General features: G+C 42.8%; 1 long non-coding RNA gene across 1 annotated transcript; it reads left to right on the forward strand.

Annotated features, from left to right (window-relative positions):
• Positions 1-37,462: 37,462 nt before the first annotated feature.
• Positions 37,463-57,982, forward strand: LOC308610606. Its single transcript, XR_014014589.1, has 2 exons — positions 37,463-37,616; positions 57,815-57,982. It is a non-coding gene; the product is annotated as an uncharacterized lncRNA (long non-coding RNA).
• Positions 57,983-72,089: the final 14,107 nt, after the last annotated feature.

Raw genomic sequence — 72,089 nt, forward strand, 5'->3', positions numbered from 1 at the left:
TCTTCCGGAAGCTTTCCATTGTCCTCCCTGTGATACCCCTCCTGGCCCGGCCCCCACTGCTTTTTTCCTTCCTCACCTCTGTCCGGAGAGAAATTCCAGTGGAAGGTATGGGTGACACATCCTCTTCTTTACAGGTGGCAGCCTGGCAACTCCTGCAGAAAGGCCAGCAGTGCCCCACTCACACCGGGCCGCCAACAAAGCTGTGGGCCCTCATTCCCTCCCACCAGCTCAGCCCCGAGACTGCTGACGGGGCAGAGAGTATGGAGTCAGGCACAGCTTCAGGGGCTATTGCTGCCTGGAGCGCTGTTTATATTGACCTCAACCAGGCACACCTGGGGAGGGCCGGCCGGCAGGGTAAGGCTGCCCAGGTCAGCTAATCCACAACCCTCAGGGAATCACATTGTTGAAAATGGACCTCGCTAAGGCAGAATAGAAGCCAAGGAAAATAATGACACAATGTCATTTGCAGCACCGTAGATGAGTCTAGAGGTAATCATGTGACTTGTAGTAAGTCAGAAAGTGAAAGACACATATCATATCATATCACTTATAGGTGTTACCTAAAAATGGATACCAGGGCAGATATTTCCACGGAGAAGGGCAATCACAAATTCATTAAACAAATTTATGGTTCACCAATGGAAAAGTGTGAGGATTGGTTTCATTACGATATCGGGGTTAACAGACATATACAAACACAGGTGACATATATAATCACCAAAGACCTACGGAATACCAAGAGAAGACTACTCAACATTCTGTCATAATGTACCTGGGAAAAGGATCCCAGGAAGAAGAGACATCTGTATATGTGTAAAAGAACCACATCTTCGACACCTACAATAAGCCAAACATTGTAATCAAACTTGCTGTAATAAAAAATAAAAATTTAAATTAAAAATACGAACAAGAAGTAGGGAGACAAACTTGAGGGGCTTTCTCCTGGCACATTCCATTCTAAATTCCAATCTAGAACACGACTTCCATTGAGGCTCTGCTGCCCTAGTAACCAGATTTGGTAAGGGAGAACTGCTGCCACCTTGTGGCCGTTTCACACAACAGCAGCTTTAATCCCAGCGCTAAGGGTCAGTGGATATTCAAAATCATTGCAGGCCTGTAAATGACACCTGCCCTGGAAGCAAATCCTGGGGTCACATATCGACCAAAAAATTCAAAGGACGTCCATATTTCAAAACGACCGTTTCAAAAGGCATATTTTATGCACATTAGTGTTCTGCTTCTTTGTCTTTCTTTCTTTTTTGGTTAAAAAGACGGGAATGGAAAAAGGCATCCCTCAGACTGGGCGAAAATCGTTGCAAACGAATCAATGGACAAAGGTTTAATCTCCAATATATATAAACAGCTCATGCAGCTTAATATTAAAAAAACAAACAACCCAATACAAAAATGGGCAGAAGTTCTAAAGAGACGTTTCTTCAAAGAAGACACAGAGATGGCCAAGACGCACATGAAAAGCTGCTCAAGGGCACTAATTATTAGAGAAATGCAAATCAAAACTACAATGAGGTATCACCTCACACCTGTTAGGATCGGCATCATCAGAAAATCTACAAACAACAAATTCTGGGGAGGGTGTGGACAAAAGGAGCCCTCTTCCACTATTGGTGGGAATGTAAATTGATACCGTCACTATGGAGAACAGTATGGAGTTTCCTTTAAAAAACTAGAAATAGAATTACCATCTGATCCAGCAATCCCACTTCTGGGCATATACCCAGAGAAAACCATAAATCAAAAAGGCACATTCACCACAATGTTCATTGCAGCACTATTTACAATAGCCAGGTAATGGAAGCAACCTAATTGCCCACAGACAGATGAATGGATAAAGATGGGGTACATATATAAAATGGAATATTACTCGGCCATAAAAAGGAATAAAACTGGGTCATTTGTAGAGACATCGATGGATCTAGAGACTGTCATATAGAATGAAGTAAGTCAGAAAGAGGAAAACAAATATTGTATATTAATGCATATATGTGGAACCTAAAAGATGGTACAGATGAACTGGTTTGCAGGGAAGAAATAGAGACACAGAGGTAGAGAACAAACGTATGGACACCAAGTGTGGGAAGGCATAGGGTGGTGGTGGTGGGATGAGTTGGGAGATTGGGATTGACCTGTGTACATGTATATGCATAAAATACATAACTGATAATGACCTGCTGTATAAAAAAGTAAATAAAATTAAATTTCAAAATTTTAAAAAATAAAATTTAAAAATAAAACAGAAAAAAGTTCTTCCCTTCACACACATGTATTTATAGGAATGAATTATTTCCATGCTTATATCTATAAATACATAAAAGAGGAATAAAATCTAACTTGAACCATAAATGAAAAAAAACCTGAACCCACCAGTTATACAGAGGAAAACCCTATCAGGGCACTTGCTCCAGCGGTAAACAATTCTGAAATTGGTCAGAGGTGTGGAATCATCTCCCATCCAGCTAGCACCCACCCCCCACGCAAGGAGCGTCCTCATTGCAAAGCTGGGAGACCGTGCCGAGGCATCTCTGAATAAAGGTGAGCTGAGCCCCAGGCCAGCTGCTGCTGAACTGTTCCCACCCTTCGCAGGTAAAACACCTGAATATGTACAAGGGCTTGAAAGCCTAGAGGAAGGGCCGTGGAGCCACACTAGCGACAGCACGCAGGCCAACTTGGTGCCTGCAGGCCAGCCAGTGTGGTCCTGGCCCCGGGTACTCTTCCGGAAGCTTTCCATTGTCCTGCCTGTGATACCCCTCCTGGCCCGGCCCCCACTGCTTTTTTCCTTCCTCACCTCTGTCCGGAGAGAAATTCCAGTGGAAGGTATGGGTGACACATCCTCTTCTTTACAGGTGGCAGCCTGGCAACTCCTGCAGAAAGGCCAGCAGTGCCCCACTCACACCGGGCCGCCAACAAAGCTGTGGGCCCTCATTCCCTCCCACCAGCTCAGCCCCGAGACTGCTGACGGGGCAGAGAGTATGGAGTCAGGCACAGCTTCAGGGGCTATTGCTGCCTGGAGCGCTGTTTATATTGACCTCAACCAGGCACACCTGGGGAGGGCCGGCCGGCAGGGTAAGGCTGCCCAGGTCAGCTAATCCACAACCCTCAGGGAATCACATTGTTGAAAATGGACCTCGCTAAGGCAGAATAGAAGCCAAGGAAAATAATGACACAATGTCATTTGCAGCACCGTAGATGAGTCTAGAGGTAATCATGTGACTTGTAGTAAGTCAGAAAGTGAAAGACACATATCATAACATATCACTTATAGGTGTTACCTAAAAATGGATACCAGGGCAGATATTTCCACGGAGAAGGGCAATCACAAATTCATTAAACAAACTTATGGTTCACCAATGGAAAGGTGTGAGGATTGGTTTCATTAGGATATCGGGGTTAACAGACATATACAAACACAGGTGACATATATAATCACCAAAGACCTACGGAATACCAAGAGAAGACTACTCAACATTCTGTCATAATGTACCTGGGAAAAGGATCCCAGGAAGAAGAGACATCTGTATATGTGTAAAAGAACCACATCTTCGACACCTACAATAAGCCAAACATTGTAATCAAACTTGCTGTAATAAAAAATAAAAATTTAAATTAAAAATACGAACAAGAAGTAGGGAGACAAACTTGAGGGGCTTTCTCCTGGCACATTCCTTTCTAAATTCCAATCTAGAACACGACTTCCATTGAGGCTCTGCTGCCCTAGTAACCAGATTTGGTAAGGGAGAACTGCTGCCACCTTGTGGCCGTTTCACACAACAGCAGCTTTAATCCCAGCGCTAATGGTCAGTGGATATTCAAAATCATTGCAGGCCTGTAAATGACACCTGCCCTGAAAACAAATCCTGGGGTCACATATCGACCAAAAAATTCAAAGGACGTCCATATTTCAAAACGACCGCTTCAAAAGGCATATTTTATGCACATTAGTTTTCTGCTTCTTTTTCTTTCTTTCTTTTTTGGTTAAAAAAACGGGAATGGAAAAAGGCATCCCTCAGAAGGGGCGAAAATCGTTGCAAACGAATCAATGGACAAAGGTTTAATCTCCAATATATATAAACAGCTCATGCAGCTTAATATTAAAAAAAAACAACCCAATACAAAAATGGGCAGAAGATCTAAAGAGACGTTTCTTTAAAGAAGACACAGAGATGGCCATGACGCACATGAAAAGCTGCTCAACAGCACTAATTATTAGAGAAATGCAAATCAAAACTACAATGAGGTATCACCTCACACCTGTTAGAATCGGCATCATCAGAAAATCTACAAACAACAAATTCTGGGGAGGGTGTGGACAAAAGGAGCCCTCTTCCACTATTGGTGGGAATGTAAATTGATACAGTCACTCTGGAGAACACTATGGAGTTTCCTTAAAAAAACTAGAAATAGAATTACCATCTGATCCAGCAATCCCACTTCTGGGCATATACCCAGAGAAAACCATAAATCAAAAAGGCACATTCACCACAATGTTCATTGCAGCACTATTTACAATAGCCAGGTAATGGAAGCAACCTAAATGCCCACAGACAGATGAATGGATAAAATTGGGGTACATATATAAAATGGAATATTACTCGGCCATAAAAAGGAATGAAACTGGGTCATTTGTAGAGACATCGATGGATCTAGAGACTGTCATATAGAATGAAGTAAGTCAGAAAGAGGAAAACAAATATTGTATATTAATGCATATATGTGGAACCTAAAAGATGGTACAGATGAACTGGTTTGCAGGGAAGAAATAGAGACACACAGGTAGAGAACAAACGTATGGACACCAAGTGTGGGAAGGCATAGGGTGGTGGTGGTGGGATGATTTGGGAGATTGGGATTGACCTGTATACATGTATATGCATAAAATACATAACTGATAATAACCTGCTGTATAAAAAAGTAAATAAAATTAAATTTCAAAATTTTAAAAAATAAAATTTTAAAATAAAACAGAAAAAAGTTCTTCCCTTCACAAACATGTATTTATAGGAATGAATTATTTCCATGCTTATATCTATAAATACATAAAAGAGGAATAAAAGCTAACTTGAACCATAAAAGAAGAGAAACCTGAACCCACCAGTTATACAGAGGAAAACGCTATCAGGGCACTTGCTCCAGCGGTAAACAATTCTGAAATTGGTCAGAGGTGGGGAATCATCTCCCATACAGCCAGCAACCCACCCCCCACACAAGGAGCATCCTCATTGCAAAGCTGGGGGACCGTGCCGAGGCATCTCTGAATAAAGGTGAGATGAGCCCCAGGCCAGCTGCTGCTGAACTGTTCCCACCCTTCCCAGGTAAAACACCTGAATATGTACAAGGGCTTGAAAGACTAGAGGAAGGGCCGTGGAGCCACACCAGCGACAGCATGCAGGTCAACTTGGTGCCTGCAGGCCAGCCAGGGTGGTCCTGGCCCCGGGCCCTCTTCCGGAAGCTTTCCATTGTCCTGCCTGGGATACCCCACCTGTCCCGGCCCCCACTGCTTTTTTCCTTCCTCACCTCTGTCCGGAGAGAAATTCCAGCGGAAGGTATGGGTGACACATCCTCTTCTTTACAGGTGGCAGCCTGGCAACTCCTGCGGAAAGGCCAGCAGTGCCCCACTCACACCGGGCCGTCAACAAAGCTGTGGCCCCTCATTCCCTCCCACCATCTCAGCCCCGAGACTGCTGACGGGGCAGAGAGTATGGAGTCAGGCACAGCTTCAGGGGCTATTGCTGCCTGGAGCGCTGTTTATATTGACCTCAAACAGGCACACCTGGGGAGGGCCGGCCGGCAGGGTAAGGCTGCCCAGGTCAGCTAATCCACAACCCTCAGGGAATCACATTGTTGAAAATGGACCTCGCTAAGGCAGAATAGAAGCCAAGGAAAATAAGGACACAATGCCATTTGCAGCACCGTAGATGAGTCTAGAGGTAATCATGTGACTTGTAGTAAGTCAGAAAGTGAAAGACACATATCATATCATATCACTTATAGGTGTTTCCTAAAAATGGATACCAGGGCAGATATGTCCACGGAGAAGGGCAATCACAGATTCATTAAACAAACTTATGGTTCACCAAGGGAAAGGTGTGAGGATTGGTTTCATTACGATATCGGGGTTAACAGACATATACAAACACAGGTGACATATATAATCACCAAAGACCCACGGAATACCAAGAGAAGACTACTCAACATTCTGTCATAACGTACCTGGGAAAAGGATCCCAGGAAGAAGAGACATCTGTATATGTGTAAAAGAACCACATCTTCGACACCTACAATAAGCCAAACATTGTAATCAAACTTGCTGTAATAAAAAATAAAAATTTAAATTAAAAATACGAACAAGAAGTAGGGAGACAAACTTGAGGGGCTTTCTCCTGGCACATTCCATTCTAAATTCCAATCTAGAACACGACTTCCATTGAGGCTCTGCTGCCCTAGTAACCAGATTTGGTAAGGGAGAACTGCTGCCACCTTGTGGCCGTTTCACACAACAGCAGCTTTAATCCCAGCGCTAATGGTCAGTGGATATTCAAAATCATTGCAGGCCTGTAAAAGACACCTGCCCTGGAAGCAAATCCTGGGGTCACATATCGACCAAAAAATTCAAAGGACGTCCATATTTCAAAACGACCGTTTCAAAAGGCATATTTTATGCACATTAGTGTTCTGCTTATTTGTCTTTCTTTCTTTTTTGGTTAAAAAGACGGGAATGGAAAAAGGCATCCCTCAGACTGGGCGAAAATCGTTGCAAACGAATCAATGGACAAAGGTTTAATCTCCAATATATATAAACAGCTCATGCAGCTTAATATTAAAAAAACAAACAACCCAATACAAAAATGGGCAGAAGTTCTAAAGAGACGTTTCTTCAAAGAAGACACAGAGATGGCCAAGACGCACATGAAAAGCTGCTCAAGGGCACTAATTATTAGAGAAATGCAAATCAAAACTACAATGAGGTATCACCTCACACCTGTTAGGATCGGCATCATCAGAAAATCTACAAACAACAAATTCTGGGGAGGGTGTGGACAAAAGGAGCCCTCTTCCACTATTGGTGGGAATGTAAATTGATACCGTCACTATGGAGAACAGTATGGAGTTTCCTTTAAAAAACTAGAAATAGAATTACCATCTGATCCAGCAATCCCACTTCTGGGCATATACCCAGAGAAAACCATAAATCAAAAAGGCACATTCACCACAATGTTCATTGCAGCACTATTTACAATAGCCAGGTAATGGAAGCAACCTAAATGCCCACAGACAGATGAATGGATAAAGATGGGGTACATATATAAAATGGAATATTACTCGGCCATAAAAAGGAATGAAACTGGGTCATTTGTAGAGACATCGATGGATCTAGAGACTGTCATATAGAATGAAGTAAGTCAGAAAGAGGAAAACAAATATTGTATATTAATGCATATATGTGGAACCTAAAAGATGGTACAGATGAACTGGTTTGCAGGGAAGAAATAGAGACACACAGGTAGAGAACAAACGTATGGACACCAAGTGTGGGAAGGCATAGGGTGGTGGTGGTGGGATGATTTGGGAGATTGGGATTGACCTGTATACATGTATATGCATAAAATACATAACTGATAATAACCTGCTGTATAAAAAAGTAAATAAAATTAAATTTCAAAATTTTAAAAAATAAAATTTTAAAATAAAACAGAAAAAAGTTCTTCCCTTCACAAACATGTATTTATAGGAATGAATTATTTCCATGCTTATATCTATAAATACATAAAAGAGGAATAAAAGCTAACTTGAACCATAAAAGAAGAGAAACCTGAACCCACCAGTTATACAGAGGAAAACGCTATCAGGGCACTTGCTCCAGCGGTAAACAATTCTGAAATTGGTCAGAGGTGGGGAATCATCTCCCATACAGCCAGCAACCCACCCCCCACACAAGGAGCATCCTCATTGCAAAGCTGGGGGACCGTGCCGAGGCATCTCTGAATAAAGGTGAGATGAGCCCCAGGCCAGCTGCTGCTGAACTGTTCCCACCCTTCCCAGGTAAAACACCTGAATATGTACAAGGGCTTGAAAGACTAGAGGAAGGGCCGTGGAGCCACACCAGCGACAGCATGCAGGTCAACTTGGTGCCTGCAGGCCAGCCAGGGTGGTCCTGGCCCCGGGCCCTCTTCCGGAAGCTTTCCATTGTCCTGCCTGGGATACCCCACCTGTCGCGGCCCCCACTGCTTTTTTCCTTCCTCACCTCTGTCCGGAGAGAAATTCCAGCGGAAGGTATGGGTGACACATCCTCTTCTTTACAGGTGGCAGCCTGGCAACTCCTGCGGAAAGGCCAGCAGTGCCCCACTCACACCGGGCCGTCAACAAAGCTGTGGCCCCTCATTCCCTCCCACCATCTCAGCCCCGAGACTGCTGACGGGGCAGAGAGTATGGAGTCAGGCACAGCTTCAGGGGCTATTGCTGCCTGGAGCGCTGTTTATATTGACCTCAAACAGGCACACCTGGGGAGGGCCGGCCGGCAGGGTAAGGCTGCCCAGGTCAGCTAATCCACAACCCTCAGGGAATCACATTGTTGAAAATGGACCTCGCTAAGGCAGAATAGAAGCCAAGGAAAATAAGGACACAATGCCATTTGCAGCACCGTAGATGAGTCTAGAGGTAATCATGTGACTTGTAGTAAGTCAGAAAGTGAAAGACACATATCATATCATATCACTTATAGGTGTTACCTAAAAATGGATACCAGGGCAGATATGTCCACGGAGAAGGGCAATCACAGATTCATTAAACAAACTTATGGTTCACCAAGGGAAAGGTGTGAGGATTGGTTTCATTACGATATCGGGGTTAACAGACATATACAAACACAGGTGACATATATAATCACCAAAGACCCACGGAATACCAAGAGAAGACTACTCAACATTCTGTCATAACGTACCTGGGAAAAGGATCCCAGGAAGAAGAGACATCTGTATATGTGTAAAAGAACCACATCTTCGACACCTACAATAAGCCAAACATTGTAATCAAACTTGCTGTAATAAAAAATAAAAATTTAAATTAAAAATACGAACAAGAAGTAGGGAGACAAACTTGAGGGGCTTTCTCCTGGCACATTCCATTCTAAATTCCAATCTAGAACACGACTTCCATTGAGGCTCTGCTGCCCTAGTAACCAGATTTGGTAAGGGAGAACTGCTGCCACCTTGTGGCCGTTTCACACAACAGCAGCTTTAATCCCAGCGCTAATGGTCAGTGGATATTCAAAATCATTGCAGGCCTGTAAAAGACACCTGCCCTGGAAGCAAATCCTGGGGTCACATATCGACCAAAAAATTCAAAGGACGTCCATATTTCAAAACGACCGTTTCAAAAGGCATATTTTATGCACATTAGTGTTCTGCTTCTTTGTCTTTCTTTCTTTTTTGGTTAAAAAGACGGGAATGGAAAAAGGCATCCCTCAGACTGGGCGAAAATCGTTGCAAACGAATCAATGGACAAAGGTTTAATCTCCAATATATATAAACAGCTCATGCAGCTTAATATTAAAAAAACAAACAACCCAATACAAAAATGGGCAGAAGTTCTAAAGAGACGTTTCTTCAAAGAAGACACAGAGATGGCCAAGACGCACATGAAAAGCTGCTCAAGGGCACTAATTATTAGAGAAATGCAAATCAAAACTACAATGAGGTATCCCCTCACACCTGTTAGGATCGGCATCATCAGAAAATCTACAAACAACAAATTCTGGGGAGGGTGTGGACAAAAGGAGCCCTCTTCCACTATTGGTGGGAATGTAAATTGATACCGTCACTATGGAGAACAGTATGGAGTTTCCTTTAAAAAACTAGAAATAGAATTACCATCTGATCCAGCAATCCCACTTCTGGGCATATACCCAGAGAAAACCATAAATCAAAAAGGCACATTCACCACAATGTTCATTGCAGCACTATTTACAATAGCCAGGTAATGGAAGCAACCTAAATGCCCACAGACAGATGAATGGATAAAGATGGGGTACATATATAAAATGGAATATTACTCGGCCATAAAAAGGAATGAAACTGGGTCATTTGTAGAGACATCGATGGATCTAGAGACTGTCATATAGAATGAAGTAAGTCAGAAAGAGGAAAACAAATATTGTATATTAATGCATATATGTGGAACCTAAAAAATGGTACAGATGAACTGGTTTGCAGGGAAGAAATAGAGACACACAGGTAGAGAACAAACGTATGGACACCAAGTGTGGGAAGGCATAGGGTGGTGGTGGTGGGATGAGTTGGGAGATTGGGATTGACCTGTATACATGTATATGCATAAAATACATAACTGATAATAACCTGCTGTATAAAAAAGTAAATAAAATTAAATTTCAAAATTTTAAAAAATAAAATTTAAAAATAAAACAGAAAAAAGTTCTTCCCTTCACACAGATGTATTTATAGGAATGAATTATTTCCATGCTTATATCTATAAATACATAAAAGAGGAATAAAATCTAACTTGAACCATAAATGAAAAAAAACCTGAACCCACCAGTTATACAGATGAAAACGCTATCAGGGCACTTGCTCCAGCGGTAAACAATTCTGAAATTGGTCAGAGGTGTGGAATCATCTCCCATCCAGCTAGCACCCACCCCCCACGCAAGGAGCGTCCTCATTGCAAAGCTGGGAGAACGTGCCAAGGCATCTCTGAATAAAGGTGAGCTGAGCCCCAGGCCAGCTGCTGCTGAACTGTTCCCACCCTTCCCAGGTAAAACACCTGAATATGTACAAGGGCTTGAAAGCCTAGAGGAAGGGCCATGGAGCACACTAGCGAAAGCACGCAGGCCAAGTTGGTGACTGCAGGCCAGCCAGGGTGGTCCTGGACCCGTGCGCTCTTCCAGAAGCTTTCCATTGTCCTGCCTGAGATACCCCTCCTGTCCCGGCCCACACTGCGTTTTTCCTTCCTCACCTCTGTCAGGAGAGAAATTCCAGTGGAAAGTATGGGTGACACATCCTCTTCTTTACAGGTGGCAGCCTGGCAACTCCTGCAGAAAGGCCAGCAGTGCCCCACTCACACCGGGCCACCAACAAAGCTGTGGCCCCTCATTCCCTCCCACCAGCTCAGCCCCGAGACTGCTGACGGGGCAGAGAATATGGAGTCAGGCACAGCTTCAGGGGCTATTGCTGCCTGGAGCGCTGTTTATATTGACCTCAACCAGGCACACCTGGGGAGGGCCGGCCAGCAGGGTAAGGCTGCCCAGGTCAGCAAATCCACAACCCTCAGGGAATCACATTGTTGAATATGGACCTCGCTAAGGCAGAATAGAAGCCAAGGAAAATAAGGACACAATGCCATTTGCAGCACCGTAGATGAGTCTAGAGGTAATCACGTGACTTGTAGTAAGTCAGAAAGTGAAAGACACATATCATATCATATCACTTATAGGTGTTACCTAAAAATGGATACCAGGGCAGATATTTCCACGGAGAAGGGCAATCACAGATTCATTAAACACACTTATGGTTCACCAATGGAAAGGTGTGTGGATTGGTTTCATTACGATATCGGGGTTAACAGACATATACAAACACAGGTGACATATATAATCACCAAAGACCTACGGAATACCAAGAGAAGACTACTCAACATTCTGTCATAAGGTACCTGGGAAAAGGATCCCAGGGAGAACAGACATCTGTATATGTGTAAAAGAACCACATCTTCGACACCTACAATAAGCCAAACATTGTAATCAAACTTGCTGTAATAAAAAATAAAAATTTAAATTAAAAATACGAACAAGAAGTAGGGAGACAAACTTGAGGGGCTTTCTCCTGGCACATTCCATTCTAAATTCCAATCTAGAACACGACTTCCATTGAGGCTCTGCTGCCCTAGTAACCAGATTTGGTAAGGGAGAACTGCTGCCACCTTGTGGCCGTTTCACACAACAGCAGCTTTAATCCCAGCGCTAATGGTCAGTTGATATTCAAAATCATTGCAGGCCTGTAAATGACACCTGCCCTGAAAACAAATCCTGGGGTCACATATCGACCCAAAAATTCAAAGGACGTCCATATTTCAAAACGACCGTTTCAAAAGGCATATTTTATGTACATTAGTGTTCTGCTTCTTTGTCTTTCTTTTTTGGTTAAAAAGACGGGAATGGAAAAAGGCATCCCTCAGACTGGGCGAAAATCGTTGCAAACGAATCAATGGACAAAAGTTTAATCTCCAATATATATAAACAGCTCATGCAGCTTAATATTAAAAAAACAAACAACCCAATACAAAAATGGGCAGAAGATCTAAAGAGACGTTTCTTCAAAGAAGACACAGAGATGGCCAAGATGCACATGAAAAGCTGCTCAAGGGCACTAATTATTAGAGAAATGCAAATCAAAACTACAATGAGGTATCACCTCACACCTGTTAGGATCGGCATCATCAGAAAATCTACAAACAACAAATTCTGGGGAGGGTGTGGACAAACGGAGCCCTCTTCCACTATTGGTGGGAATGTAAATTGATACAGTCACTTTGGAGAACACTATGGAGTTTCCTTTAAAAAACTAGAAATAGAATTACCATCTGATCCAGCAATCCCACTTCTGGGCATATACTCAGAGAAAACCAGAAATCAAAAAGGCACATTCACCACAATGTTCATAGCAGCACTATTTACAATAGCCAGGTAATGGAAGCAACCTAAATGCCCACAGACAGATGAATGGATAAAGATGGGGTACATATATAAAATGGAATATTACTCGGCCACAAAAAGGAATGAAACTGGGTCATTTGTAGAGACATCGATGGATCTAGAGACTGTCATATAGAATGAAGTAAGTCAGAAAGAGGAAATCAAATATTGTATGTTAATGCATATATGTGGAACCTAAAAAATGGTACAGATGAACTGGTTTGCAGGGAAGAAATAGAGACGCAGAGGTCGAGAACAAACGTATGGACACCAAGTGTGGGAAGCCATGGGGTGGTGGTGGTGGGATGAGTTGGGAGATTCGGGTTGACCTGTATACATGTATATGCATAAAATACATAACTAATAATAACCTGCTGTATAAAAAAAGTAAATAAAATTAAATTTCAAAATTTTAAAAAATAAAATTTAAAAATAAAACAGAAAAAATTTATTCCCTTCACACAGATGTATTTATAGGAATGAATTATTTCCATGCTTATATCTATAAATACATAAAAGAGGAATAAAATCTAACTTGAACCATAAACGAAAAAAACCCTGAACCCACCAGTTATACAGAGGAAAACCCTATCAGGGCACTTTCTCCAGCGGTAAACAATTCTGAAGTTGGTCAGAGGTGGGGAATCATCTCCCATCCAGCCAGGAACCCACTCCCCACGCAAGAAGCGTCCTCATTGCAAAGCTGGGAGACCGTGCCGAGGCATCTCTGAATAAAGGTGAGCTGAGCCCCAGGCCAGCTGCTGCTGAACTGTTCCCACCCTTCCCAGGTAAAACACCTGAATATGTACAAGGGCTTGAAAGTGTAGAGGAAGGGCCATGGAGCACACTAGCGAAAGCACGCAGGCCAAGTTCGTGACTGCAGGCCAGCCAGGGTGGTCCTGGCCCCGTGCGCTCTTCCGGAAGCTTTCCATTGTCCTGCCTGAGATACCCCCCCTGTCCCGGGCCCCACTGCGTTTTTCCTTCCTCACCTCTGTCAGGAGAGGAATTCCAGTGGAAGGTATGGGTGACACATCCTCTTCTTTACAGGTGGCAGGCTGGCAACTCCTGCAGAAAGGCCACCAGTGCCCCACTCACACCGGGCCACCAACAAAGCTGTGGCCCCTCATTCCCTCCCACCAGCTCAGCCCCGAGACTGCTGACGGGGCAGAGAATATGGAGTCAGGCAAAGCTTCAGGGGCTATTGCTGACTGGAGCGCTGTTTATATTGACCTCAACCAGGCACACCTGGGGGGGGCCGGCCGCCAGGGTCAGGCTGCCCAGGTCAGCTAATCCGCAACCCTCAGGGAATCACATTGTTGAAAATGGACCTCGCTAAGGCAGAATAGAAGCCAAGGAAAATAAGGACACAATGCCATTTGCAGCACCGTAGATGAGTCTAGAGGTAATCACGTGACTTGTAGTAAGTCAGAAAGTGAAAGACACATATCATATCATATCACTTATAGGTGTTACCTAAAAATGGATACCAGGGCAGATATTTCCACGGAGAAGGGCAATCACGGATTCATTAAACACACTTATGGTTCACCAATGGAAAGGTGTGTGGATTGGTTTCATTACGATAACGGTGTTAACAGACATATACAAACACAGGTGACATATATAATCACCAAAGACCTACGGAATACCAAGAGAAGACTACTCAACATTCTGTCATAAGGTACCTGGGAAAAGGATCCCAGGGAGAACAGACATCTGTATATGTGTAAAAGAACCACATCTTCGACACCTACAATAAGCCAAACATTGTAATCAAACTTGCTGTAATAAAAAATAAAAATTTAAATTAAAAATACGAACAAGAAGTAGGGAGACATACTTGAGGGGCTTTCTCCTGGCACATTCCATTCTAAATTCCAATCTAGAACACGACTTCCATTGAGGCTCTGCTGCCCTAGTAAGCAGATTTGGTAAGGGAGAACTGCTCCTACCTTGTGGCCGTTTCACACAACAGCAGCTTTAATCCCAGCGCTAATGGTCAGTTGATATTCAAAATCATTGCAGGCCTGTAAATGACACCTGCCCTGAAAACAAATCCTGGGGTCACATATCGACCAAAAAATTCAAAGGACGTCCATATTTCAAAACGACCGTTTCAAAAGGCATATTTTACGTACATTAGTGTTCTGCTTCTTTGTCTTTCTTTCTTTTTTGGTTAAAAAGACGGGAATGGAAAAAGGCATCCCTCAGACTGGGCGAAAATCGTTGCAAACGAATCAATGGACCAAAGTTTAATCTCAAATATATATAAACAGCTCATGCAGCTTAATATTAAAAAAACAAACAACCCAATACAAAAATGGGCAGAAGATCTAAAGAGACGTTTCTTCAAAGAAGACACAGAGATGGCCAAGATGCACATGAAAAGCTGCTCAACAGCACTAATTATTAGAGAAATGCAAATCACAACTACAATGAGGTATCACCTCACACCTGTTAGGATCGGCATCATCAGAAAATCTACAAACAACAAATTCTGCGGAGGGTGTGGACAAACGGAGCCCTCTTCCACTATTGGTGGGAATGTAAATTGATACAGTCACTATGGAGAACACTATGGAGTTTCCTTTAAAAAACTAGAAATAGAATTACCATCTGATACAGCAATCCCACTTCTGGGCATATACCCAGAGAAAACTATAAATCAAAAAGGCACATTCACCACAATGTTCATAGCAGCACTATTTACAATAGCCAGGTAATGGAAGCAACCTAAATGCCCACAGACAGATGAATGGATAAAGATGGGGTACATATATAAAATGTAATATTACTCGGCCAAAAAAAGGAATGAAACTGGGTCATTTGTAGAGACATCGTTGGATCTAGAGACTGTCATACAGAATGAAGTAAGTCAGAAAGAGGAAATCAAATATTGTATATTAATGCATATATATGGAACCTAAAAAATGGTACAGATGAACTGGTTTGCAGGGAAGAAATAGAGACGCAGAGGTCGAGAACAAACGTATGGACACCAAGTGTGGGAAGCCATGGGGTGGTGGTGGTGGGATGAGTTGGGAGATTCGGGTTGACCTGTATACATGTATATGCATAAAATACATAACTAATAATAACCTGCTGTATAAAAAAAGTAAATAAAATTAAATTTCAAAATTTTAAAAAATAAAATTTAAAAATAAAACAGAAAAAATTTATTCCCTTCACACAGATGTATTTATAGGAATGAATTATTTCCATGCTTATATCTATAAATACATAAAAGAGGAATAAAATCTAACTTGAACCATAAACGAAAAAAAACCTGAACCCACCAGTTATACAGAGGAAAACCCTATCAGGGCACTTTCTCCAGCGGTAAACAATTCTGAAGTTGGTCAGAGGTGGGGAATCATCTCCCATCCAGCCAGGAACCCACCCCCCACGCAAGAAGCGTCCTCATTGCAAAGCTGGGAGACCGTGCCAAGGCATCTCTGAATAAAGGTGAGCTGAGCCCCAGGCCAGCTGCTGCTGAACTGTTCCCACCCTTCCCAGGTAAAACACCTGAATATGTACAAGGGCTTGAAAGCCTAGAGGAAGGGCCATGGAGCACACTAGCGAAAGCACGCAGGCCAAGTTGGTGACTGCAGGCCAGCCAGGGTGGTCCTGGCCCCGTGCGCTCTTCCGGAAGCTTTCCATTGTCCTGCCTGAGATACCCCTCCTGTCCCGGGCCCCACTGCGTTTTTCCTTCCTCACCTCTGTCAGGAGAGAAATTCCAGTGGAAGGTATGGGTGACACATCCTCTTCTTTACAGGAGGCAGCCTGGCAACTCCTGCAGAAAGGCCAGCACTGCCCCACTCACACCGGGCCACCAACAAAGCTGTGGCCCCTCATTCCCTCCCACCAGCTCAGCCCCGAGACTGCTGACGGGGCAGAGAATATGGAGTCAGGCACAGCTTCAGGGGCTATTGCTGACTGGAGCGCTGTTTATATTGACCTCAACCAGGCACACCTGGGGAGGGCCGGCCGGCAGGGTAAGGCTGCCCAGGTCAGCTAATCCGCAACCCTCAGGGAATCACATTGTTGAAAATGGACCTCGCTAAGGCAGAATAGAAGCCAAGGAAAATAAGGACACAATGCCATTTGCAGCACCGTAGATGAGTCTAGAGGTAATCACGTGACTTGTAGTAAGTCAGAAAGTGAAAGACACATATCATATCATATCACTTATAGGTGTTACCTAAAAATGGATACCAGGGCAGGTATTTCCACGGAGAAGGGCAATCACAGATTCATTAAACACACTTATGGTTCACCAATGGAAAGGTGTGTGGATTGGTTTCATTACGATATCGGGGTTAACAGACATATACAAACACAGGTGACATATATAATCACCAAAGACCTACGGAATACCAAGAGAAGACTACTCAACATTCTGTCATAACGTACCTGGGAAAAGGATCCCAGGGAGAACAGACATCTGTATATGTGTAAAAGAACCACATCTTCGACACCTACAATAAGCCAAACATTGTAATCAAACTTGCTGTAATAAAAAATAAAAATTTAAATTAAAAATACGAACAAGAAGTAGGGAGACAAACTTGAGGGGCTTTCTCCTGGCACATTCCATTCTAAATTCCAATCTAGAACACGACTTCCATTGAGGCTCTGCTGCCCTAGTAACCAGATTTGGTAAGGGAGAACTGCTGCCACCTTGTGGCCGTTTCACACAACAGCAGCTTTAATCCCAGCGCTAATGGTCAGTTGATATTCAAAATCATTGCAGGCCTGTAAATGACACCTGCCCTGGAAGCAAATCCTGGGGTCACATATCGACCAAAAAATTCAAAGGACGTCCATATTTCAAAACGACCGTTTCAAAAGGCATATTTTATGTACATTAGTGTTCTGCTTCTTTGTCTTTCTTTCTTTTTTGGTTAAAAAGACGGGAATGGAAAAAGGCATCCCTCAGACTGGGCGAAAATCGTTGCAAACGAATCAATGGACAAAAGTTTAATCTCCAATATATATAAACAGCTCATGCAGCTTAATATTAAAAAAACAAACAACCCAATACAAAAATGGGCAGAAGATCTAAAGAGACGTTTCTTCAAAGAAGACACAGAGATGGCCAAGATGCACATGAAAAGCTGCTCAACAGCACTAATTCTTAGAGAAATGCAAATCAAAACTACAATGAGGTATCACCTCACACCTGTTAGGATCGGCATCATCAGAAAATCTACAAACAACAAATTCTGGGGAGGGTGTGGACAAACGGAGCCCTCTTCCACTATTGGTGGGAATGTAAATTGATACAGTCACTATGGAGAACACTATGGAGTTTCCTTTAAAAAACTAGAAATAGAATTACCATCTGATCCAGCAATCCCACTTCTGGGCATATACCCAGAGAAAACCAGAAATCAAAAAGGCACATTCACCACAATGTTCATAGCAGCACTATTTACAATAGCCAGGTAATGGAAGCAACCTAAATGCCCACAGACAGATGAATGGATAAAGATGGGGTACATATATAAAATGGAATATTACTCGGCCAAAAAAAGGAATGAAACTGGGTCATTTGTAGAGACATCGTTGGATCTAGAGACTGTCATACAGAATGAAGTAAGTCAGAAAGAGGAAATCAAATATTGTATATTAATGCATATATGTGGAACCTAAAAAATGGTACAGATGAACTGGTTTGCAGGGAAGAAATAGAGACGCAGAGGTCGAGAACAAACGTATGGACACCAAGTGTGGGAAGCCATGGGGTGGTGGTGGTGGGATGAGTTGGGAGATTCGGGTTGACCTGTATACATGTATATGCATAAAATACATAACTAATAATAACCTGCTGTATAAAAAAAGTAAATAAAATTAAATTTCAAAATTTTAAAAAATAAAATTTAAAAATAAAACAGAAAAAATTTATTCCCTTCACACAGATGTATTTATAGGAATGAATTATTTCCATGCTTATATCTATAAATACATAAAAGAGGAATAAAATCTAACTCGAACCATAAACGAAAAAAAACCTGAACCCACCAGTTATACAGAGGAAAACCCTATCAGGGCACTTTCTCCAGCGGTAAACAATTCTGAAGTTGGTCAGAGGTGGGGAATCATCTCCCATCCAGCCAGGAACCCACCCCCCACGCAAGAAGCGTCCTCATTGCAAAGCTGGGAGACCGTGCCGAGGCATCTCTGAATAAAGGTGAGCTGAGCCCCAGGCCAGCTGCTGCTGAACTGTTCCCACCCTTCCCAGGTAAAACACCTGAATATGTACAAGGGCTTGAAAGCCTAGAGGAAGGGCCATGGAGCACACTAGCGAAAGCACGCAGGCCAAGTTGGTGACTGCAGGCCAGCCAGGGTGGTCCTGGCCCCGTGCGCTCTTCCGGAAGCTTTCCATTGTCCTGCCTGAGATACCCCTCCTGTCCCGGCCCCCACTGCGTTTTTCCTTCCTCACCTCTGTCAGGAGAGAAATTCCAGTGGAAGGTATGGGTGACACATCCTCTTCTTTACAGGTGGCAGCCTGGCAACTCCTGCAGAAAGGCCAGCAGTGCCCCACTCACACCGGGCCACCAACAAAGCTGTGGCCCCTCATTCCCTCCCACCAGCTCAGCCCCAAGACTGCTGACGGGGCAGAGAATATGGAGTCAGGCACAGCTTCAGGGGCTATTGCTGACTGGAGCGCTGTTTATATTGACCTCAACCAGGCACACCTGGGGAGGGCCGGCCAGCAGGGTAAGGCTGCCCAGGTCAGCTAATCCGCAACCCTCAGGGAATCACATTGTTGAAAATGGACCTCGCTAAGGCAGAATAGAAGCCAAGGAAAATAAGGACACAATGCCATTTGCAGCACCGTAGATGAGTCTAGAGGTAATCACGTGACTTGTAGTAAGTCAGAAAGTGAAAGACACATATCATATCATATCACATATAGGTGTTACCTAAAAATGGATACCAGGGCAGATATTTCCACGGAGAAGGGCAATCACAGATTCATTAAACACACTTATGGTTCACCAATGGAAAGGTGTGTGGATTGGTTTCATTACGATATCGGTGTTAACAGACATATACAAACACAGGTGACATATATAATCACCAAAGACCTACGGAATACCAAGAGAAGACTACTCAACATTCTGTCATAACGTACATGGGAAAAGGATCCCAGGGAGAACAGACATCTGTATATGTGTAAAAGAACCACATCTTCCACACCTCCAACAAGCCAAACATTGTAATCAAACTTGCTGTCATAAAAAATAAAAATTAAATTAAAAACACAAACAAGAAGTAGGGAGACAAACTTGAGGGGCTTTCTCCTGGCACATTCCATTCTAAATTCCAATCTAGAACACGACTTCCATTGAGGCTCTGTTGCCCTAGTAACCAGAATTGGTAAGGGAGAACTGCTGCCACCTTGTGGCCGTTTCACACAACAGCAGCTTTAATCCCAGCGCTAATGGTCAGATGATATTCAAAATCATTGCAGACCTGTAAATGACACCTGCTCTGAAAACAAATCCTGGGGTCACATATCGACCAAAAAATTCAAAGGACGTCCATATTTCAAAACGACCGCTTCAAAAGGCATATTTTATGCACATTAGTTTTCTGCTTCTTTTTCTTTCTTTCTTTTTTGGTTAAAAAAACGGGAATGGAAAAAGGCATCCCCCAGAAGGGGCGAAAATCGTTGCAAACGAATCAATGGACAGAGGTTTAATCTCCAATATATATAAACAGCTCATGCAGCTTAATATTAAAAAAACAAACAACCCAATAGAAAAATGGGCAGAAGATCTAAAGAGACGTTTCTTTAAAGAAGACACAGAGATGGCCAGGACGCACATGAAAAGCTGCTCAAAAGCACTAATTATTAGAGAAATGCAAATCAAAACTACAATGAGGTATCACCTCACACCTGTTAGAATCGGCATCATCAGAAAACCTACAAACAACAAATTCTGGGGAGGGTGTGGACAAAAGGAGCCCTCTTCCACTATTGGTGGGAATGTAAATTGATACAGTCACTATGGAGAACACTATGGAGTTTCCTTTAAAAAACTAGAAATAGAATTACCATCTGATCCAGCAATCCCACTTCTGGGCATATACCCAGAGAAAACCAGAAATCAAAAAGGCACATTCACCACAATGTTCATTGCAGCACTATTTACAATAGCCAGGTAATGGAAGCAACCTAAATGCCCACAGACAGATGAATGGATAAAATTGGGGTACATATATAAAATGGAATATTACTCGGCCATAAAAAGGAATGAAACTGGGTCATTTGTAGAGACATCGATGGATCTAGAGACTGTCATACAGAATGAAGTAAGTCAGAAAGAGGAAAACAAATATTGTATATTAATGCATATATGTGGAACCTAAAAGATGGTACAGATGAACTGGTTTGCAGGGAAGAAAGAGAGACACACAGGTAGAGAACAAACGTATGGACACCAAGTGTGGGAAGCCATGGGGTGGTGGTGGTGGGATGAGTTGGGAGATTGAGATTGACCTGTATACATGTATATGCATAAAATACATAACTAATAATAACCTGCTGTATAAAAAAGTAAATAAAATTAAGTTTCAAAATTATAAAAAATAAAATTTAAAAATAAAAGAGAAAAAAGTTCTTCCCTTCACACAGATGTATTTATAGGAATGAATTATTTCCATGCTTATATCTATAAATACATAAAAGAGGAATACAAGCTAACTTGAACCATAAAAGAAGAAAAACCTGAACCCACCAGTTATACAGAGGAAAACCCTATCAGGGCACTTGCTCCAGCGGTAAACAATTTTGAAATTGGTCAGAGGTGGGGAATCATCTCCCATACAGCCAGCAACCCACCCCCCACACAAGGAGCGTCCTCATTGCAAAGCTGGGGGACCGTGCCGAGGCATCTCTGAATAAAGGTGAGCTGAGCCCCAGGCCAGCTGCTGCTTAACTGTACCCACCCTTCCCAGGTAAAACACCTGAATATGTACAAGGGCTTGAAAGACTAGAGGAAGGGCCGTGGAGCCACACCAGCGACAGCACGCAGGCCAACTTGGTGCCTGCAGGCCAGCCAGGGTGGTCCTGGCCCCGGGCCCTCTTCCGGAAGCTTTCCATTGTCCTGCCTGAGATACCCCACCTGTCCCGGCCCCCACTGCTTTTTTCCTTCCTCACCTCTGTCCGGAGAGAAATTCCAGCGGAAGGTATGGGTGACACATCCTCTTCTTTACAGGAGGCAGCTTGGCAACTCCTGCAAAAAGGTCAGCAGAACCCCACTCACACCGGGCCACCAACAAAGCTGTGGCCCCTCACTCCCACCCACCAGCACAGCCCCGAGACTGCTGACGGGGCAGAGAATATGGAGTCAGGCACAGGTTCAGGGGCTATTGCTGCCTGGAGCGCTGTTTATATTGACCTCAACCAGGCACACCTGGGGAGGGCCGGCCGGCAGGGTAATGCTGCCCAGGTCAGCTAATCCACAACCCTCAGGGAATCACATTCTTGAAAATGGACCTCGCTAAGGCAGAATAGAAGCCAAGGAAAATAAGGACACAATGCCATTTGCAGCACCGTAGATGAGTCTAGAGGTAATCACGTGACATGTAGTAAGTCAGAAAGTGAAAGACACATATCATATCATATCACTTATAGGTGTTACCTAAAAATGGATACCAGGGCAGATATTTCCACGGAGAAGGGCAATCACAGATTCATTAAACAAACTTATGGTTCACCAATGGAAAGGTGTGAGGATTGGTTTCATTACGATATCGGGGTTAACAGACTTATACAAACACAGGTGACATATATAATCACCAAACACCTACGGAATACCAAAAGACTACTCAACATTCTGTCATAACCTACATGGGAAAAGGATCCCAGGAAAAACAGACATCTGTATATGTGTAAAAGAACCACATCTTCCACACCTCCAACAAGCCAAACATTGTAATCAAACTTGCTGTAATAAAAAATAAAAATTAAATTAAAAACACGAACAAGAAGTAGGGAGACAAACTTGAGGGGCTTTCTCCTGGCACATTCCATTGTAAATTCCAATCTAGAACACGACTTCCATTGAGGCTCTGTTGCCCTAGTAACCAGAATTGGTAAGGGAGAACTGCTGCCACCTTGTGGCCGTTTCACACAACAGCAGCTTTAATCCCAGCGCTAATGGTCAGTTGATATTCAAAATCATTGCAGACCTGTAAATGACACCTGCCCTGAAAACAAATCCTGGGGTCACATATCGACCAAAAAATTCAAAGGACGTCCATATTTCAAAACGACCGCTTCAAAAGGCATATTTTATGCACATTAGTTTTCTGCTTCTTTTTCTTTCTTTCTTTTTTGGTTAAAAAAACGGGAATGGAAAAAGGCATCCCTCAGAAGGGGCGAAAATCGTTGCAAACGAATCAATGGACAGAGGTTTAATCTCTAATATATATAAACAGCTCATGCAGCTTAATATTAAAAAAACAAACAACCGAATACAAAAATGGGCAGAAGATCTAAAGAGACGTTTCTTTAAAGAAGACACAGTGATGGCCAAGACGCACATGAAAAGCTGCTCAACAGCACTAATTATTAGAGAAATGCAAATCAAAACTACAATGAGGTATCACCTCACACCTGTTAGAATCGGCATCATCAGAAAATCTACAAACAACAAATTCTGGGGAGGGTGTGGACAAAAGGAGCCTTCTTCCACTATTGGTGGGAATGTAAATTGATACAGTCACTATGGAGAACACTATGGAGTTTCCTTAAAAAAACTAGAAATAGAATTACCATCTGATCCAGCAATCCCACTTCTGGGCATATACCCAGAGAAAACCATAAATCAAAAAGGCACATTCACCACAATGTTCATTGCAGCACTATTTACAATAGCCAGGTAATGGAAGCAACCTAAATGCCCACAGACAGATGAATGGATAAAATTGGGGTACATATATAAAATGGAATATTACTCGGCCATAAAAAGGAATGAAACTGGGTCATTTGTAGAGACATCGATGGATCTAGAGACTGTCATACAGAATGAAGTAAGTCAGAAAGAGGAAAACAAATATTGTATATTAATGCATATATGTGGAACCTAAAAAATGGTACAGATGAACTGGTTTGCAGGGAAGAAATAGAGACACAAGGTAGAGAACAAACGTATGGACACCAAGTGTGGGAAGCCATGGGGTGGTGGTGGTGGGATGAGTTGGGAGATTGAGATTGACCTGTATACATGTATATGCATAAAATACATAACTAATAATAACCTGCTGTATAAAAAAGTAAATAAAATTAAATTTCAAAATTATAAAAAATAAAATTTAAAAATAAAAGAGAAAAAAGTTCTTCCCTTCACACAGATGTATTTATAGGAATGAATTATTTCCATGCTTATATCTATAAATACATAAAAGAGGAATAAAAGCTAACTTGAACCATAAAAGAAGAAAAACCTGAACCCACCAGTTATACAGAGGAAAACGCTATCAGGGCACTTGCTCCAGCGGTAATCAATTCTGAAATTGGTCAGAGGTGGGGAATCATCTCCCATACAGCCAGCAACCCACACCCCACACAAAGAGCGTCCTCATTGCAAAGCTGGGGGACCGTGCCGAGGCGTCTCTGAATAAAGGTGAGCTGAGCCCCAGGCCAGCTGCTGCTGAACTGTTCCCACCCTTCCCAGGTAAAACACCTGAATATGTACAAGGGCTTGAAAGACTAGAGGAAGGGCCGTGGAGCCACACCAGCGACAGCACGCAGGCCAACTTGGTGCCTGCAGGCCAGCCAGGGTGGTCCTGGCCCCGGGCCCTCTTCCGGAAGCTTTCCATTGTCCTGCCTGAGATACCCCACCTGTCCCGGCCCCCACTGCTTTTTTCCTTCCTCACCTCTGTCCGGAGAGAAATTCCAGCGGAAGGTATGGGTGACACATCCTCTTCTTTACAGGTGGCAGCATGGCAACTCCTGCAGAAAGGCCAGCAGTGCCCCACTCACACTGCGCCGCCAACAAAGCTGTGGCCCCTGATTCCCTCCCACCAGCTCAGCCCCGAGACTGCTGACAGGGCAGAGAATATGGAGTCAGGCACAGCTTCAGGGGCTATTGCTGACTGGAGCGCTGTTTATATTGACCTCAACCAGGCACACCTGGGGAGGGCCGGCCGGCAGGGTAAGGCTGCCCAGGTCAGCTAATCCACAACCCTCAGGGAATCACATTGTTGAAAATGGACCTCGCTAAGGCAGAATAGAAGCAAAGGAAAATAACTACACAATGCCATTTGCAGCACCGTAGATGAGTCTAGAGGTAATCACGTGACATGTAGTAAGTCAGAAAGTGAAAGACACATCATATCATATCACTTATAGGTGTTACCTAAAAATGGATACCAGGGCAGATATTTCCACGGAGAAGGGCAATCACAGATTCATTAAACAAACATGGTTCACCAATGGAAAGGTGTGAGGATTGGTTTCATTACGATATCGGGGTTAACAGACTTATACAAACACAGGTGACATATATAATCACCAAACACCTACGGAATACCAAAAGACTACTCAACATTCTGTCATAACGTACATGGGAAAAGGATCCCAGGAAAAACAGACATCTGTATATGTGTAAAAGAACCACATCTTCCACACCTCCAACAACCCAAACATTGTAATCAAACTTGCTGTAATAAAAAATAAAAATTAAATTAAAAACACGAATAAGAAGTAGGGAGACAAACTTGAGGGGCTTTCTCCTGGCACATTCCATTCTAAATTCCAATCTAGAACACGACTTCCATTGAGGCTCTGCTGCACTAGTAACCAGATTTTGTAAGGGAGAACTGCTGCCACATTGTGGCCGTTTCACACAACAGCAGCTTTAATCCCAGCGCTAATGGTCAGTTGATAACCAAAATCATTGCAGGCCTGTAAATGACACCTGCCCTGGAAGCAAATCCTGGGGTCACATATCGAAGAAAAAATACAAAGGACGTCCATATTTCAAAACGACCGTTTCAAAAGGCATATTTTATGCACATTAGTGTTCTGCTTCTTTTTCGTTCTTTCTTTTTTGGTTAAAAAACGGAAATGGAAAAAGGCATCCCTCAGAAGGGGCGAAAATTGTTGCAAACGTATCAATGGACAAAGGTTTAATCTCCAATATATATAAACAGCTCATGCAGCTTAATATTAAAAAAACAAACAACCCAATACAAAAATGGGCAGAAGATCTAAAGAGACGTTTCTTTAAAGAAGACACAGAGATGGCCAAGACGCACATGAAAAGCTGCTCAACAGCACTAATTATTAGAGAAATGCAAATCAAAACTACAATGAGGTATAACCTCACACCTGTTAGGATCGGCATCATCAGAAAATCTACAAACATCAAATTCTGGGGAGGGTGTGGACAAAAGGAGCCCACTTCCACTATTGGTGGGAATGTAAATTGATACAGTCACTATGGAGAACACTATGGAGTTTCCCTAAAAAAACTAGAAATAGAATTACCATCTGATCCAGCAATCCCACTTCTGGGCATATACCCAGAGAAAACCATAAATCAAACAGGCACATTCACCACAATGTTCATTGCAGCACTATTTACAATAGCCAGGTAATGGAAGCAACCTAAATGCCCACAGACAGATGAATGGATAAAATTGGGGTACATATATAAAATGGAATATTACTCGGCCATAAAAAGGAATGAAACTGGGTCATTTGTAGAGACATCGATGGATCTAGAGACTGTCATACAGAATGAAGTAAGTCAGAAAGAGGAAAACAAATATTGTATATTAATGCATATATGTGGAACCTAAAAAATGGTACAGATGAACTGGTTTGCAGGGAAGAAAGAGATACACACAGGTAGAGAAAAAACGTATGGACACCAAGTGTGGGAAGCCATGGGGTGGTGGTGGTGGGATGAGTTGGGAGATTGAGATTGACCTGTATACATGTATATGCATAAAATACATAACTAATAATAACCTGCTGTATAAAAAAGTAAATAAAATTAAATTTCAAAATTATAAAAAATAAAATTTAAAAATAAAAGAGAAAAAAGTTCTTCCCTTCACACACATGTATTTATAGGAATGAATTATTTCCATGCTTATATCTATAAATACATAAAAGAGGAATAAATGCTAACTTGAACCATAAAAGAAGAAAAACCTGAACCCACTAGTTATACAGAGGAAAACGCTATCAGGGCACTTGCTCCAGCGGTAAACAATTCTGAAATTGGTCAGAGGTGGGGAATCATCTCCCATACAGCCAGCAACCCACCCCCCACACAAGGAGCGTCCTCATTGCAAAGCTGGGGGACCATGCCGAGGCATCTCTGAATAAAGGTGAGCTGAGCCCCAGGCCAGCTGCTGCTGAACTGTTCCCACCCTTCCCAGGTAAAACACCTGAATATGTACAAGGGCTTGAAAGACTAGAGGAAGGGCCGTGGAGCCACACCAGCGACAGCACGAAGGCCAACTTGGTGCCTGCAGGCCAGCCAGGGTGGTCCTGGCCCCGGGCCCTCTTCCGGAAGCTTTCCATTGTGCTGCCTGAGATACCCCACCTGTCCCGGCCCCCACTGCTTTTTTCCTTCCTCACCTCTGTCCGGAGAGAAATTCCAGCGGAAGGTATGGGTGACACATCCTCTTCTTTACAGGAGGCAGCCTGGCAACTCCTGCAAAAAGGTCAGTAGAACCCCACTCACACCGGGCCACCAACAAAGCTGTGGCCCCTCACTCCCACCCACCAGCACAGCCCCGAGACTGCTGACGGGGCAGAGAATATGGAGTCAGGCACAGCTTCAGGGGCTATTGCTGCCTGGAGCGCTGTTTATATTGACCTGAACCAGGCACACCTGGGGAGGGCCGGCCGGCAGGATAAGGCTGCCCACGTCAGCTAATCCACAACCCGCAGGGAATCACATTGATGAAAATGGACCTCGCTAAGTCAGAATAGAAGGCAAGGAAAAAATGGACACAATGCCATTTGCAGCACCGTAGATGAGTCTAGAGGTAATCACGTGACATGTAGTAAGTCAGAAAGTGAAAGACACATATCATATCATATCACTTATAGGTGTTACCTAAAAATGGATACCAGGGCAGATATTTCCACGGAGAAGGGCAATCACAGATTCATTAAACAAACTTATGGTTCACCAATGGAAAGGTGTGAGGATTGGTTTCATTACGATATCGGGGTTAACAGACTTATACAAACACAGGTGACATATATAATCACCAAACACCTACGGAATACCAAAAGACTACTCAACATTCTGTCATAACCTACATGGGAAAAGGATCCCAGGAAAAACAGACATCTGTATATGTGTAAAAGAACCACATCTTCCACACCTCCAACAAGCCAAACATTGTAATCAAACTTGCTGTCATAAAAAATAAAAATTAAATTAAAAACACAAAAAAGAAGTAGGGAGACAAACTTGAGGGGCTTTCTCCTGGCACATTCCATTCTAAATTCCAATCTAGAACACGACTTCCATTGAGGCTCTGCTGCCCTAGTAACCAGATTTGGTAAGGGAGAACTGCTGCCACCTTGTGGCCGTTTCACACAACAGCAGCTTTAATCCCAGCGCTAATGGTCAGAGGATATTCAAAATCATTGCAGGCCTGTAAATGACACCTGCCCTGGAAGCAAATCCTGGGGTCACATATCGACCAAAAAATTCAAAGGACGTCCATATTTCAAAACGACCGTTTCAAAAGGCATATTTTATGCACATTAGTGTTCTGCTTCTTTGTCTTTCTTTTTTGGTTAAAAAGACGGGAATGGAAAAAGGCATCCCTCAGACTGGGCGAAAATCGTTGCAAACGAATCAATGGACAGAGGTTTAATCTCCAATATATATAAACAGCTCATGCAGCTTAATATTAAAAAAAAAACAACCCAATACAAAAATGGGCAGAAGTTCTGAAGAGACGTTTCTTCAAAGAAGACACAGAGATGGCCAAGACGCACATGAAAAGCTGCTCAAGGGCAGTAATTATTAGAGAAATGCAAATCAAAACTACAATGAGGTATCACCTCACACCTGTTAGGATCGGCATCATCAGAAAATCTACAAACAACAAATTCTGGGGAGGGTGTGGACAAAAGGAGCCCTCTTCCACTATTGGTGGGAATGTAAATTGATACCGTCACTATGGAGAACAGTATGGAGTTTCCTTTAAAAAACTAGAAATAGAATTACCATCTGATCCAGCAATCCCACTTCTGGGCATATACCCAGAGAAAACCATAAATCAAAAAGGCACATTCACCACAATGTTCATTGCAGCACTATTTACAATAGCCAGGTAATGGAAGCAACCTAAATGCCCACAGACAGATGAATGGATAAAGATGGTTTACATATATAAAATGGAATATTACTCGGCCATAAAAAGGAATGACACTGGGTCATTTGTAGAGACATCGATGGATCTAGAGACTGTCATATAGAATGAAGTAAGTCAGAAAGAGGAAAACAAATATTGTATATTAATGCATATATGTGGAACCTAAAAGATGGTACAGATGAACTGGTTTGCAGGGAAGAAATAGAGACACAGAGGTAGAGAACAAACGTATGGACACCAAGTGTGGGAAGGCATAGGGTGGTGGTGGTGGGATGAGTTGGGAGATTGGGATTGACCTGTATACATGTATATGCATAAAATACATAACTGATAATAACCTGCTGTATAAAAAAGTAAATAAAATTAAATTTCAAAATTTTAAAAAATAATATTTAAAAATAAAACAGAAAAAAGTTCTTCCCTTCACACACATGTATTTATAAGAATGAATTATTTCCATGCTTATATCTACAAATACATAAAAGAGGAAAAAAATCTAACTTGAACCATAAACGAAAAAAAACCTGAACCCACCAGTTATAGAGAGGAAAACCCTATCAGGGCACTTGCTCCAGCGGTAAACAATTCTGAAATTGGTCAGAGGTGGGGAATCATCTCCCATCCAGCTAGCACCCACCCCCCACGCAAGGAGCGTCCTCATTGCAAAGCTGGGAGACCGTGCCGAGGCATCTCTGAATAAAGGTGTGCTGAGCCCCAGGCCAGCTGCTGCTGAACTGTTCCCACCCTTCGCAGGTAAAACACCTGAATATGCACAAGGGCTTGAAAGCCTAGAGGAAGGGCCGTGGAGCCACACTAGCGACAGCACGCAGGCCAACTTGGTGCCTGCAGGCCAGCCAGGGTGGTCCTGGCCCCGGGTACTCTTCCGGAAGCTTTCCTTTGTCCTGCCTGTGATACCCCTCCTGTCCCGGCACCCACTGCTTTTTTCCTTCCTCACCTCTGTCCGGAGAGAAATTCCAGCGGAAGGTATGGGTGACACATCCTCTTCTTTACAGGTGGCAGCCTGGCAACACCTGCAGAAAGGCCAGCAGTGCCCCACTCACACTGCGCCGCCAACAAAGCTGTGGCCCCTCATTCCCTCCCACCAGCTCAGCCCCGAGACTGCTGACGAGGCAGAGAATATGGAGTCAGGCACAGCTTCAGGGGCTATTGCTGCATGGAGCGCTGTTTATATTGACCTCAACCAGGCACACCAGGGGAGGGCCGGCCGGCAGGGTAAGGCTGCCCAGGTCAGCTAATCCGCATCCCTCAGGGAATCACATTGTTGAAAATGGACCTCGCTAAGGCAGAATAGAAGCCAAGGAAAATAAGGACACAATGCCATTTGCAGCACCGTAGATGAGTCTAGAGGTAATCACGTGACATGTAGTAAGTCAGAAAGTGAAAGACACATCATATCATATCACTTATAGGTGTTACCTAAAAATCGATACCAGGGCAGATATTTCCACGGAGAAGGGCAATCACAGATTCATTAAACAAACCTGGTTCACCAATGGAAAGGTGTGAGGATTGGTTTCATTACGATATCGGGGTTAACAGACTTATACAAACACAGGTGACATACATAATAACCAAACACCTACGGAATACCAAAAGACTACTCAACATTCTGTCATAACGTACATGGGAAAAGGATCCCAGGAAAAACAGACATCTGTATATGTGTAAAAGAACCACATCTTCCACACCTCCAACAAGCCAAACATTGTAATCAAAGTTGCTGTAATAAAAAATAAAAATTATATTAAAAACACGAACCAGAAGTAGGGAGACAAACTTGAGGGGCTTTCTCCTGGCACATTCCATTCTAAATTCCAATCTAGAACACGACTTCCATTGAGTCTCTGCTGCCCTAGTAACCAGATTTGGTAAGGGAGAACTGCTGCCACATTGTGGCCGTTTCACACAACAGCAGCTTTAATCCCAGCGCTAATGGTCAGAGGATATTCAAAATCATTGCAGGCCTGTAAATGACACCTGCCCTGGTAGCAAATCCTGGGGTCACATATCGACCAAAAAATTCAAAGGACGTCCATATTTCAAAACGACCGTTTCAAAAGGCATATTTTATGCACATTAGTGTTCTGCTTCTTTGTCTTTCTTTCTTTTTTGGTTAAAAAGACGGGAATGGAAAAAGGCATCCCTCAGACTGGGCGAAAATCGTTGCAAACGAATCAATGGACAGAGGTTTAATCTCCAATATATATAAACAGCACATGCAGCTTAATATTAAAAAAACAAACAACCCAATACAAAAATGGGCAGAAGTTCTGAAGAGACGTTTCTTCAAAGAAGACACAGAGATGGCCAAGACGCACATGAAAAGCTGCTCAAGGGCACTAATTATTAGAGAAATGCAAATCAAAACTACAATGAGGTATCACCTCACACCTGTTAGGATCGGCATCATCAGAAAATCTACAAACAACAAATTCTGGGGAGGGTGTGGACAAAAGGAGCCCTCTTCCACTATTGGTGGGAATGTAAATTGATACCGTCACTATGGAGAACAGTATGGAGTTTCCTTTAAAAAACTAGAAATATAATTACCATCTGATCCAGCAATCCAACTTCTGGGCATATACCCAGAGAAAACCATAAATCAAAAAGGCACATTCACCACAATGTTCATTGAAGCACTATTTACAATAGCCAGGTAATGGAAGCAACCTAAATGCCCACAGACAGATGAATGGATAAAGATGGGGTACATAAATAAAATGGAATATTACTCGGCCATAAAAAGGAATGAAACTGGGTCATTTGTAGAGACATCGATGGATCTAGAGACTGTCATGTAGAATGAAGTAAGTCAGAAAGAGGAAAACAAATATTGTATATTAATGCATATATGTGGAACCTAAAACATGGTACAGATGAACTGGTTTGCAGGGAAGAAATAGAGACACAGAGGTAGAGAACAAACGTATGGACACCAAGTGTGGGAAGCCATGGGGTGGTGGTGGTGGGATGAGTTGGGAGATTGGGATTGACCTGCATACATGTATATGCATAAAATACATAACTAATAATAACCTGCTGTATAAAAAAATTAATAAAATTAAATTTCAAAATTTTCAAAAATAAAATTTAAAAATAATACAGAAAAAAGTTCTTCCCTTCACACAGATGTATTTATAGGAATGAATTATTTCCATGCTTATGTCTACAAATACATAAAAGAGGAATAAAATCTAACTTGAACCATAAAAGAAAAAAAAAACCGAACCCACAAGTTATACAGAGGAAAACCCTATCAGGGCTCTTGCTCCAGTGGTAAACAATTCTGAAATTGGTCAGAGGTGGGGAATCATATCCCATACAACCAGCAACACACAACCCACGCAAGGAACGTCCTCATTGCAAAGCTGGGGGACCGTGCCGAGGCATCTCTGAATAAAGGTGAGCTGAGCCCCAGGCCAGCTGCTGCTGAACTGTTCCCACCCTTCCCAGGTAAAACACCTGAATATGTACAAGGGCTTGAAAGCCTAGAGGAAGGGCCGTGGAGCCACACTAGCGACAGCACGCAGGCCAACTTGGTGCCTGCAGGCCAGCCAGGGTGGTCCTGGCCCCGGGTACTCTTCCGGAAGCTTTCCATTGTCCTGCCTGTGGTACAACTCCTGTCCCGGCCCCCACTGCTTTTTTCCTTCCTCACCTCTGTCCGGAGAGAAATTCCAGCGGAAGGTATGGGTGACACATCCTCTTCTTTACAGGTGGCAGCCTGGCAACTCCTGCAGAAAGGCCCGCAGTGCCCCACTCACACCGGACCGCCAACAAAGCTGTGGCCCCTCATTCCCTCCCACCAGCTCAGCCCCGAGACTGCTGACGGGGCAGAGAGTATGGAGTCAGGCACAGCTTCAGGGGCTATTGCTGCCTGGAGCGCTGTTTATATTGACCTCAACCAGGCACACCTGGGGAGGGCCGGCCGGCAGGGTAAGGCTGCCCACGTCAGCTAATTCACAACCCTCAGGGAATCACATTGTTGAAAATGGACCTCGCTAAGGCAGAATAGAAGCCAAGGAAAATAAGGACACAATGCCATTTGCAGCACCGTAGATGAGTCTAGAGGTAATCATGTGACTTGTAGTAAGTCAGAAATTGAAAGACACATATCATATCATATCACTTATAGGTGTTACCTAAAAATGGATACCAGGGCAGATATTTCCACGGAGAAGGGCAATCACAGATTCATTAAACAAACTTATGGCTCACCAATGGAAAGGTGTTAGGATTGGTTTCATTACGATATCGGGGTTAACAGACATATACAAACACAGGTGACATATATAATCACCAAAGACCTACGGAATACCAAGAGAAGACTACTCAACATTCTGTCATAACGTACCTGGGAAAAGGATCCCAGGAAGAAGAGACATCTGTATATGAGTAAAAGAACCACATCTTCGACACCTACAATAAGCCAAACATTGTAATCAAACTTGCTGTAATAAAAAATAAAAATTTAAATTAAAAATACGAACAAGAAGTAGGGAGACAAACTTGAGGGGCTTTCTCCTGGCACATTCCATTCTAAATTCCAATCTAGAACACGACTTCCATTGAGTCTCTGCTGCCCTAGTAACCAGATTTGGTAAGGGAGAACTGCTGCCACCTTGTGGCCGTTTCACACAACAGCAGCTTTAATCCCAGCGCTAATGGTCAGTGGATATTCAAAATCATTGCAGGCCTGTAAATGACACCTGCCCTGGAAGCAAATCCTGGGGTCACATATCGACCAAAAAATTCAAAGGACGTCCATATTTCAAAACGACCGTTTCCAAAGGCATATTTTATGCACATTAGTGTTCTGCTTCTTTGTCTTTCTTTCTTTTTTGGTTAAAAATACGGGAATGGAAAAAGGCATCCCTCAGACTGGGCGAAAATCGTTGCAAACGAATCAATGGACAAAGGTTTAATCTCCAATATATATAAACAGCTCATGCAGCTTAATATTAAAAAAACAAACAACCCAATACAAAAATGGGCAGAAGTTCTAAAGAGACGTTTCTTCAAAGAAGACACAGAGATGGCCAAGACGCACATGAAAAGCTGCTCAAGGGCACTAATTATTAGAGAAATGCAAATCAAAACTACAATGAGGTATCACCTCACACCTGTTAGGATTGGCATCATCAGAAAATCTACAAACAACAAATTCTGGGGAGGGTGTGGACAAAAGGAGCCCTCTTCCACTATTGGTGGGAATGTAAATTGATACAGTCACTATGGAGAACAGTATGGAGTTTCCTTTAAAAAACTAGAAATAGAATTACAATCTGATTCAGCAATCCCACTTCTGGGCATATACCCAGAGAAAACCATAAATCAAAAAGGCATATTCACCACAATGTTCATTGCAGCACTATTTACAATAGCCAGGTAATGGAAGCAACCTAAATGCCCACAGACAGATGAATGGATAAAGATGGGGTACATATATAAAATGGAATATTACTCGGCCATAAAAAGGAATGAAACTGGGTCATTTGTAGAGACATCGATGGATCTAGAGACTGTCATATAGAATGAAGTAAGTCAGAAAGAGGAAAACAAATATTGTATATTAATGCATATATGTGGAACCTAAAAGATGGTACAGATGAACTGGTTTGCAGGGAAGAAATAGAGACACAGAGGTAGAGAACAAACGTATGGACACCAAGTGTGGGAAGGCATAGGGTGTTGGTGGTGGGATGAGTTGGGAGATTGGGATTGACCTGTATACATGTATATGCATAAAATACATAACTGATAATAACCTGCTGTATAAAAAAGTAAATAAAATTAAATTTCAAAATTTTAAAAAATAAAATTTAAAAATAAAACAGAAAAAATTCTTCCCTTCACACACATGTATTTATAGGAATGAATTATTTCCATGCTTATATCTACAAATACATAAAAGAGGAATAAAATCTAACTTGAACCATAAACGAAAAAAAACCTGAACCCACCAGTTATACACAGGAAAACCCTATCAGGGCACTTGCTCCAGCGGTAAACAATTCTGAAATTGGTCAGAGGTGGGGAAACATCTCCCATCCAGCTAGCACCCACCCCCCTCGCAAGGAGCATCCTCATTGCAAAGCTGGGAGACCGTGCCGAGGCATCTCTGAATAAAGGTGAGCTGAGCCCCAGGCCAGCTGCTGCTGAACTGTTCCCACCCTTCCCAGGTAAAACACCTGAATATGTACAAGGGCTTGAAAGCCTAGAGGAAGGGCCGTGGAGCCACATTAGCGACAGCACGCAGGCCAACTTGGTGCCTGCAGGCCAGCCAGGGTGGTCCTGGCCCCGGGTACGCTTCCGGAAGCTTTGCATTGTCCTGCCTGTGATACCCCTCCTGTCCCGGCCCCCACTGCTTTTTTCCTTCCTCACCTCTGTCCGGAGAGAAATTCCAGCGGAAGGTATGGGTGACACATCCTCTTCTTTACAGGTGGCAGCCTGGCAACTCCTGCAGAAAGGCCAGCAGTGCCCCACTCACACTGGGCCGCCAACAAAGCTGTGGCCCCTCATTCCCTCCCACCAGCTCAGCCCCGAGACTGCTGACGGGGCAGAGAGTATGGAGTCAGGCACAGCTTCAGGGGCTATTGCTGCCTGGAGCGCTGTTTATATTGACCTCAACCAGGCACACCTGGGGAGGGCCGGCCGGCAGGGTAAGGCTGCCCAGGTCAGCTAATCCGCAACCCTCAGGGAATCACATTGTTGAAAATGGACCTCGTTAAGGCAGAATAGAAGCCAAGGAAAATAAGGACACAATGCCATTTGCAGCACCGTAGATGAGTCTAGAGGTAATCATGTGACTTGTAGTAAGTCAGAAAGTGAAAGACACATATCATATCATATCACTTATAGGTGTTACCTAAAAATGGATACCAGGGCAGATATTTCCACGGAGAAGGGCAATCACAGATTCATTAAACAAACTTATGGTTCACCAATGGAAAGGTGTGAGGATTGGCTTCATTACGATATCGGGGTTAACAGACTTATACAAACACAGGTGACATATATAATCACCAAACACCTACGGAATACCAAAAGAGTACTCAACATTCTGTCATAACGTACATGGGAAAAGGATCCCAGGAAAAACAGACATCTGTATATGTGTAAAAGAACCACATCTTCCACACCTCCAACAAGCCAAACATTGTAATCAAACTTGCTGTAATAAAAAATAAAATTAAATTAAAAACACGAACAAGAAGTAGGGAGACAAACTTGAGGGGCTTTCTCCTGGCACATTCCATTCTAAATTCCAATCTAGAACACGACTTCCATTGAGGCTCTGCTGCCCTAGTAACCAGATTTGGTAAGGGAGAACTGCTGCCACCTTGTGGCCGTTTCACACAACAGCAGCTTTAATCCAAGTGCTAATGGTCAGTTGATATTCAAAATCATTGCAGGCCTGTAAATGACACCTGCCCTGGAAGCAAATCCTGGGGTCACATATCGACCAAAAAATTCAAAGGACGTCCATATTTCAAAACGACCGTTTCAAAAGGCATATTTTATGCACATTAGTGTTCTGCTTCTTTTTCGTTCTTTCTTTTTTGGTTAAAAAACGGAAAAGGAAAAAGGCATCCCTCAGAAGGGGCGAAAATAGTTGCAAACGAATCAATGGACAAAGGTTTAATGTCCAATATATATAAACAGCTCATGCAGCTTAATATTAAAAAAACAAACAGCCCAATACAAAAATGGGCAGAAGATCTAAAGAGACGTTTCTTTAAAGAAGACACAGAGATGGCCAAGACGCACATGAAAAGCTGCTCAACAGCACTAATTTTTAGAGAAATGCAAATCAAAACTACAATGAGGTATAACCTCACACCTGTTAGCATCGGCATCATCAGAAAATCTACAAACAACAAATTCTGGGGAGGGTGTGGACAAAAGGAGCCCTCTTCCTCTATTGGTGGGAATGTAAATTGATACCGTCACTATGGAGAACAGTATGGAGTTTCCTTAAAAAAACTAGAAATAGAATTACCATCTGATCCAGCAATCCCACTTCTGGGCATATACCCAGAGAAAACCATAAATCAAAAAGGCACATTCACCACAATGTTCATTGCAGCACTATTTACAATAGCCAGGTAATGGAAGCAACTTAAATGCCCACAGACAGATGAATGGATAAAATTGGGGTACATATATAAAATGGAATATTACTCGGCCATAAAAAGGAATGAAACTGGGTCATTTGTAGAGACATCGATGGATCTAGAGACTGTCATACAGAATGAAGTAAGTCAGAAAGAGGAAAACAAATATTGTATATTAATGCATATATGTGGAACCTAAAAAATGGTACAGATGAACTGGTTTGCAGGGAAGAAAGAGAGACACAGAGGTAGAGAACAAACATATGGACACCAAGTGTGGGAAGCCATGGGGTGGTGGTGGTGGGATGAGTTGGGAGATTGAGATTGACCTGTATACATGTATATGCATAAAATACATAACTAATAATAACGTGCTGTATAAAAAAGTAAATAAAATTAAATTTCAAAATTATAAAAAATAAAATTTAAAAATAAAAGAGAAAAAAGTTCTTCCCTTCACACAGATGTATTTATAGGAATGAATTATTTCCATGCTTATATCTATAAATACATAAAAGAGGAATAAAAGCTAACTAGAACCATAAAAGAAGAAAAACCTGAACCCACCAGTTATACAGAAGAAAACGCTATCAGGGCACTTGCTCCAGTGGTAAACAATTCTGAAATTGGTCACAGGTGGGGAATCATCTCCCATACAGCCAGCAACCCACCCCCCACACAAGGAGCGTCCTCATTGCAAAGCTGGGGGACCGCGCCGAGGCATCTCTGAATAAAGGTGAGCTGAGCCCCAGGCCAGCTGCTGCTGAACTGTTCCCACCCTTCCCAGGTAAAACACCTGAATATGTACAAGGGCTTGAAAGACTAGAGGAAGGGCCGTGGAGCCACACCAGCGGCAGCACGCAGGCCAACTTGGTGCCTGCAGGCCAGCCAGGGTGGTCCTGGCCCCGGGCGCTCTTCCAGAAGCTTTCCATTGTCCTGCCTGTGATACCCCACCTTTCCTGGCCCCCACTGCTTTTTTCCTTCCTCACCTCTGTCCGGAGAGAAATTCCAGCGGAAGGTATGGGTGACACATCCTCTTCTTTACAGGAGGCAGCCTGGCAACTCCTGCAGAAAGGTCAGCAGAACCCCACTCACACTGGGCCACCAACAAAGCTGTGGCCCCTCTCTCCCTCCCACCAGCACAGCCCCGAGACTGCTGACGGGGCAGAGAATATGGAGTCACGCACAGGTTCAGGGGCCATTGCTGCCTGGAGCGCTGTTTATATTGACCTCAACTAGGCACACCTGGGGAGGGCCGGCCGGCAGGATAAGGCTGCCCACGTCAGCTAATCCACATCCCGCAGGGAATCACATTGTTGAAAATGGACCTCGCTAAGTCAGAATAGAAGGCAAGGAAAAAAAGGACACAATGCCATTTGCAGCACCGTAGATGAGTCTAGAGGTAATCACGTGACATGTAGTAAGTCAGAAAGTGAAAGACACATATCATATCATATCACTTATAGGTGTTACCTAAAAATGGATACCAGGGCAGATATTTCCACGGAGAAGGGCAATCACAGATTCATTAAACAAACTTATGGTTCACCAATGGAAAGGTGTGAGGATTGGTTTCATTACGATATCGGGGTTAACAGACTTATACAAACACAGGTGACATATATAATCACCAAACACCTACGGAATACCAAAAGACTACTCAACATTCTGTCATAACGTACATGGGAAAAGGATCCCAGGAAAAACCGACATCTGTATATGTGTAAAAGAACCACATCTTCCACACCTCCAACAAGCCAAACATTGTAATCAAACTTGCTGTCATAAAAAATAAAAATTAAATTAAAAACACAAACAAGAAGTAGGGAGACAAACTTGAGGGGCTTTCTCCTGGCACATTCCATTCTAAATTCCAATCTAGAACACGACTTCCATTGAGGCTCTGTTGCCCTAGTAACCAGAATTGCTAAGGGAGAACTGCTGCCACCTTGTGGCCGTTTCACACAACAGCAGCTTTAATCCCAGCGCTAATGGTCAGTTGATATTCAAAATCATTGCAGACCTGTAAATGACACCTGCCCTGAAAACAAATCCTGGGGTCACATATCGACCAAAAAATTCAAAGGACGTCCATATTTCAAAACGACCATTTCAAAAGGCATATTTTATGCACATTAGTTTTCTGCTTCTTTTTCTTTCTTTCTTTTTTGGTTAAAAAAACGGGAATGGAAAAAGGCATCCCTCAGAAGGGGCGAAAATAGTTGCAAACGAATCAATGGACAGAGGTTTAATCTCCAATATATATAAACAGCTCATGCAGCTTAATATTAAAAAAACAAACAACCCAATACAAAAATGGGCAGAAGATCTAAAGAGACGTTTCTTTAAAGAAGACACAGAGATGGCCAAGACGCACATGAAAAGCTGCTCAACAGCACTAATTATTAGAGAAATGCAAATCAAAACTACAATGAGGTATCACCTCACACCTGTTAGAATCGGCATCATCAGAAAATCTACAAACAACAAATTCTGGGGAGGGTGTGGACAAAAGGAGCCCTCTTCCACTATTGGTGGGAATGTAAATTGATACAGTCACTATGGAGAACAGTATGGAGTTTCCTTTAAAAAACTAGAAATAGAATTACCATCTGATCCAGCAATCCCACTTCTGGGCATATACCCAGAGAAAACCATAAATCAAAAAGGCACATTCACCACAATGTTCATTGCAGCACTATTTACAATAGCCAGGTAATGGAAGCAACCTAAATGCCCACAGACAGACGAATGGATAAAGATGGGGTACATATATAAAATGGAATATTACTCGGCCATAAAAAGGAATGAAACTGGGTCATTTGTAGAGACATCGATGGATCTAGAGACTGTCATATAGAATGAAGTAAGTCAGAAAGAGGAAAACAAATATTGTATATTAATGCATATATGTGGAACCTAAAAGATGGTACAGATGAACTGGTTTGCAGGGAAGAAATAGAGACACAGAGGTAGAGAACAAACGTATGGACACCAAGTGTGGGAAGGCATAGGGTGGTGGTGGTGGGATGAGTTGGGAGATTGGGATTGACCTGTATACATGTATATGCATAAAATACATAACTGATAATAACCTGCTGTATAAAAAAGTAAATAAAATTAAAATTCAAAATTTTAAAAAATAATATTTAAAAATAAAACAGAAAAAAGTTCTTCCCTTCACACACATGTATTTATAGGAATGAATTATTTCCATGCTTATATCTACAAATACATAAAAGAGGAATAAAATCTAACTTGAACCATAAACGAAAAAAAACCTGAACCCACCAGTTATACAGAGGAAAACACTATCAGGGCACTTGCTCCAGCGGTAAACAATTCTGAAATTGGTCACAGGTGGGGAATCATCTCCCATCCAGCTGACACCCACCCCCCACGCAAGGAGCGTCCTCATTGCAAAGCTGGGAGACCGTGCCGAGGCATCTCTGAATAAAGGTGAGCTGAGCCCCAGGCCAGCTGCTGCTGAACTGTTCCCACCCTTCGCAGGTAAAACACCTGAATATGCACAAGGGCTTGAAAGCCTAGAGGAAGGGCCGTGGAGCCACACTAGCGACAGCACGCAGGCCAACTTGGTGCCTGCAGGCCAGCCAGGGTGGTCCTGGCCCCGGGTACTCTTCCGGAAGCTTTCCTTTGTCCTGCCTGTGATACCCCTCCTGTCCCGGCACCCACTGCTTTTTTCCTTCCTCACCTCTGTCCGGAGAGAAATTCCAGCGGAAGGTATGGGTGACATATCCTCTTCTTTACAGGTGGCAGCCTGGCAACACCTGCAGAAAGGCCAGCAGTGCCCCACTCACACTGCGCCGCCAACAAAGCTGTGGCCCCTCATTCCCTCCCACCAGCTCAGCCCCGAGACTGCTGACGAGGCAGAGAATATGGAGTCAGGCACAGCTTCAGGGGCTATTGCTGCATGGAGCGCTGTTTATATTGACCTCAAACAGGCACACCTGGGGAGGGCCGGCCGGCAGGGTAAGGCTGCCCAGGTCAGCTAATCCGCATCCCTCAGGGAATCACATTGTTGAAAATGGACCTCGCTAAGGCAGAATAGAAGCCAAGGAAAATAAGGACACAATGCCATTTGCAGCACCGTAGATGAGTCTAGAGGTAATCACGTGACATGTAGTAAGTCAGAAAGTGAAAGACACATCATATCATATCACTTATAGGTGTTACCTAAAAATGGATACCAGGGCAGATATTTCCACGGAGAAGGGCAATCACAGATTCATTAAACAAACCTGGTTCACCAATGGAAAGGTGTGAGGATTGGTTTCATTACGATATCGGGGTTAACAGACTTATACAAACACAGGTGACATATATAATCACCAAACACCTACGGAATACCAAAAGACTACTCAACATTCTGTCATAACGTACATGGGAAAAGGATCCCAGGAAAAACAGACATCTGTATATGTGTAAAAGAACCACATCTTCCACACCTCCAACAAGCCAAACATTGTAATCAAAGTTGCTGTAATAAAAAATAAAAATTATATTAAAAACACGAACCAGAAGTAGGGAGACAAACTTGAGGGGCTTTCTCCTGGCACATTCCATTCTAAATTCCAATCTAGAACACGACTTCCATTGAGGCTCTGCTGCCCTAGTAACCAGATTTGGTAAGGGAGAACTGCTGCCACATTGTGGCTGTTTCACACAACAGCAGCTTTAATCCCAGCGCTAATGGTCAGTGGATATTCAAAATCATTGCAGGCCTGTAAATGACACCTGCCCTGGTAGCAAATCCTGGGGTCACATATCGACCAAAAAATTCAAAGGACGTCCATATTTCAAAACGACCGTTTCAAAAGGCATATTTTATGCACATTAGTGTTCTGCTTCTTTGTCTTTCTTTCTTTTTTGGTTAAAAAGACGGGAATGGAAAAAGGCATCCCTCAGACTGGGAGAAAATCGTTGCAAACGAATCAATGGACAGAGGTTTAATCTCCAATATATATAAACAGCACATGCAGCTTAATATTAAAAAAACAAACAACCCAATACAAAAATGGGCAGAAGTTCTGAAGAGACGTTTCTTCAAAGAAGACACAGAGATGGCCAAGACGCACATGAAAAGCTGCTCAACAGCACTAATTATTAGAGAAATGCAAATCAAAACTACAATGAGGTATCACCTCACACCTGTTAGGATCGGCATCATCAGAAAATCTACAAACAACAAATTCTGGGGAGGGTGTGGACAAAAGGAGCCCTCTTCCACTATTGGTGGGAATGTAAATTGATACCGTCACTATGGAGAACAGTATGGAGTTTCCTTTAAAAAACTAGAAATATAATTACCATCTGATCCAGCAATCCAACTTCTGGGCATATACCCAGAGAAAACCATAAATCAAAAAGGCACATTCACCACAATGTTCATTGCAGCACTATTTACAATAGCCAGGTAATGGAAGCAACCTAAATGCCCACAGACAGATGAATGGATAAAGATGGGGTACATAAATAAAATGGAATATTACTCGGCCATAAAAAGGAATGAAACTGGGTCATTTGTAGAGACATCGATGGATCTAGAGACTGTCATGTAGAATGAAGTAAGTCAGAAAGAGGAAAACAAATATTGTATATTAATGCATATATGTGGAACCTAAAAGATGGTACAGATGAACTGGTTTGCAGGGAAGAAATAGAGACACAGAGGTAGAGAACAAACGTATGGACACCAAGTGTGGGAAGCCATGGGGTGGTGGTGGTGGGATGAGTTGGGAGATTGGGATTGACCTGCATACATGTATATGCATAAAATACATAACTAATAATAACCTGCTGTATAAAAAAATTAATAAAATTAAATTTCAAAATTTTCAAAAATAAAATTTAAAAATAATACAGAAAAAAGTTCTTCCCTTCACACAGATGTATTTATAGGAATGAATTATTTCCATGCTTAAGGACGTCCATATTTCAAAACGACCGCTTCAAAAGGCATATTTTATGCACATTAGTTTTCTGCTTCTTTTTCTTTCTTTCTTTTTTGGTTAAAAAAACGGGAATGGAAAAAGGCATCCCTCAGAAGGGGCGAAAATCGTTGCAAACGAATCAATGGACAGAGGTTTAATCTCCAATATATATAAACAGCTCATGCAGCTTAATATTAAAAAAACAAACAACCCAATACAAAAATGGGCAGAAGATCTAAAGAGACGTTTCTTTAAAGAAGACACAGAGATGGCCAAGACGCACATGAAAAGCTGCTCAACAGCACTAATTATTAGAGAAATGCAAATCAAAACTACAATGAGGTATCACCTCACACCTGTTAGAATCGGCATCATCAGAAAATCTACAAACAACAAATTCTGGGGAGGGTGTGGACAAAAGGAGCCCTCTTCCACTATTGGTGGGAATGTAAATTGATACAGTCACTATGGAGAACACTATGGAGTTTCCTTAAAAAAACTAGAAATAGAATTACCATCTGATCCAGCAATCCCACTTCTGGGCATATACCCAGAGAAAACCATAAATCAAAAAGGCACATTCACCACAATGTTCATTGCAGCACTATTTACAATAGCCAGGTAATGGAAGCAACCTAAATGCCCACAGACAGATGAATGGATAAAATTGGGGTACATATATAAAATGGAATATTACTCGGCCATAAAAAGGAATGAAACTGGGTCATTTGTAGAGACATCGATGGATCTAGAGACTGTCATACAGAATGAAGTAAGTCAGAAAGAGGAAAACAAATATTGTATATTAATGCATATATGTGGAACCTAAAAAATGGTACAGATGAACTGGTTTGCAGGGAAGAAATAGAGACACACAGGTAGAGAAAAAACGTATGGACACCAAGTGTAGGAAGCCATGGGGTGGTGGTGGTGGGATGAGTTGGGAGATTGAGATTGACCTGTATACATGTATATGCATAAAATACATAACTAATAATAACCTGCTGTATAAAAAAGTAAATAAAATTAAATTTCAAAATTATAAAAAATAAAATTTAAAAATAAATGAGAAAAAAGTTCTTCCCATCACACAGATGTATTTATAGGAATGAATTATTTCCATGCTTATATCTATAAATACATAAAAGAGGAATACAAGCTAACTTGAACCATAAAAGAAGAAAAACCTGAACCCACCAGTTATACAGAGGAAAACGCTATCAGGGCACTTGCTCCAGCGGTAAACAATTCTGAAATTTGTCAGAGGTGGGGAATCATCTCCCATACAGCCAGCGACCCACCCCCCACACAAGGAGCGTCCTCATTGCAAAGCTAGGGGACCGTGCCGAGGCATCTCTGAATAAAGGTGAGCTGAGCCCCAGGCCAGCTGCTGCTGAACTGTTCCCAACCTTCCCAGGTAAAACACCTGAATATGTACAAGGGCTTGAAAGACTAGAGGAAGGGCCGTGGAGCCACACCAGCGACAACACGCAGGCCAACTTGGTGCCTGCAGGCCAGCCAGGGTGGTCCTGGCCCCGGGCCCTCTTCCGGAAGCTTTCCATTGTCCTGCCTGAGATACCCCACCTGTCCCGGCCCCCACTGCTTTTTTCCTTCCTCACCTCTGTCCGGAGAGAAATTCCAGCGGAAGGTATGGGTGACACATCCTCTTCTTTACAGGAGGCAGCCTGGCAACTCCTGCAAAAAGGTCAGCAGAACCCCACTCACACCGGGCCACCCACAAAGCTGTGGCCCCTCACTCCCACCCACCAGCACAGCCCCGAGACTGCTGACGGGGCAGAGAATATGGAGTCAGGCACAGCTTCAGGGGCTATTGCTGCCTGGAGCGCTGTTTATATAGACCTCAACCAGGCACACCTGGGGAGGGCCGGCCGGCAGGATAAGGCTGCCCACGTCAGCTAATCCACAACCCGCAGGGAATCACATTGTTGAAAATGGACCTCGCTAAGTCAGAATAGAAGGCAAGGAAAAAAAGGACACAATGCCATTTGCAGCACCGTAGATGAGTCTAGAGGTAATCACGTGACATGTAGTAAGTCAGAAAGTGAAAGACACATATCATATCATATCACTTATAGGTGTTACCTAAAAATGGATACCAGGGCAGATATTTCCACGGAGAAGGGCAATCACAGATTCATTACACAAACTTATGGTTCACCAATGGAAAGGTGTGAGGATTGGTTTCATTACGATATCGGGGTTAACAGACTTATACAAACACAGGTGACATATATAATCACCAAACACCTACGGAATACCAAAAGACTACTCAACATTCTGTCATAACCTACATGGGAAAAGGATCCCAGGAAAAACAGACATCTGTATATGTGTAAAAGAACAACATCTTCCACACCTCCAACAAGCCAAACATTGTAATCAAACTTGCTGTCATAAAAAATAAAAATTAAATTAAAAACACAAACAAGAAGTAGGGAGACAAACTTGAGGGGCTTTCTCCTGGCACATTCCATTCTAAATTCCAATCTAGAACACGACTTCCATTGAGGCTCTGTTGCCCTAGTAACCAGAATTGGTAAGGGAGAACTGCTGCCACCTTGTGGCCGTTTCACACAACAGCAGCTTTAATCCCAGCGCTAATGGTCAGTTGATATTCAAAATCATTGCAGACCTGTAAATGACACCTGCCCTGAAAACAAATCCTGGGGTCACATATCGACCAAAAAATTCAAAGGACGTCCATATTTCAAAACGACCGCTTCAAAAGGCATATTTTATGCACATTAGTGTTCTGCTTCTTTTTCGTTCTTTATTTTTTGGTTAAAAAACGGAAATGGAAAAAGGCATCCCTCAGAAGGGGCGAAAATCGTTGCAAACGAATCAATGGACAAAAGTTTAATCTCCAATATATATAAACAGCTCATGCAGCTTAATATTAAAAAAACAAACAGCCCAATACAAAAATGGGCAGAAGATCTAAAGAGACGTTTCTTTAAAGAAGACACAGAGATGGCCAAGACGCACATGAAAAGCTGCTCAACAGCACTAATTATTAGAGAAATGCAAATCAAAACTACAATGAGGTATAACCTCACACCTGTTAGAATCGGCTTCATCAGAAAATCTACAAACAACTAATTCTGGGGAGGGTGTGGACAAAAGGAGCCCTCTTCCACTATTGGTGGGAATGTAAATTGATACAGTCACTATGGAGAACACTATGGAGTTTCCTTAAAAAAACTAGAAATAGAATTACCATCTGATCCAGCAATCCCACTTCTGGGCATATACCCAGAGAAAACCATAAATCAAAAAGGCACATTCACCACAATGTTCATTGCAGCACTATTTACAATAGCCAGGTAATGGAAGCAACCTAAATGCCCACAGACAGATGAATGGATAAAATTGGGGTACATATATAAAATGGAATATTACTCGGCCATAAAAAGGAATGAAACTGGGTCCTTTGTAGAGACATCGATGGATCTAGAGACTGTCATACAGAATGAAGTAAGTCAGAAAGAGGAAAACAAATATTGTATATTAATGCATATATGTGGAACATAAACGATGGTACAGATGAACTGGTTTGCAGGGAAGAAATAGAGACACACAGGTAGAGAACAAACGTATGGACACCAAGTGTGGGAAGTCATGGGCTGGTGCTGGTGGGATGAGTTGGGAGATTGAGATTGACCTGTATACATGTATATGCATAAAATACATAACTAATAATAACCTGCTGTATAAAAAAGTAAATAAAATTAAGTTTCAAAATTATAAAAAATAAAATTTAAAAATAAAAGAGAAAAAAGTTCTTCCCATCACACAGATGTATTTATAGGAATGAATTATTTCCATGCTTATATCTATAAATACATAAAAGAGGAATAAAAGCTAACTTGAACCATAAAAGAAGAAAAACCTGAACCCACCAGTTATACAGAGGAAAACGCTATCAGGGCACTTGCTCCAGCGGTAAACAATTCTGAAATTGGTCAGAGGTGGGGAATCATCTCCCATACAGCCAGCCACCCACCCCCCACACAAGGAGCGTCCTCATTGCAAAGCTGGGGGACCGTGCCGAGGCATCTCTGAATAAAGGTGAGCTGAGCCCCAGGCCAGATGCTGCTGAACTGTTCCCACCCTTCCCAGGTAAAACACCTGAATATGTACAAGGGCTTTAAAGACTAGAGGAAGGGCCGTGGAGCCACACCAGCGACAGCACGCAGGCCAACTTGGTGCCTGCAGGCCAGCCAGGGTGGTCCTGGCCCCGGGCCCTCTTCCGGAAGCTTTCCATTGTCCTGCCTGAGATACCCCACCTGTCCCGGCCCCCACTGCTTTTTTCCTTCCTCACCTCTGTCCGGAGAGAAATTCCAGCGGAAGGTATGGGTGACACATCCTCTTCTTTACAGGAGGCAGCCTGGCAACTCCTGCAGAAAGGTCAGCAGAACCCCACTCACACCGGGCCACCAACAAAGCGGTGGCCCCTCACTCCCACCCACCAGCACAGCCCCGAGACTGCTGACGGGGCAGAGAATATGGAGTCAGGCACAGGTTCAGGGGCTATTGCTGCCTGGAGCGCTGTTTATATTGACCTCAACCAGGCACACCTGGGGAGGGCCGGCCGGCAGGATAAGGCTGCCCACGTCAGCTAATCCACAACCCGCAGGGAATCACATTGTTGAAAATGGACCTCGCTAAGTCAGAATAGAAGGCAAGGAAAAAAAGGACACAATGCCATTTGCAGCACCGTAGATGAGTCTAGAGGTATCACGTGACATGTAGTAAGTCAGAAAGTGAAAGACACATATCATATCATATCACTTATAGGTGTTACCTAAAAATGGATACCAGGGCAGATATTTCCACGGAGAAGGGCAATCACAGATTCATTAAACAAACTTATGGTTCACCAATGGAAAGGTGTGAGGATTGGTTTCATTACGATATCGGGGTTAACAGACTTATACAAACACAGGTGACATATATAATCACCAAACACCTACGGAATACCAAAAGACTACTCAACATTCTGTCATAACGTACATGGGAAAAGGATCCCAGGAAAAACAGACATCTGTATATGTGTAAAAGAACCACATCTTCCACACCTCCAACAAGCCAAACATTGTAATCAAACTTGCTGTCATAAAAAATAAAAATTAAATTAAAAACACAAACAAGAAGTAGGGAGACAAACTTGAGGGGCTTTCTCCTGGCACATTCCATTCTAAATTCCAATCTAGAACACGACTTCCATTGAGGCTCTGTTGCCCTAGTAACCAGAATTGGTAAGGGAGAACTGCTGGCACCTTGTGGCCGTTTCACACAACAGCAGCTTTAATCCCAGCGCTAATGGTCAGTTGATATTCAAAATCATTGCAGACCTGTAAATGACACCTGCCCTGAAAACAAATCCTGGGGTCACATATCGACCAAAAAATTCAAAGGACGTCCATATTTCAAAACGACCGTTTCAAAAGGCATATTTTATGCACATTAGTTTTCTGCTTCTTTTTCTTTCTTTCTTTTTTGGTTAAAAAAACGGGAATGGAAAAAGGCATCCCTCAGAAGGGGCGAAAATCGTTGCAAACGAATCAATGGACAGAGGTTTAATCTCCAATATATATAAACAGCTCATGCAGCTTAATATTAAAAAAACAAACAACCCAATACAAAAATGGGGCAGAAGATCTAAAGAGACGTTTCTTTAAAGAACACACAGAGATGGCCAAGACGCACATGAAAAGCTGCTCAACAGCACTAATTATTAGAGAAATGCAAATCAAAACTACAATGAGGTATCACCTCACACCTGTTAGAATCGGCATCATCAGAAAATCTACAAACAACTAATTCTGGGGAGGGTGTGGACAAAAGGAGCCCTCTTCCACTATTGGTGGGAATGTAAATTGATACAGTCACTATGGAGAACACTATGGAGTTTCCTTAAAAAAACTAGAAATAGAATTACCATCTGATCCAGCAATCCCACTTCTGGGCATATACCCAGAGAAAACCATAAATCAAAAAGGCACATTCACCACAATGTTCATTGCAGCACTATTTACAATAGCCAGGTAATGGAAGCAACCTAAATGCCCACAGACAGATGAATGGATAAAATTGGGGTACATATATAAAATGGAATATTACTCGGCCATAAAAAGGAATGAAACTGGGTCATTTGTAGAGACATCGATGGATCTAGAGACTGTCATACAGAATGAAGTAAGTCAGAAAGAGGAAAACAAATATTGTATATTAATGCATATATGTGGAACCTAAAAAATGGTACAGATGAACTGGTTTGCAGGGAAGAAATAGAGACACACAGGTAGAGAACAAACGTATGGACACCAAGTGTGGGAAGCCATGGGGTGGTGGTGGTGGGATGAGTTGGGAGATTGAGATTGACCTGTATACATGTATATGCATAAAATACATAACTAATAATAACCTGCTGTATAAAAAAGTAAATAAAATTAAATTTCAAAATTATAAAAAATAAAATTTAAAAATAAAAGAGAAAAAAGTTCTTCCCTTCACACAGATGTATTTATAGGAATGAATTATTTCCATGCTTATATCTATAAATACATAAAAGAGGAATAAAAGCTAACTTGAACCATAAAAGAAGAAAAACCTGAACCCACCAGTTATACAGAGGAAAACGCTATCAGGGCACTTGCTCCAGCGGTAAACAATTCTGAAATTGGTCAGAGGTGGGGAATCATCTCCCATACAGGCAGCAACCCACCCCCCACACAAGGAGCGTCCTCATTGCAAAGCTGGGGGACCGTGCCGAGGCATCTCTGAATAAAGGTGAGCTGAGCCCCAGGCCAGCTGCTGCTGAACTGTTCCCACCCTTCCCAGGTAAAACACCTGAATATGTACAAGGGCTTGAAAGACTAGAGGAAGGGCCGTGGAGCCACACCAGCGACAGCACGCAGGCCAACTTGGTGCCTGCAGGCCAGCCAGGGTGGTCCTGGCCCCGGGCCCTCTTCCGGAAGCTTTCCATTGTCCTGCCTGAGATACCCCACCTGTCCCGGCCCCCACTGCTTTTTTCCTTCCTCACCTCTGTCCGGAGAGAAATTCCAGCGGAAGGTATGGGTGACACATCCTCTTCTTTACAGGAGGCAGCCTGGCAACTCCTGCAGAAAGGTCAGCAGAACCCCACTCACACCGGGCCACCCACAATGCTGTGGCCCCTCACTCCACCCACCAGCACAGCCCCGAGACTGCTGACGGGGCAGAGAATATGGAGTCAGGCACAGGTTCAGGGGCTATTGCTGCCTGGAGCGCTGTTTATATTGACCTCAACCAGGCACACCTGGGGAGGGCCGGCCGGCAGGATAAGGCTGCCCACGTCAGCTAATCCACAACCTGCAGGGAATCACATTGATGAAAATGGACCTCGCTAAGTCAAAATAGAAGGCAAGGAAAAAATGGACACAATGCCATATGCAGCACCGTAGATGAGTCTAGAGGTAATCACGTGACATGTAGTAAGTCAGAAAGTGAAAGACACATATCATATCATATCACTTATAGGTGTTACCTAAAAATGGATACCAGGGCAGATATTTCCACGGAGAAGGGCAATCACAGATTCATTAAACAAACTTATGGTTCACCAATGGAAAGGTGTGAGGATTGGTTTCATTACGATATCGGGGTTAACAGACTTATACAAACACAGGTGACATATATAATCACCAAACACCTACGGAATACCAAAAGACTACTCAACATTCTGTCATAACCTACATGGGAAAAGTATCCCAGGAAAAACAGACATCTGTATATGTGTAAAAGAACCACATCTTCCACACCTCCAACAAGCCAAACATTGTAATCAAACTTGCTGTCATAAAAAATAAAAATTAAATTAAAAACACAAACAAGAAGTAGGGAGACAAACTTGAGGGGCTTTCTCCTGGCACATTCCATTCTAAATTCCAATCTAGAACACGACTTCCATTGAGGCTCTGTTGCCCTAGTAACCAGAATTGGTAAGGGAGAACTGCTGCCACCTTGTGGCCGTTTCACACAACAGCAGCTTTAATCCCAGCGCTAATGGTCAGTTGATATTCAAAATCATTGCAGACGTGTAAATGACACCTGCCCTGAAAACAAATCCTGGGGTCACATATCGACCAAAAATTTCAAAGGAAGTCCACATTTCAAAACGACCGCTTCAAAAGGCATATTTTATGCACATTAGTTTTCTGCTTCTTTTTCTTTCTTTCTTTTTTGGTTAAAAAAACGGGAATGGAAAAAGGCATCCCTCAGAAGGGGCGAAAATCGTTGCAAACGAATCAATGGACAGAGGTTTAATCTCCAATATATATAAACAGCTCATGCAGCTTAATATTAAAAAAACAAACAACCCAATACAAAAATGGGCAGAAGATCTAAAGAGACGTTTCTTTAAAGAAGACACAGAGATGGCCAAGACGCACATGAAAAGCTGCTCAACAGCACTAATTATTAGAGAAATGCAAATCAAAACTACAATGAGGTATCACCTCACACCTGTTAGAATCGGCATCATCAGAAAATCTACAAACAACAAATTCTGGGGAGGGTGTGGACAAAAGGAGCCCTCTTCCACTATTGGTGGGAATGTAAATTGATACAGTCACTATGGAGAACACTATGGAGTTTCCTTAAAAAAACTAGAAATAGAATTACCATCTGATCCAGCAATCCCACTTCTGGGCATATACCCAGAGAAAACCATAAATCAAAAAGGCTCATTCACCACAATGTTCATTGCAGCACTATTTACAATAGCCAGGTAATGGAAGCAACCTAAATGCCCACAGACAGATGAATGGATAAAATTGGGGTACATATATAAAATGGAATATTACTCGGCCATAAAAAGGAATGAAACTGGGTCCTTTGTAGAGACATCGATGGATCTAGAGACTGTCATACAGAATGAAGTAAGTCAGAAAGAGGAAAACAAATATTGTATATTAATGCATATATGTGGAACATAAAAGATGGTACAGATGAACTGGTTTGCAGGGAAGAAATAGAGACAAACAGGTAGAGAACAAACGTATGGACACCAAGTGTGGGAAGTCATGGGCTGGTGCTGGTGGGATGAGTTGGGAGATTGAGATTGACCTGTATACATGTATATGCATAAAATACATAACTAATAATAACCTGCTGTATAAAAAAGTAAATAAAATTAAGTTTCAAAATTATAAAAAATAAAATTTAAAAATAAAAGAGAAAAAAGTTCTTCCCATCACACAGATGTATTTATAGGAATGAATTATTTCCATGCTTATATCTATAAATACATAAAAGAGGAATAAAAGCTAACTTGAACCATAAAAGAAGAAAAACCTGAACCCACCAGTTATACAGAGGAAAACGCTATCAGGGCACTTGCTCCAGCGGTAAACAATTCTGAAATTGGTCAGAGGTGGGGAATCATCTCCCATACAGCCAGCCACCCACCCCCCACACAAGGAGCGTCCTCATTGCAAAGCTGGGGGACCGTGCCGAGGCATCTCTGAATAAAGGTGAGCTGAGCCCCAGGCCAGATGCTGCTGAACTGTTCCCACCCTTCCCAGGTAAAACACCTGAATATGTACAAGGGCTTTAAAGACTAGAGGAAGGGCCGTGGAGCCACACCAGCGACAGCACGCAGGCCAACTTGGTGCCTGCAGGCCAGCCAGGGTGGTCCTGGCCCCGGGCCCTCTTCCGGAAGCTTTCCATTGTCCTGCCTGAGATACCCCACCTGTCCCGGCCCCCACTGCTTTTTTCCTTCCTCACCTCTGTCCGGAGAGAAATTCCAGCGGAAGGTATGGGTGACACATCCTCTTCTTTACAGGAGGCAGCCTGGCAACTCCTGCAGAAAGGTCAGCAGAACCCCACTCACACCGGGCCACCAACAAAGCGGTGGCCCCTCACTCCCACCCACCAGCACAGCCCCGAGACTGCTGACGGGGCAGAGAATATGGAGTCAGGCACAGGTTCAGGGGCTATTGCTGCCTGGAGCGCTGTTTATATTGACCTCAACCAGGCACACCTGGGGAGGGCCGGCCGGCAGGATAAGGCTGCCCACGTCAGCTAATCCACAACCCGCAGGGAATCACATTGTTGAAAATGGACCTCGCTAAGTCAGAATAGAAGGCAAGGAAAAAAAGGACACAATGCCATTTGCAGCACCGTAGATGAGTCTAGAGGTATCACGTGACATGTAGTAAGTCAGAAAGTGAAAGACACATATCATATCATATCACTTATAGGTGTTACCTAAAAATGGATACCAGGGCAGATATTTCCACGGAGAAGGGCAATCACAGATTCATTAAACAAACTTATGGTTCACCAATGGAAAGGTGTGAGGATTGGTTTCATTACGATATCGGGGTTAACAGACTTATACAAACACAGGTGACATATATAATCACCAAACACCTACGGAATACCAAAAGACTACTCAACATTCTGTCATAACGTACATGGGAAAAGGATCCCAGGAAAAACCGACATCTGTATATGTGTAAAAGAACCACATCTTCCACACCTCCAACAAGCCAAACATTGTAATCAAACTTGCTGTCATAAAAAATAAAAATTAAATTAAAAACACAAACAAGAAGTAGGGAGACAAACTTGAGGGGCTTTCTCCTGGCACATTCCATTCTAAATTCCAATCTAGAACACGACTTCCATTGAGGCTCTGTTGCCCTAGTAACCAGAATTGGTAAGGGAGAACTGCTGGCACCTTGTGGCCGTTTCACACAACAGCAGCTTTAATCCCAGCGCTAATGGTCAGTTGATATTCAAAATCATTGCAGACCTGTAAATGACACCTGCCCTGAAAACAAATCCTGGGGTCACATATCGACCAAAAAATTCAAAGGACGTCCATATTTCAAAACGACCGTTTCAAAAGGCATATTTTATGCACATTAGTTTTCTGCTTCTTTTTCTTTCTTTCTTTTTTGGTTAAAAAAACGGGAAGGGAAAAAGGCATCCCTCAGAAGGGGCGAAAATAGTTGCAAACGAATCAATGGACAGAGGTTTAATCTCCAATATATATAAACAGCTCATGCAGCTTAATATTAAAAAAACAAACAACCCAATACAAAAATGGGCAGAAGATCTAAAGAGACGTTTCTTTAAAGAACACACAGAGATGGCCAAGACGCACATGAAAAGCTGCTCAACAGCACTAATTATTAGAGAAATGCAAATCAAAACTACAATGAGGTATCACCTCACACCTGTTAGAATCGGCATCATCAGAAAATCTACAAACAACTAATTCTGGGGAGGGTGTGGACAAAAGGAGCCCTCTTCCACTATTGGTGGGAATGTAAATTGATACAGTCACTATGGAGAACACTATGGAGTTTCCTTAAAAAAACTAGAAATAGAATTACCATCTGATCCAGCAATCCCACTTCTGGGCATATACCCAGAGAAAACCATAAATCAAAAAGGCACATTCACCACAATGTTCATTGCAGCACTATTTACAATAGCCAGGTAATGGAAGCAACCTAAATGCCCACAGACAGATGAATGGATAAAATTGGGGTACATATATAAAATGGAATATTACTCGGCCATAAAAAGGAATGAAACTGGGTCATTTGTAGAGACATCGATGGATCTAGAGACTGTCATACAGAATGAAGTAAGTCAGAAAGAGGAAAACAAATATTGTATATTAATGCATATATGTGGAACCTAAAAAATGGTACAGATGAACTGGTTTGCAGGGAAGAAATAGAGACACACAGGTAGAGAACAAACGTATGGACACCAAGTGTGGGAAGCCATGGGGTGGTGGTGGTGGGATGAGTTGGGAGATTGAGATTGACCTGTATACATGTATATGCATAAAATACATAACTAATAATAACCTGCTGTATAAAAAAGTAAATAAAATTAAATTTCAAAATTATAAAAAATAAAATTTAAAAATAAAAGAGAAAAAAGTTCTTCCCTTCACACAGATGTATTTATAGGAATGAATTATTTCCATGCTTATATCTATAAATACATAAAAGAGGAATAAAAGCTAACTTGAACCATAAAAGAAGAAAAACCTGAACCCACCAGTTATACAGAGGAAAACGCTATCAGGGCACTTGCTCCAGCGGTAAACAATTCTGAAATTGGTCAGAGGTGGGGAATCATCTCCCATACAGGCAGCAACCCACCCCCCACACAAGGAGCGTCCTCATTGCAAAGCTGGGGGACCGTGCCGAGGCATCTCTGAATAAAGGTGAGCTGAGCCCCAGGCCAGCTGCTGCTGAACTGTTCCCACCCTTCCCAGGTAAAACACCTGAATATGTACAAGGGCTTGAAAGACTAGAGGAAGGGCCGTGGAGCCACACCAGCGACAGCACGCAGGCCAACTTGGTGCCTGCAGGCCAGCCAGGGTGGTCCTGGCCCCGGGCCCTCTTCCGGAAGCTTTCCATTGTCCTGCCTGAGATACCCCACCTGTCCCGGCCCCCACTGCTTTTTTCCTTCCTCACCTCTGTCCGGAGAGAAATTCCAGCGGAAGGTATGGGTGACACATCCTCTTCTTTACAGGAGGCAGCCTGGCAACTCCTGCAGAAAGGTCAGCAGAACCCCACTCACACCGGGCCACCCACAATGCTGTGGCCCCTCACTCCACCCACCAGCACAGCCCCGAGACTGCTGACGGGGCAGAGAATATGGAGTCAGGCACAGGTTCAGGGGCTATTGCTGCCTGGAGCGCTGTTTATATTGACCTCAACCAGGCACACCTGGGGAGGGCCGGCCGGCAGGATAAGGCTGCCCACGTCAGCTAATCCACAACCTGCAGGGAATCACATTGATGAAAATGGACCTCGCTAAGTCAAAATAGAAGGCAAGGAAAAAATGGACACAATGCCATATGCAGCACCGTAGATGAGTCTAGAGGTAATCACGTGACATGTAGTAAGTCAGAAAGTGAAAGACACATATCATATCATATCACATATAGGTGTTACCTAAAAATGGATACCAGGGCAGATATTTCCACGGAGAAGGGCAATCACAGATTCATTAAACAAACTTATGGTTCACCAATGGAAAGGTGTGAGGATTGGTTTCATTACGATATCGGGGTTAACAGACTTATACAAACACAGGTGACATATATAATCACCAAACACCTACGGAATACCAAAAGACTACTCAACATTCTGTCATAACGTACATGGGAAAAGGATCCCAGGAAAAACAGACATCTGTATATGTGTAAAAGAACCACATCTTCCACACCTCCAACAAGCCAAACATTGTAATCAAACTTGCTGTCATAAAAAATAAAAATTAAATTAAAAACACAAACAAGAAGTAGGGAGACAAACTTGAGGGGCTTTCTCCTGGCACATTCCATTCTAAATTCCAATCTAGAACACGACTTCCATTGAGGCTCTGTTGCCCTAGTAACCAGAATTGGTAAGGGAGAACTGCTGCCACCTTGTGGCCGTTTCACACAACAGCAGCTTTAATCCCAGCGCTAATGGTCAGTTGATATTCAAAATCATTGCAGACCTGTAAATGACACCTGCCCTGAAAACAAATCCTGGGGTCACATATCGACCAAAAATTTCAAAGGAAGTCCACATTTCAAAACGACCGCTTCAAAAGGCATATTTTATGCACATTAGTTTTCTGCTTCTTTTTCTTTCTTTCTTTTTTGGTTAAAAAAACGGGAATGGAAAAAGGCATCCCTCAGAAGGGGCGAAAATCGTTGCAAACGAATCAATGGACAGAGGTTTAATCTCCAATATATATAAACAGCTCATGCAGCTTAATATTAAAAAAACAAACAACCCAATACAAAAATGGGCAGAAGATCTAAAGAGACGTTTCTTTAAAGAAGACACAGAGATGGCCAAGACGCACATGAAAAGCTGCTCAACAGCACTAATTATTAGAGAAATGCAAATCAAAACTACAATGAGGTATCACCTCACACCTGTTAGAATCGGCATCATCAGAAAATCTACAAACAACAAATTCTGGGGAGGGTGTGGACAAAAGGAGCCCTCTTCCACTATTGGTGGGAATGTAAATTGATACAGTCACTATGGAGAACACTATGGAGTTTCCTTAAAAAAACTAGAAATAGAATTACCATCTGATCCAGCAATCCCACTTCTGGGCATATACCCAGAGAAAACCATAAATCAAAAAGGCTCATTCACCACAATGTTCATTGCAGCACTATTTACAATAGCCAGGTAATGGAAGCAACCTAAATGCCCACAGACAGATGAATGGATAAAATTGGGGTACATATATAAAATGGAATATTACTCGGCCATAAAAAGGAATGAAACTGGGTCATTTGTAGAGACATCGATGGATCTAGAGACTGTCATACAGAATGAAGTAAGTCAGAAAGAGGAAAACAAATATTGTATATTAATGCATATATGTGGAACCTAAAAAATGGTACAGATGAACTGGTTTGCAGGGAAGAAATAGAGACACACAGGTAGAGAACAAACGTATGGACACCAAGTGTGGGAAGGCATAGGGTGGTGGTGGTGGGATGAGTTGGGAGATTGGGATTGACCTGTATACATGTATATGCATAAAATACATAACTGATAATAACCTGCCGTATAAAAAAGTAAATAAAATTAAATTTCAAAATTTTAAAAAATAAAATTTAAAAATAAAACAGAAAAAATTCTTCCCTTCACACACATGTATTTATAGGAATGAATTATTTCCATGCTTATATCTACAAATACATAAAAGAGGAATAAAATCTAACTTGAACCATAAACGAAAAAAAACCTGAACCCACCAGTTATACAGAGGAAAACCCTATCAGGGCACTTGCTCCAGCGGTAAAGAATTCTGAAATTGGTCAGAGGTGGGGAATCATCTCCCATCCAGCTAGCACCCACCCCCCACGCAAGGAGCGTCCTCATTGCAAAGTTGGGAGACCGTGCAGAGGCATCTCTGAATAAAGGTGAGCTGAGCCCCAGGCCAGCTGCTGCTGAACTGTTCCCACCCTTCCCAGGTAAAACACCTGAATATGTACAAGGGCTTGAAAGCCTAGAGGAAGGGCCTTGGAGCCACACTAGCGTCAGCTCGCAGTCCAACTTGGTGCCTGCAGGCCAGCCAGGGTAGTCCTGGCCCCGGGTACTCTTCCGGAAGCTTTCCTTTGTCCTGCCTGTGATACCCCTCCTGTCCCGGCACCCACTGCTTTTTTCCTTCCTCACCTCTGTCCGGAGAGAAATTCCAGCGGAAGGTATGTGTGACACATCCTCTTCTTTACAGGTGGCAGCCTGGCAACTCCTGCAGAAAGGCCAGCAGTGCCCCACTCACACTGCGCCGCCAACAAAGCTGTGGCCCCTCATTCCCTCCCACCAGCTCATCCCCGAGACTGCTGACGGGGCAGAGAATATGGAGTCAGGCACAGGTTCAGGGGCTATTGCTGCCTGGAGCGCTGTTTATATTGACCTCAACCAGGCACACCTGGGGAGGGCCGGCCGGCAGGGTAAGGCTGCCCAGGTGAGCTAATCCACAACCCTCAGGGAATCACATTGTTGAAAATGGACCTCGCTAAGGCAGAATAGAAGCCAAGGAAAATAAGGACACAATGCCATTTGCAGCACCGTAGATGAGTCTAGAGGTAATCACGTGACATGTAGTAAGTCAGAAAGTGAAAGACACATATCATATCATATCACTTATAGGTGTTACCTAAAAATGGATACCAGGGCAGATATTTCCACGGAGAAGGGCAATCACAGATTCATTAAACAAACATGGTTCACCAATGGAAAGGTGTGAGGATTGGTTTCATTACGATATCGGGGTTAACAGACTTATACAAACCCAGGTGACATATATAATCACCAAACACCTACGGAATACCAAAAGACTACTCAACATTCTGTGATAACGTACATGGGAAAAGGATCCCAGGAAAAACAGACATCTGTATATGTGTAAAAGAACCACATCTTCCACACCTCCAACAAGCCAAACACTGTAATCAAACTTGCTGTAATAAAAAATAAAAATTAAATTAAAAACACAAACAAGAAGTAGGGAGACAAACTTGAGGGGCTTTCTCCTGGCACATTCCATTCTAAATTCCAATCTAGAACACGACTTCCATTGAGGCTCTGCTGCCCTAGTAACCAGATTTGGTAAGGGAGAACTGCTGCCACCTTGTGGCCGTTTCACACAACAGCAGCTTTAATCCCAGCGCTAATGGTCATTTGATATTCAAAATCATTGCAGGCCTGTAAATGACACCTGCCCTGGAAGCAAATCCTGGGGTCGCATATCGACCAAAAAATTCAAAGGACGTCCATATTTCAAAACGACCGTTTCAAAAGGCATATTTTATGCACATTAGTGTTCTGCTTCTTTTTCGTTCTTTATTTTTTGGTTAAAAAACGGAAATGGAAAAAGGCATCCCTCAGAAGGGGCGAAAATCGTTGCAAACGAATCAATGGACAAAGGTTTAATCTCCAATATATATAAACAGCTCATGCAGCTTAATATTAAAAAAACAAACAGCCCAATACAAAAATGGGCAGAAGATCTAAAGAGACGTTTCTTTAAAGAAGACACAGAGATGGCCAAGACGCACATGAAAAGCTGCTCAACAGCACTAATTATTAGAGAAATGCAAATCAAAACTACAATGAGGTATAACCTCACACCTGTTAGAATCGGCATCATCAGAAAATCTACAAACAACTAATTCTGGGGAGGGTGTGGACAAAAGGAGCCCTCTTCCACTATTGGTGGGAATGTAAATTGATACAGTCACTATGGAGAACACTATGGAGTTTCCTTAAAAAAACTAGAAATAGAATTACCATCTGATCCAGCAATCCCACTTCTGGGCATATACCCAGAGAAAACCATAAATCAAAAAGGCACATTCACCACAATGTTCATTGCAGCACTATTTACAATAGCCAGGTAATGGAAGCAACCTAAATGCCCACAGACAGATGAATGGATAAAATTGGGGTACATATATCAAATGGAATATTACTCGGCCATAAAAAGGAATGAAACTGGGTCATTTGTAGAGACATCGATGGATCTAGAGACTGTCATACAGAAGGAAGTAAGTCAGAAAGAGGAAAACAAATATTGTATATTAATGCATATATGTGGAACATAAAAGATGGTACAGATGAACTGGTTTGCAGGGAAGAAATAGAGACACACAGGTAGAGAACAAACGTATGGACACCAAGTGTGGGAAGCCATGGGCTGGTGGTGGTGGGATGAGTTGGGAGAGTGAGATTGACCTGTATACATGTATATGCATAAAATACATAACTAATAATAACCTGCTGTATAAAAAAGTAAATAAAATTAAGTTTCAAAATTATAAAAAATAAAATTTAAAAATAAAAGAGAAAAAAGTTCTTCCCTTCACACAGATGTATTTATAGGAATGAATTATTTCCATGCTTATATCTATAAATACATAAAAGAGGAATAAAAGCTAACTTGAACCATAAAAGAAGAAAAACCTGAACCCACCAGTTATACAGAGGAAAACGCTATCAGGGCACTTGCTCCAGCGGTAAACAATTCTGAAATTGGTCAGAGGTGGGGAATCATCTCCCATACAGCCAGCCACCCACCCCCCACACAAGGAGCGTCCTCATTGCAAAGCTGGGGGACCGTGCCGAGGCATCTCTGAATAAAGGTGAGCTGAGCCCCAGGCCAGCTGCTGCTGAACTGTTCCCACCCTTCCCAGGTAAAACACCTGAATATGTACAAGGGCTTGAAAGACTAGAGGAAGGGCCGTGGAGCCACACCAGCGACAGCACGCAGGCCAACTTGGTGCCTGCAGGCCAGCCAGGGTGGTCCTGGCCCCGGGCCCTCTTCCGGAAGCTTTCCATTGTCCTAACTGAGATACCCCACCTGTCCCGGCCCCCACTGCTTTTTTCCTTCCTCACCTCTGTCCGGAGAGAAATTCCAGCGGAAGGTATGGGTGACACATCCTCTTCTTTACAGGAGGCAGCCTGGGAACTCCTGCAGAAAGGTCAGCAGAACCCCACTCACACCGGGCCACCAACAAAGCTGTGGCCCCTCACTCCCACCCACCAGCACAGCCCCGAGACTGCTGACGGGGCAGAGAATATGGAGTCAGGCACAGGTTCAGGGGCTATTGCTGCCTGGAGCGCTGTTTATATTGACCTCAACCAGGCACACCTGGGGAGGGCCGGCCGGCAGGATAAGGCTGCCCAGGTCAGCTAATCCACAACCCTCAGGGAATCACATTGTTGAAAATGGACCTCGCTAAGGCAGAATAGAAGCCAAGGAAAATAAGGACACAATGCCATTTGCAGCACCGTAGATGAGTCTAGAGGTAATCACGTGACTTGTAGTAAGTCAGAAAGTGAAAGACACATATCATATCATATCACTTATAGGTGTTAACTAAAAATGGATACCAGGGCAGATATTTCCACGGAGAAGGGCAATCACAGATTCATTAAACAAACTTATGGTTCACCAATGGAAAGGTGTGAGGATTGGTTTCATTACGATATCGGGGTTAATAGAAATATACAAACACAGGTGACATATATAATCACCAAAGACCTACGGAATACCAAGAGAAGACTACTCAACATTCTGTCATAACGTACCTGGGAAAAGGATCCCAGGAAGAAGAGACATCTGTATATGTGTAAAAGAACCACATCTTCGACACCTACAATAAGCCAAACATTGTAATCAAACTTGCTGTAATAAAAAATAAAAATTTAAATTAAAAATACGAACAAGAAGTAGGGAGACAAACTTGAGGGGCTTTCTCCTGGCACATTCCATTCTAAATTCCAATCTAGAACACGACTTCCATTGAGGCTCTGCTGCCCTAGTAACCAGATTTGGTAATGGAGAACTGCTGCCACCTTGTGGCCGTTTCACACAACAGCAGCTTTAATCCCAGCGCTAATGGTCAGTTGATATTCAAAATCATTGCAGGCCTGTAAATGACACCTGCCCTGGAAGCAAATCCTGGGGTCACATATCGACCAAAAAATTCAAAGGACGTCCATATTTCAAAACGACCGTTTCAAAAGGCATATTTTATGCACATTAGTGTTCTGCTTCTTTGTCTTTCTTTCTTTTTTGTTTAAAAAGACGGGAATGGAAAAAGGCATCCCTCAGACTGGGCGAAAATCGTTGCAAACGAATCAATGGACAGAGGTTTAATCTCCAATATATATAAACAGCTCATGCAGCTTAATATTAAAAAAACAAACAACCCAATACATAAATGGGCAGAAGTTCTGAAGAGACGTTTCTTCAAAGAAGACAGAGAGATGGCCAAGACGCACATGAAAAGCTGCTCAAGGGCACTAATAATTAGAGAAATGCAAATCAAAACTACAATGAGGTATCACCTCACACCTGTTAGGATCGGCATCATCAGAAAATCTACAAACAACAAATTCTGGGGAGGGTGTGGACAAAAGGAGCCCTCTTCCACTATTGGTGGGAATGTAAATTGATACCGTCACTATGGAGAACAGTATGGAGTTTCCTTTAAAAAACTAGAAATAGAATTACCATCTGATCCAGCAATCCCACTTCTGGGCATATACCCAGAGAAAACCATAAATCAAAAAGGCACATTCACCACAATGTTCATTGCAGCACTATTTACAATAGCCAGGTAATGGAAGCAACCTAAATGCCCACAGACAGATGAATGGATAAAGATGGTGTACATATATAAAATGGAATATTACTCGGCCATAAAAAGGAATGAAACTGGGTCATTTGTAGAGACATCGATGGATCTAGAGACTGTCATATAGAATGAAGTAAGTCAGAAAGAGGAAAACAAATATTGTATATTAATGCATATATGTGGAACCTAAAAGATGGTACAGATGAAATGGTTTGCAGGGAAGAAAGAGAGACACACAGGTAGAGAACAAACGTATGGTCACCAAGTGTGGGAAGCCATGGGGTGGTGGTGGTGGGATGAGTTGGGAGACTGAGATTGACCTGTATACATGTATATGCATAAAATACATAACTAATAATAACCTGCTGTATAAAAAAGTAAATAAAATTAAGTTTCAAAATTATAAAAAATAAACTTTAAAAATAAAAGAGAAAAAATTTCTTCCCTTCACACAGATGTATTTATAGGAATGAATTATTTCCATGCTTATATCTATAAATACATAAAAGAGGAATAAAAGCTAACTTGAACCATAAAAGAAGAAAAACCTGAACCCACCAGTTATACAGAGGAAAACGCTATCAGGGCACTTGCTCCAGCGGTAAATAATACTGAAATTGGTCAGAGGTGGGGAATCATCGCCCATACAGCCAGCAACCCACCCCCCACACAAGGAGCGTCCTCATTGAAAAGCTGGGGGACCGTGCCGAGGCATCTCTGAATAAAGCTGAGCTGTGCCCCAGGCCAGCTGCTGCTGAACTGTTCCCACCCTTCCCAGGTAAAACACCTGAATATGTACAAGGCCTTGAAAGACTAGAGGAAGGGCCGTGGAGCCACACCAGCGACAGCACGCAGGCCAACTTGGTGCCTGCAGGCCAGCCAGGGTGGTCCTGGCCCCGGGCCCTCTTCCGGAAGCTTTCCATTGTCCTGCCTGAGATACCCCAGCTGTCCCGGACCCCACTGCTTTTTTCCTTCCTCACCTCTGTCCGGAGAGAAATTCCAGCGGAAGGTATGGGTGATACATCCACTTCTTTACAGGTGGCAGCCTGGCAACTCCTGCAGAAAGGCCAGCAGTGCCACACTCACACTGGGACACCAACAAAGCTGTGGCCCCTCATTCCCTCCCACCAGCTCAGCCCCGAGACTGCTGACGGGGCAGAGAATATGGAGTCAGGCACAGGTTCAGGGGCTATTGCTGCCTGGAGCGCTGTTTATATTGACCTCAACCAGGCACACCTGGGGAGGGCCGGCCGGCAGGGTAATGCTGCCCAGGTCAGCTAATCCACAAACCTCAGGGAATCACATTGTTGAAAATGGACCTCGCTAAGGCAGAATAGAAGCCAAGGAAAATAAGGACACAATGCCATTTGCAGCACCGTAGATGAGTCTAGAGGTAATCACGTGACATGTAGTAAGTCAGAAAGTGAAAGACACATATCATATCATATCACTTATAGGTGTTACCTAAAAATGGATACCAGGGCAGATATTTCCACGGAGAAGGGCAATCACAGATTCATTAAACAAACTTATGGTTCACCAATGGAAAGGTGTGAGGATTGGTTTCATTACGATATCGGGGTTAACAGACTTACACAAACACAGGTGACATATATAATCACCAAACACCTACGGAATACCAAAAGACTACTCAACATTCTGTCATAACGTACATGGGAAAAGGATCCCAGGAAAAACAGACATCTGTATATGTGTAAAAGAACCACATCTTCCACACCTCCAACAAGCCAAACATTGTAATCAAACTTGCTGTAATAAAAAATAAAAATTAAATTAAAAACACGAACAAGAAGTAGGGAGACAAACTTGAGGGGCTTTCTCCTGGCACATTCCATTCTAAATTCCAATCTAGAACACGACTTCCATTGAGGCTCTGCTGCCCTAGTAACCAGATTTGGTAAGGGAGAACTGCTGCCACCTTGTGGCCGTTTCACACAACAGCAGCTTTAATCCCAGCGCTAATGGTCAGTTGATATTCAAAATCATTGCAGGCCTGTAAATGACACCTGCCCTGGAAGCAAATCCTGGGGTCACATATCGACCAAAAAATTCAAAGGACGTCCATACTTCAAAACGACCATTTCAAAAGGCATATTTTATGCACATTAGTGTTCTGCTTCTTTTTCTTTCTTTCTTTTTTGGTTAAAAAATGGAAATGGAAAAAGGCAACCCTCAGAAGGGGCGAAAATAGTTGCAAACGAATCAATGGACAAAGGTTTAAACTCCAATATATATAAACAGCTCATGCAGCTTAATATTAAAAAAACAAACAGCCCAATACAAAAATGGGCAGAAGATCTAAAGAGACGTTTCTTTAAAGAAGACACAGAGATGGCCAAGACGCACATGAAAAGCTGCTCAACAGCACTAATTATTAGAGAAATGCAAATCAAAACTACAATGAGATATCACCTCACACCTGTTAGGATCGGCATCATCAGAAAATCTACAAACAACAAATTCTGGGGAGGGTGTGGACAAAAGGAGCCCTCTTCCACTATTGGTGGAAATGTAAATTGATACAGTCACTATGGAGAACACTATGGAGTTTCCTTAAAAAACCTAGAAATAGAATTACTATCTGATCAAGCAATCCCACTTCTGGGCATATACCCAGAGAAAACCATAAATCAGAAAGGCACATTCACCAAAATGTTCATTGCAACACTATTTACAATAGCCAGGTAATGGAAGCAACCTAAATGCCCACAGACAGATGAATGGATAAAATTGGGGTACATATATAAAATGGAATATTACTCGGCCATAAAAAGGAATGAAACTGGGTCATTTGTAGAGACATCGATGGATCTAGAGACTGTCATACAGAATGAAGTAAGTCAGAAAGAGGAAAACAAATATTTTATATTAATGCACATATGTGGAACCTAAAAAATGGTACAGATGAACTCGTTTGCAGGGAAGAAATAGAGACACACAGGTAGAGAACAAACGTATGGACACCAAGTGTGGGAAGCCATGGGGTGGTGGTGGTGGGATGAGTTGGGAGATTGAGATTGACCTGTATACATGTATATGCATAAAATACATAACTAATAATAACCTGCTGTATAAAAAAGTAAATAAAATTAAATTTCAAAATTATAAAAAATAAAATTTAAAAATAAAAGAGAAAAAAGTTCTTCCCTTCACACAGATGTATTTATAGGAATGAATTATTTCCATGCTTATATCTATAAATACATAAAAGAGGAATAAAAGCTAACTTGAACCATAAAAGAAGAAAAACCTGAACCCACCAGTTATACAGAGGAAAACGCTATCAGGGCACTTGCTCCAGCGGTAAACAATTCTGAAATTGGTCAGAGGTGGGGAATCATCTCCCATACAGCCAGCAACCCACCCCCCACACAAGGAGCGTCCTCATTGCAAAGCTGGGGGACCGTGCCGAGGCATCTCTGAATAAAGGTGAGCTGAGCCCCAGGCCAGCTGCTGCTGAACTGTTCCCACCCTTCCCAGGTAAAACACCTGAATATGTACAAGGGCTTGAAAGACTAGAGGAAGGGCCGTGGAGCCACACCAGCGGCAGCACGCAGGCCAACTTGGTGCCTGCAGGCCAGCCAGGGTGGTCCTGGCCCCGGGCCCTCTTCCGGAAGCTTTCCATTGTCCTGCCTGAGATACCCCACCTGTCCCGGCCCCCACTGCTTTTTTCCTTCCTCACCTCTGTCCGGAGAGAAATTCCAGCGGAAGGTATGGGTGACACATCCTCTTCTTTACAGGAGGCAGCCTGGCAACTCCTGCAGAAAGGTCAGCAGAACCCCACTCACACCGGGCCACCAACAAAGCTGTGGCCCCTCACTCCCACCCACCAGCACAGCCCCGAGACTGCTGACGGGGCAGAGAATATGGAGTCAGGCACAGCTTCAGGGGCTATTGCTGCCTGGAGCGCTGTTTATATTGACCTCAACCAGGCACACCTGGGGAGGGCCGGCCGGCAGGATAAGGCTGCCCACGTCAGCTAATCCACAACCCGCAGGGAATCACATTGATGAAAATGGACCTCGCTAAGTCAGAATAGAAGGCAAGGAAAAAATGGACACAATGCCATTTGCAGCACCGTAGATGAGTCTAGAGGTAATCACGTGACATGTAGTAAGTCAGAAAATGAAAGACACATATCATATCATATCACTTATAGGTGTTACCTAAAAATGGATACCAGGGCAGATATTTCCACGGAGAAGGGCAATCACAGATTCATTAAACAAACTTATGGTTCACCAATGGAAAGGTGTGAGGATTGGTTTCATTACGATATCGGGGTTAACAGACTTATACAAACACAGGTGACATATATAATCACCAAACACCTAGGGAATACCAAAAGACTACTCAACATTCTGTCATAACCTACATGGGAAAAGGATCCCAGGAAAAACAGACATCTGTATATGTGTAAAAGAACCACATCTTCCACACCTCCAACAAGCGAAACATTGTAATCAAACTTGCTGTCATAAAAAATAAAAATTAAATTAAAAACACAAACAAGAAGTAGGGAGACAAACTTGAGGGGCTTTCTCCTGGCACATTCCATTCTAAATTCCAATCTAGAACACGACTTCCATTGAGGCTCTGTTGCCCTAGTAACCAGAATTGGTAAGGGAGAACTGCTGCCACCTTGTGGCCGTTTCACACAACAGCAGCTTTAATCCCAGCGCTAATGGTCAGTTGATATTCAAAATCATTGCAGACCTGTAAATGACACCTGCCCTGAAAACAAATCCTGGGGTCACATATCGACCAAAAATTTCAAAGGAAGTCCACATTTCAAAACGACCGCTTCAAAAGGCATATTTTATGCACATTAGTTTTCTGCTTCTTTTTCTTTCTTTCTTTTTTGGTTAAAAAAACGGGAATGGAAAAAGGCATCCCTCAGAAGGGGCGAAAATCGTTGCAAACGAATCAATGGACAGAGGTTTAATCTCCAATATATATAAACAGCTCATGCAGCTTAATATTAAAAAAACAAACAACCCAATACAAAAATGGGCAGAAGATCTAAAGAGACGTTTCTTTAAAGAAGACACAGAGATGGCCAAGACGCACATGAAAAGCTGCTCAACAGCACTAATTATTAGAGAAATGCAAATCAAAACTACAATGAGGGGCCTCCCTGGTGGCGCAGTGGTTGAGAGTCCGCCTGCCGATGCAGGGGATACGGGTTCGTGCCCCGGTCTGGGAGGATCCCATATGCCGCGGAGCGGCTGGGCCTGTGAGCCGTGGCCACTGGGCCTGCGCGTCCGGAGCCTGTGCTCCGCAACGGGAGAGGCCACAACAGGGAGAGGTCCACATACCGCAAAAAAAAAAAAAAAAAAAAAAACTACAATGAGGTATCACCTTACACCTGTTAGAATCGGCATCATCAGAAAATCTACAAACAACTAATTCTGGGGAGGGTGAGGACAAAAGGAGCCCTCTTCCACTATTGGTGGGAATGTAAATTGATACAGTCACTATGGAGAACACTATGGAGTTTCCTTAAAAAAACTAGAAATAGAATTACCATCTGATCCAGCAATCCCACTTCTGGTCATATACCCAGAGAAAACCATAAATCAAAATGGCACATTCACCACAATGTTCATTGCAGCACTATTTACAATAGCCAGGTAATGGAAGCAACCTAAATGCCCACAGACAGATGAATGGATAAAATTGGGGTACATATATAAAATGGAATATTACTCGGCCATAAAAAGGAATGAAACTGGGTCATTTGTAGAGACATCGATGGATCTACAGACTGTCATACAGAATGAAGTAAGTCAGAAAGAGGAAAACAAATATTGTATATTAATGCATATATGTGGAACCTAAAAGATGGTACAGATGAACTGGTTTGCAGGGAAGAAAGAGAGACACACATGTAGAGAACAAACGTATGGACACCAAGTGTGGGAAGCCATGGGGTGGTGGTGGTGGGATGAGTTGGGAGACTGAGATTGACCTGTATACATGTATATGCATAAAATACATAACTAATAATAACCTGCTGTATAAAAAAGTAAATAAAATTAAGTTTCAAAATTATAAAAAATAAAATTTAAAAATAAAAGAGAAAAAATTTCTTCCCTTCACACAGATGTATTTATAGGAATGAATTATTTCCATGCTTATATCTATAAATACATAAAAGAGGAATAAAAGCTAACTTGAACCATAAAGGAAGAAAAACCTGAACCCACCAGTTATACAGAGGAAAACGCTATCAGGGCACTTGCTCCAGCGGTAAACAATTCTGAAATTGGTCAGAGGTGGGGAATCATCTCCCATACAGCCAGCAACCCACCCCCCACACAAGGAGCGTCCTCATTGCAAAGCTGGGGGACCGTGCCGAGGCATCTCTGAATAAAGGTGAGCTGTGCCCCAGGCCAGCTGCTGCTAAACTGTTCCCACCCTTCCCAGGTAAAACACCTGAATATGTACAAGGGCTTGAAAGACTAGAGGAAGGGCCGTGGAGCCACACCAGCGACAGCACGCAGGCCAACTTGGTGCCTGCAGGCCAGCCAGGGTGGTCCTGTCCCCGGGCCCTCTTCCGGAAGCTTTCCATTGTCCTAACTGAGATACCCCACCTGTCCCGGCCCCCACTGCTTTTTTCCTTCCTCACCTCTGTCCGGAGAGAAATTCCTGCGGAAGGTATGGGTGACACATCCTCTTCTTTACAGGAGGCAGCCTTGCAACTCCTGCAGAAAGGTCAGCAAAACCCCACTCACACAGGGCCACCAACAAAACTGTGGCCCCTCACTCCCACCCACCAGCACAGCCCCGAAACTGCTGACGGGGCAGAGAATATGGAGTCAGGCACAGGTTCAGTGGCTATTGCTGCCTGGAGCGCTGTTTATATTGACCTCAACCAGGCACACCTGGGGAGGGCCGGCCGGCAGGATAAGGCTGCCCACTTCAGCTAATCCACAACCCGCAGGGAATCACATTGTTGAAAATGGACCTCGCTAAGTCAGAATAGAAGGCAAGGAAAAAAAAGGACACAATGCCATTTGCAGCACCGTAGATGAGTCTAGAGGTAATCACGTGACATGTAGTAAGTCAGAAAGTGAAAGACACATATCATATCATATCACTTATAGGTGTTACCTAAAAATGGATACCAGGGCAGATATTTCCACGGAGAAGGGCAATCACAGATTCATTAAACAAACTTATGGTTCACCAATGGAAAGGTGTGAGGATTGGTTTCATTACGATATCGGGGTAACAGACTTATACAAACACAGGTGACATATATAATCACCAAACACCTACGGAATACCAAAAGAATACTCAACATTCTGTCATAACGTACATGGGAAAAGGATCCCAGGAAAAACAGACATCTGTATATGTGTAAAAGAACCACATCTTCGACACCTACAATAAGCCAAACATTGTAATCAAACTTGCTGTAATAAAAAATAAAAATTTAAATTAAAAATACGAACAAGAAGTAGGGAGACAAACTTGAGGGGCTTTCTCCTGGCACATTCCATTCTAAATTCCAAACTAGAACACGACTTCCATTGAGGCTCTGCTGCCCTAGTAACCAGATTTGGTAACGGAGAACTGCTGCCACCTTGTGGCCGTTTCACACAACAGCAGCTTTAATCCCAGCGCTAATGGTCAGTTGATATTCAAAATCATTGCAGGCCTGTAAATGACACCTGCCCTGGAAGCAAATCCTGGGGTCACATATCGACCAAAAAATTCAAAGGACGTCCATATTTCAAAACGACCGTTTCAAAAGGCATATTTTATGCACATTAGAGTTCTGCTTCTTTGTCTTTCTTTCTTTTTTGGTTAAAAAGACGGGAATGGAAAAAGGCATCCCTCAGACTGGGCGAAAATCGTTGCAAACGAATCAATGGACAGAGGTTTAATCTCCAATATATATAAACAGCTCATGCAGCTTATTATTAAAGAAACAAACAACCCAATACAAAAATGGGCAGAAGTTCTGAAGAGACGTTTCTTCAAAGAAGACAGAGAGATGGCCAAGACGCACATGAAAAGCTGCTCAAGGGCACTAATTATTAGAGAAATGCAAATCAAAACTACAATGAGGTATCACCTCACACTTGTTAGGATCGGCATCATCAGAAAATCTACAAACAACAAATTCTGGGGAGGGTGTGGACAAAAGGAGCCCTCTTCCACTATTGGTGGCAATGTAAATTGATACCGTCACTATGGAGAACAGTATGGAGTTTCCTTTAAAAAACTAGAAATAGAATTACCATCTGATCCAGCAATCCCACTTCTGGGCATATACCCAGAGAAAACCATAAATCAAAAAGGCACATTCACCACAATGTTCATTGCAGCACTATTTACAATAGCCAGGTAATGGAAGCAACCTAAATGCCCACAGACAGATGAATGGATAAAGATGGTGTACATATATAAAATGGAATATTACTCGGCCATAAAAAGGAATGAAACTGGGTCATTTGTAGAGACATCGATGGATCTAGAGACTGTCATATAGAATGAAGTAAGTCAGAAAGAGGAAAACAAATATTGTATATTAATGCATATATGTGGAACCTAAAAGATGGTACAGATGAACTGGTTTGCAGGGAAGAAATAGAGACACAGAGGTAGAGAACAAACGTATGGACACCAAGTGTGGGAAGGCATAGGGTGGTGTTGGTGGGATGAGTTGGGAGATTGGGATTGACCTGTATACATGTATATGCATAAAATACATAACTGATAATAACCTGCCGTATAAAAAAGTAAATAAAATTAAATTTCAAAATTTTAAAAAATAAAATTTAAAAATAAAACAGAAAAAAGTTCTTCCCTTCACACATACGTATTTATAGGAATGAATTATTTCCATGCTTATATCTACAAATACATAAAAGAGGAATAAAATCTAACTTGAACCATAAACGAAAAAAAACCTGAACCCAGCAGTTATACAGAGGAAAACCCTATCAGGGCACTTGCTCCAGCGGTAAACAATTCTGAAATTGGTCAGAGGTGGGGAATCATCTCCCATCCAGCTAGCACCCACCCCCCACGCAAGGAGCGTCCTCATTGCAAAGCTGGGAGACCGTGCCAAGGCATCTCTGAATAAAGGTGAGCTGAGCCCCAGGCCAGCTGCTGCTGAACTGTTCCCACCCTTCGCAGGTAAAACACCTGAATATGTACAAGGGCTTGAA

This window comes from Mesoplodon bidens, assembly GCF_964165515.1.
Source record: "Mesoplodon bidens genome assembly, contig: HAP1_SCAFFOLD_253, whole genome shotgun sequence".
Taxonomy (NCBI): domain Eukaryota; kingdom Metazoa; phylum Chordata; class Mammalia; order Artiodactyla; family Ziphiidae; genus Mesoplodon; species Mesoplodon bidens.